The 72,089-nt window shown below is 38.4% G+C and overlaps 4 protein-coding genes across 4 annotated transcripts; all 4 read right to left on the bottom strand.

Annotated features, from left to right (window-relative positions):
• Positions 1–12,610: 12,610 nt before the first annotated feature.
• On the bottom strand, positions 12,611–13,480 carry LOC140513710 (olfactory receptor 11H6-like). The gene has a single exon (XM_072623608.1). It carries the CDS (start codon positions 13,478–13,480, stop codon positions 12,611–12,613), a length of 870 nt encoding a protein of 289 aa, XP_072479709.1.
• A 13,191-nt stretch (positions 13,481–26,671) lies between these two features.
• Positions 26,672–30,132, bottom strand: LOC140514058 (olfactory receptor 11H6-like). Its single transcript, XM_072624036.1, has 2 exons — positions 30,123–30,132; positions 26,672–27,615 (listed from the first exon to the last, which is right to left on the bottom strand). The coding sequence occupies exons 1-2, from the start codon at positions 30,130–30,132 to the stop codon at positions 26,672–26,674; spliced, it is 954 nt and encodes a 317-aa protein (XP_072480137.1).
• A 13,999-nt stretch (positions 30,133–44,131) lies between these two features.
• Positions 44,132–48,083, bottom strand: LOC140514059 (olfactory receptor 11H6-like). The gene is made up of 2 exons (XM_072624037.1): positions 48,060–48,083; positions 44,132–45,106 (listed from the first exon to the last, which is right to left on the bottom strand). Exons 1-2 carry the CDS (start codon positions 48,081–48,083, stop codon positions 44,132–44,134), a joined length of 999 nt encoding a protein of 332 aa, XP_072480138.1.
• A 14,223-nt stretch (positions 48,084–62,306) lies between these two features.
• Positions 62,307–63,302, bottom strand: LOC140514063 (olfactory receptor 11H6-like). The gene has a single exon (XM_072624048.1). It carries the CDS (start codon positions 63,300–63,302, stop codon positions 62,307–62,309), a length of 996 nt encoding a protein of 331 aa, XP_072480149.1.
• Between the last annotated feature and the right edge of the window lie 8,787 nt (positions 63,303–72,089).

Below are 72,089 nucleotides of genomic sequence, written 5' to 3' on the forward strand. Positions count from 1 at the left end.
AGTGAAGTACTTAGAGAGATAGGCACATTTTTTTTAGAGCCTTGGGAGGAAGGCTTATTTTACCTCTTGGTTCAGGGGGTGTCTACAGTGGTTAAGATTAATGGAAAATTCCTCTGGCCTCTCCAGATGAGCCTGTTAGCCATTGGAAAAGTTGAGATAAGAGCAATAAGGAAGTGAGATAGTAAGAGTGCTCTTGAAGAGCCACTGTTTAATGTTAACATCTGTAAGTTATTATTCGACGAAATTTGTATGAGAAACAGGAGTGCTTCTTTACCCACCCATGAATGACCTGTTGAATCCACAGAGGTGGATTTTTGAGATCCAATGCATAACATTCAGACATTGTCACCTAGCTGCCAGGAGTGTCTCTCTTCCTCAGCATTCATACATACTAAGAGGAGATTCGCTGTCCCAGGTCCTCCTAGAGTATCTTCATTCCTAGACAGAGGAGAACTCCTGGATTCCTTTGGTTTTCCCTAGTAGAAAATACAGTGAACAGCTTTAATAAAGAATAGACATCCTCATTGTACATTTGAAGCACATATGTAAAAGCAGTCATTGTGCTGGCTATAATGCAGACCATTCTCTTGTAGCTTTATTGTCATTAATAATTATCAGGTAGCACTTATATGGTGCTTTAAGGCTTTCAAAGTACATTCCTAAGTTATCCCCTTTTATTCTCACAACACCTGTGGTAGGAAGGTGTTGTTTTTTATTTTCCAGGCTTATAGATGGGGGTAAATGTGAAGAGAAAGAGAAGCTAAGTGACTTGCCTCCAGGTCATGCTGCTAGTCAAGGGTCTCAGATTAGATTTGAACTCAAGGACCTTCTTACCCCAAGTCCAAACCTCTATCTGCTGCATTACCAACTTGCTGGCTCACCTAGGTGAAAGCTTTATGGAATCATAAATTTAGAGTTTAAAGGGACCTCAGATGCCATCTAATCCAACTCCCTTATTTCACTAATGAGGAACTGAGGCCTAAGTAATTGAGGTTACTTGTCCCAGGGTAGTACAAATGGTAAGAAACAAAGCCAGAATTTGTGCCAGGAGAGAATCAATTACAAGGAGCTTCTCTTCAAGCATCTTAACCTTGAAATAATTTGGTGGAAGGATACAATGAGTGCACAGAATATCCAAAGTTATTTGTATTTCATTTGACTTTTTTCATACCTTACAATTCTAGTAACCCATTGTCATGTAGTGATTTGAACTGTGTGTATCTGATCCAATTTATGTTTCCTATCAGCAATTATTATTAATTCCCAGGTTCCCAAGATCCACATTTCCACCTTTTTTTAAGTGTCCAGCCCCTATGTTTCCCAGTATTTTAGTTATGTTTCCCTCTGGGATCTGACTAATGAGACACCAGAGTCAAAGTAAAATATCTTAGAAATCTCAGGAACTCTTTCCTCTGTGTGAAGGTCATTTTTCACTGAGGACATTTCTCCTCCCTCCATGGAAATGAGTATGTGATCTTCATTCCTGAGAAATACCTGCCTTTTCTTCCTTTCTAGTAATCGCCTGACCTTCAATGTTTAAAATCTCAGTGGTTTTACTTTTTGAATTCATATCCCTTAATTTCCCTTAATTTTTCTTATGAGCTACCTAGTTATTAATAAGAATCTTAGACATACATTTTACTTTTTACATACATACTTACTCTGTCCCCCAAGGCTACAAATAAGTTTGGATCTCTCTCTCCCCATATATGTGTATATATTTATAAATGTATAGATATATACATATAAGCATACTTACATAAACATATATTTTCATAAACATGTTCGACTCCTAGTCCATGTTTTTATATGTGTGCATCTCCTGTTTCCTCTCCTTCTTGCCTCCTCTACTTTACTTTAGTCTGCTACCTTGCCCTCCTATTACTTACCTACTCCCCCTCCAAGGATCCTCCCTATCCTGCCATTCCCATAAGACTAAGCACCCTTCAGTACCCCACTTTTCCCTTTTCCCTCACTCCTTTCTAAATATTCATCCTTTGTCTTGTGCCCCATCCCTATGCCCTGCTGTTTTATTTCTTCTGAATTTAGGAGTCTTTTATACTCTTCCAAATATACATATACACACACATATATGTACATATGCATATATATATATTTCTCCCTTTACTTCATTCCTGATGAAAGTAGGCTACCAGGACTACCCACTCTCCTTCCCCATCTAATCCCTTTTTACAAATTCTTCCTCTTGCACCTCATTTGCCTAAAATAATTACTCTTTTTAACTGTTCCTAAATGGTTTTACTTCTTGAATTCATATAATACTCAGGTTTCCCCCAGTCTTTCTTATGAGCTACTCAATTATTAATGAGAATCTTAGACCAACATTTTACTTTTTACATACATGAAAAGTAAATGATCTGTCCCTAATGAGTCCCTTATAATCAGTCTTTGGTATGTACCTTATATTTCTCCTTGCTCTTATGTAAAGATATATAAAATCTTCTATTAACTTCAGGTTTTTTTAAAACAGTCTTGAAAGTCTGACAGTTGATCAAATGTCCATTTTTTTCCATTCATAATTATGCTCAACGTTGTTTGGTATATTTTTAGCCAGAGCCCCAGTTCTTTTGCTCTTAGATACGTATATAGTGTTCAAAGCCACATGATCCTTTAATATCTCCGCTAGTAGGTCTCACATGATTCTTATTGTGGCACTACCACGTTTAATTGTTTTATTTTCATTTTTCTTAATATAAAATCCTTGAGCTGGGGGTTTCAGAATTTGACTATGATATTACAACTTGTTTTCCTCATTGAGTCTCTTTTAAGTGATAATCAATGGATTTTTTTCTATTTCTACTTTCCCCCTTTTTCTAAAACTTCAGGCAAATTTTCTTTAATTATTTCTTGTTTTATTGTATCAAGATTCTTTTTTTACTGCAATTTTCAGTTAGTCTGATTATTTTTATGTTTTCTCTTCTTGATCTATTCTCCAAATCTATTGTTTTTCTTATATGATTTTTAAGTTTCTCTTCCATTTTTTCATTATTCATATTTTATTTAGTTATTTCTTGATTTCTGATAATTTTGCTGACTTCACCTTGCCAAATTCTAATTTTCAATTCCTGAAGATTCTGCATCTTCTTTTCTAATTAATTCACTTTCCTTTCACAAACTTCTTGTTTTTCTAGGACTATTCTTATTTTTATCATTGTATTTTAGTTTTTCCTCCATTACTGTCACTGATTTTTAAAGTCTTTTTAAAGATCTTCTATGAATTCTTTTTGGGCAAGTGACCATTTGATCTTACTTTTTGGGAGTTTCTTTTTTGAATAAACTTTATTTTTCATTTTAACACCCTTTACAACAGATAAAACAATTCAAACTTTTGGTCAGGTGATACTTCTTTTTAAAGCATTTACAACAGAATGTTTTTTTAAACATTAACAAACTGAGACAAATAATGTTTACGTTTGCTAACTTCACAAGCTCTTGACCTAATTTTCTCCACAGTATTACTAAGAATTAATGGACTCTAACATTGTTGTTGGCCTAAAGTTCCAACCCTAATAGCTTAATTTTAGACTTAACCTCAGATGTTCCTCTACAAATAATCTATAATTTAATAGATCTGGTATTAAGCTTACAAACTTTTGACTATAGGAAATTGCCACCAAGAGTAGGGACATTGCAGGGAAACAATATCTCCCCACTTCATGTCAACTCCAGGCAGGAGTAGATTGTCAACTTGCATTCAGTCAGGCTTAAAGTTTGCCAGATGTCAGTGGGAAAATTGAGTCAGGAGAATTCTACCTCAGCCCAGGTTGAAGAGCCGCTTTCCCACCCTTCCCATGAAATCAACTTTTGCAGTTCATACCAGCATCTCACAGGCTTACTGGCGTCTTGGATTGGAGTCTCAGACCACCTTTCTTGCTATCCATACCTGGAGTTGGACTTAGAAGAACAGTCCCCATACTTAACAGCCCCATAGAATCTTAAAATAGCAAGTTCCAATAACCAGGTTTCAGATATGAGTATAATTTCACATTGGCTAAGGAACATCTTTTGAGGCAAGTCTTAAGTGGTTTACATGCCTTTCTGTACATGTTCTAGTTCCTGATTAAATAGCAATCATAAAATCAAATTTACCATTAAAACCTTAACTTTTTCATCAATGCCAAATTTTACCCGAGGTTACCTGCCTCTAGGAAACTTAGACAAAAATTCTTTTCCTCAAACTAAATATGTCTCTGATTTAGTCTCAGTAATTAATTTAGTCAATTGTTTTAATGCTAATTGCTTTTGCATCACTTTGTAACATGTCCAATTTTTCTCCCCACCTCTTCCCTCCCTCCACCCCCTAATACCTTGCATTATGATATTGCATTCCCTTTCTCAATGTACCCTCCTTTCTATCACACCCCACCCTTCCCTTATCCACATCTTCTCTCTTTTCTTGTAGGGCAAGATAAATTTCTATACCCCATTACCTGTGTTTCTTATTTCCTGGTTATATGCAATAATAATTCTCCACATTTGTTTCTAATACTTTGAATTCCAATTTCTCTTCCTCCCTCCCTCCCTACCCATCCCCGCTGAGAAGGCAAGCAATTCAATGCAGACTAAATATGTGTCATTTTGCAAAAGGCTTCCATAATAATCTTGTTGTGTAATAATAACTATATTGCCCTCTCTCCTACCCTATCCACCCTTATTTTTTTATTCCCTCATTTGAACTTATCCTTCCTCAAAAGTGTTTATTTCTAGTTACTCCCTTCTCCCATTTCCTCTCCCTTCTATCATTCCCCTCACCCTACTTGTTGCCTCCTCCCCTACTTTCCTGTAGTGTAAGATAGATTTTCATACCAAATTTAGTGAACATGTTATTCCCTCCTTAAACCATATATGGACAGAGTAAGCTTCACTTTCCCTTCTCCCCTTCTCCCTTTTCTCCTCCATTGAACAAAATTTTTCTTATCTCTTTTATGAGCTATTGCCTGCCCCATTCCCTTTCTCCCTTTCTCCTCCCAGTATTTTCCTCCCTCACCCCTTCATTCTTATTTTATATTTTTATGGATATTATCTCTTCTGATTCAACTCAACTTGTACTCTGTGTGTGTGTGTGTGTGCGTGTGTGTGTGTGTATGTACAATCTCTCCACCTACCCAAATACTGAGAAAAGTCTCAATAGCTACAAATATTATCTTTCCATGTAGGAATGTAAACAGTTCAGCTTTAAAAAATCCTTTATTATTTCTCTTTCCTGTTTACCTTTTCATACTTCTCTTGATTCTTGTGTTTGAAAGCCAAATTTTCTCTTTAGTTCTGGTCTTTTCATCAAGAATGCTTGAAAGTCCTCTATATCATTGAATGACCATTTATTCCCTTGAAGTATTATACTCAGTTTTGCTGGGTAGATGATTCTTGGTTTTAATCCCAGTTCCTTTGACTTCTGGAATATCCTATTCTAAGTCCTTCGATCCCTTAATGTTGAAGTTGCCAGATCCTGTGTTATCCTGATTGTACTTCCACACTACTTGAATTGTTTCTTTCTAGCTGCTTGCAGTATTTTCTCCTTGACATGAGAACTTTGAAATTTGGGCACAATATTCCTAGGAGTTTCTCTGTTCAGGTCTCTTTCAGGAGGTGATTGGTGGATTCTTTCAATATTTATTTTGCCCTCTGGTTCTAGAATAACAGGACAGTTTTCCTTGATAATTTCATGGAAGATAATGTCTAGGTTCTTTTTCTGATCATGGCTTTCAGGTAGTCCTATCATTTTAAAATTATCTCTCCTGGATCTATTTTTCAGGTCAGTTGTTTTTCCAGTGAGATCTTTCACATTATCTTCAATTTTTTTCAAACTTGTGGTTTTGTCTTTTAACTGCTTGGTTTATCTCATAGTTATTAGCTTCCCTGAACTCGATTCTCTCTTTTAAAGAACTATTTTGTTCATTGAGCTTTTGAACCATCTGCTCCATTTGGTTAATTCTGCTTTTTAAAGACCCCTTCTCTTTATTGACTTTTTGGACCTCTTTTTTCAGTTGAGTTAGCCTGTTTTTAAAGGTCTTATTTTCCTCTGCATTTTTTGGTTCTCATTTAGCAAGCTGCTAACTCATTTTCCAAGCTCTTCTATTGCCTGAGCCCATTTTACATTCCCTTTGGAGGCACTGGAGGCAGGGGCCCTGACTTTCTGTGACAATATGTCTTGTTCTTCCTCATCTGAAAGGATGGGAAGAGACACCTGTTCCCCAAAAAAGTAATCTCCTATGGCCTTATTTTTTCCTCTTTTTTTTTGGCATTTTCCCAGCCACTTACTTGACTTCTGAATCCTTTGTCAAGAGGGGGGTCCTATTGCCCCTTCTTTCCCCAGTACTGTGTTCAAGGCTGAGAATTGACTCAGCTGCTTGATTCCCCTGGGGCTTTGGGTGGTGGTGGGGTCATCATTCATGGCTGAGGTTTGGATCAGCTGCTTGCTACTGCCAGAGGCTTTAAGCTGAGCTACCTCCACAATGGACCCAGGTTGCTTCCTGGCCACCATAGCTACCTGCGGCCTGCTGCTGCTGCTACCGTCTGGGGTTATTGCTGGAGGAACCCATTTTCCTCTTGCCCAGCTGGGAAAGCCCTCCCACGCTTACCTTTGGAGCTTTCTTTGTTCCTTGTGGGTTGAGGGATCTGGGACACTCCCTGCTGGGAACTCTGCCCCCGAGGTTTGTTCAGGTCCTGTTCCTCCCTATATCATGTGGCCGGGGCTGGTCTCTGCTCCACTCAGCATCCCTCGAGACAGACCTTTCCTGTTGGCCTTCCAGTTACCTTTGGCTGGAAACCTCTTTCCCTCTGTTGTTCTGTGGCTTCTGCTGCTCTAGAATTTGTTGAGAGTCATTTTTTACAGGTATTTTGTGGGCTGTGGGGGAAGCACCAGAGTATATGAGTCTTTCTACTCTGCTATCTTGGCTCCATGCAGTTTGATTCTTTTAAATTAATATGCCAAATTTTGATTCTCTTCCTAAATAGGACTGTTCAATGAATGGGAGATATTTCACTCCAAGTGAGACCTTGGAAAGTCCTTAGCTTAAAAGGGCCAAGGTCTCCCACTGTATCATGAACTGTCTCCAGTCATCCTGATTTATATTTGGTCAGTGAACCAAGATATCTCTGGAGGAGAAAGTGAGGTTGGTGTTTTTGCACAGACCTCCCTCACTCACATCCAATTCATTTGCAAGTTATGTCATCATCTTCCAGATGTCATGGTCCTATTTGAGAAGGAAGGCAAAGCACTGCCACAACCTGTGAAAGTCATATGGCTAATCAGATTTCTGAAGCTGGATTTGAATTCAGGTCTTCCTGACTCTAGGTCCAGCACTGTATCCTTTGCGCCATCTAGATACCTTTTTTGAATGAAAGAAAGGAAAAACAAAAGGAAGAAAGAGAAAGGAAGCAGGCAAACAAGGAGAAATGTGAAGTTTTATGGTCCCAACAGTTGAACTCTGTGGTCATTGTCACTACTGCTTTTCAATGTAATGAAGAATCATGAAAAGCAAAATGGTCTCTAAACATCTCAGACCTAAATGCTATTTAAAAAAATTTTTTTATTTTTATTTTTTAAATTTATTTATTTAACTTTTAACGTTCATTTTCACAAAATTTTGGGTTCCAAATTTTCTCCCCATTTGTCTCCTCCCCTACCCCAAAACACCGAGCATTCTAATTGCCCCTATCACCAGTCTGCCCTCTCTTCTATCATCCTTCCCTTCTCTTGTCCCCATCTTCTCTTTTGTCCTGTAGGGCCAGATAACTTTCTATACCCCTTTACCTGTATTTCTTATTTCCTAGTAGCAAGAACAATACTTGACAGTTGTTCCTAATACTTTGAGTTCTAACTTCTCTTCATCCCTCCCTCCCCACCCATTCCTTTTGGAGGGTAAGCAATTCAATATAGGCCATATCTGTGTAGTTTTGCAAATGACTTCCATAATAGTTGTGTTGTGTAAGACTAACTATATTTCCCTCCATCCTATCCTGCCCTCCATTGCTTCTATTCTCTCTTTTGATCCTGTCCCTCTCCAAGAGTGTTGACTTCAAATTGCTCCCTCCTCCCATTGCCCTCACTTCCATCATCCCCCCCATCCTGCTTATCCCCTTCTCCCCCACTTTTCTGTATTGTAAGATAGGTTTTCATACCAAAATGAGTGTGGATTTTATTCCTTCCTTTAGTGGAATGTGATGAGAGTAAACTTCATGTTTTTCTCTCACCTCCCTTCTTTTTCCCTCCACTAAAAAATCTTTTGCTTGCCTCTTTTATGAGAGATAATTTGCCCCATTCCATTTCTCCCTTTCTCCTCCCTATATATTTTTCTCTCACCACTTAATTTCATTTTTTAAAGATATGATCCCATACTATTCAATTCACTCTGTGCTCTCTGTCTCTCTGTGTGTGTGTGTGCATGCGCGTGTGTGTGTAATCCCACCCACTATCCAGATAGTGAAAAATTTCAAGAGTTACAAATATTTTCTTTCCATGTAGGAATGTAAACAGTTCAACTTTAGTAAGTCCCTTATGACTTCTTTTTGCTGTTCACCTTTTCGTGCTTCTCTTCATTCTTGTGTTTGAAAGTCAAATTTTCTTTTCAGCTCTGGTCTTTTCATCAAGAATGCTTGAAAATCCCCAATTTCACTGAAAGACCATTTTTGCCCCTGAAGTGTTATACTCAGTTTTGCTGGGTAGGTGATTCTTGGTTTTAGTCCTAGTTCCTTTGACTTCTGGAATATCCTATTCCATGCCCTTCGATCCCTTAATGTAGAAGCTGCTAGATCTTGTGTTATCCTGATTGTATTTCCACAATACTTGAATTGTTTCTTTCTAGCTGCTTGCAATATTTTCTCCTTGACCAGGGAACTCTGGAATTTGGCCACAGTGTTCCTAGGAGTTTCTCTTTTTGGCTCTCTTTCAGGCATTGATTGGTGGATTCCTTGAATACTTATTTTGCCCTCTGGTTCTAGAATCTCAGGGCAGTTTTCCTTGATAATTTCATGAAAGATGATGTCTAGGCTCTTTTTTTGATCATGGCTTTCAGATAGTCCCATAATTTTTAAATTGTCTCTCCTGGATCTATTTTCCAGGTCAGTTGTTTTTCCAATGAGATATTTCATATTATCTTCCCTTTTTTCATTCTTTTGGTTTTGTTTTGTGATTTCCTGATTTCTCATAAAGTCGTTAGCCTCCATTTGTTCCATTCTAATTTTTAAAGAACTATTTTCTTCAGTGAGCTTTTGAACCTCCTTTTCCATTTGGCTAATTCTGCTTTTGAAAGCATTCTTCTCCTCATTGGCTTTTTGAACCTCTTTTGCCAATTGAGTTATCCTATTTTTCAAGGTGTTATTTTCTTCAGCATTTTTTTGGGTCTCCTTTACCAAGGTGTGGACCTGCTTTTCATGCTTTTCTTTCATCTCTCTCATTTCTCTTCCCAGTTTTTCCTCCACCTCTCTAACTTGATTTTCAAAATCCTTTTTGAGCTCTTTCATGGCCTAAGTCCATGGAATATTTATTTTGGATGTGCGGGATACAGAAGTCTTGACATTTATGTCTTTCCCTGATGGTAAGCATTGTTCTTCCTCATCCAAAAGGAAGGGAGGAGATATCTGTTCACCAAGAAAGTAACCTTCTATAGTCTTATTTTTTTTCCCTTTTCTGGGCATTTTCCCAGCCAGTGACTTGACTTCTGAGTTTTCTTTCCACCCCCACCTCACCTCCAGATCCACCCAGCCAGTGCTTGAGGTCTGAGATTCAAATGCAGCTCCCCAGCCTCAGGGCTTTGGGCGGGGGCAGGGATGCTATTCAGTGTGAGATTAAGTTCAGGTGCTCAGGTGGGGGCAGGGCTGCAAAACGGGGATTCCATTCCCTCAAGGGGTTTATGCTGAGACCTTCAACAATGGATCTGAGCTCCTTCCTGCTATGGGAGTCCTTGTCTGCTGCTGCCCCTGCTGCTGCCTCCCGAGGGGGCCTGAGCCATGGGGACACCCCCCCCCCCCTCTCGGCCACCCAAAAAGACTCTCTCACTGACCCTTGTCACCTGTGGGTGGAGGGACCTGTGCAGCAGCTGGAGATTCTGTCCCTGAAGCCTGCTGGGATCCACTCCTCTCGGTGCTGTGCAGCCAAGGCAGGGCTGGGCCCTGCTTTGGGTCCGGTGCGCGATGGACCTTTCGTGTCAGGTTTTCAGGTCTCTCTGGAACAGAAATCTCATCCACTTTGTTGTTCTGTGGCTTCTGCTGCTCCAGAATTTGTTGGGAGTTCTTCTTTACAGATATTTTGTGGGCTGTGGGTTCGGAGCTAGCATATGTGTGTCTTTCTACTCTGCCATCTTGGCTCCTCCCCCCTAAATGCTATTTTTGATCTTTCTTAACAAGAATTCTAGTGTGTACTTGGTAACCTGGAAAAGAGTCAGACAGCCCCAGCTCAATCTTATGGCTGCTGATTATGAAGCCAGAAATAGAAACCAGAAGCCCAGACTCACAGACCTTGACTAGGAATCAGAATTCAGAGACTTCGCATCTCTTTTTCTTTCTTCTGGAAAATGTACCACATCTAATTGATATGATTAACAATTTTAGGAAATAATTATTCTTTGGGTAAGTGCAAAGCGTAACCAGTGTTTGACAGGGGAAAGAGAGGGGACCCTTGGAAATCTACCTGCTAGATATGAGTTTTGAAGGACGAAGATCCTCACAGCATTCCGCAGGAAACTTTATGCCCTCTCTGGACCCTGTCATTCATTATTTAACAGGTGCTGAATCTGATTGGAGTGCTGGTACCTGAGTATCCTCAGAGAGCTTGTACATAGGCCTGAGCCCTCACAGGGAGTGTGTCAGTTCCCCAATAGATAAGAACCCCAATAGTGCTTTAGTTCTCTCTCTAGGGGCAAAGAAAAAAGAGTTTTATAGCAGTACAGGCCCATTTGAAGTGCTGCCTAACAGCAGGTGCACAGAAACAGTAATTATATTGGTTGGCATGAGCTTCTTCCTCCTCGCTACCTCTCCCTCCTCTCATACTATGATGAGATTTCTTTACTGACCCTGGAGACAAGGTCAAGTAGCAAATGTCAGCTACCAGATTCTCCCCTTTCATAGTTCCTGACAGGAAAATAATGTGGAAAAATATTACATGTAGATTATTTCTTATACTTTGCTTTAAGGGCTTCTGGACCCCTGTTCCCTAGGAATATGTTACTTTGCATGTGATTCAATTTACATGTCCTATCAGTGAATAATGTTAATTTCAAGGTTTCTTTGCAATAGGTTTAGTGGATATATTGCATTTCCACTGAAGTTGAACTCTTTCTTTTTTTATCTTTTCAAATTTATCATTTATTTTAAACAGTCTTTTCTTTTTAAATTTTGACTTCCAAATTCTCTCTCTTCCTCTAACTTCCTCCCCCACTGAAAAGAACGCAATATCATATCAATTATATACATCATATCAGGCAAAACATATTTCCATATTAGTCATATTACGCAGGAAGCAAGAGAAACAAAGTGAGGGAATTACACTTCAATTTTCCCTCAGAATTCATTATTTCTCCCTCTAGAGGTAGACAGCATTTTTTCATTTTCATTATGATACCTTTGAAACTGTCTTAGATGATTGTATTGATCAGAGTAGCCACTACTTTCACAGTTGATCATCACCATAACATTGTGGTTGCAGTACACAATGATCTCCTTGTTGTCACTTCACTTATGGCTGTTCATATATATAATATTTTTCTGAAAATATGTCCTACATTCTTTCTTTCCTTCTTTGTTTCAACAGGGATACCATGAGATGCAGTATGGCATATAGGATAGTCAACTATTTTTTAACATTTAATTTTTATTTTATTTTTCTCAATGACATGTAAACAACAATTTTAGCATCTGTTTTTGTTTTTAATGTCTGAATTTCATGTTTTTTCTCTCTTCCTTTCTCTCTCATTCTTGGGAAGGCAGCAAATTTGCTCTGGATTATAGATGCGCAATCATGGAAAACATTTCCTCAGTAGCTATGTTACAAAATTAAATACAGACCAAAAATCCACCAGAAAAATAAAGTAAAAACAATATGCTTTAACCTCCTTTCAGCTTCCATGAGTTCTTTCTCTGGAGATGAAGAGCGTTTTTATCTTGTTCTTTGGAATTGTCATGTATCATTGTATTGTGGAGAAAGCCAAGTCATTTACATTTCTTCATTGTACAATCTTGGTGTTAAATTTGTTCCATGTTCAACTGATTATGTTCATTTCAGTTAGCATCAATTCATGAAAGCCTTTTCAGGTTTTTTGAAGCATTGGACTCATCATTTCTTATAGCACAGTAGTATTGCATTCTAATCATATACCACAATGGATAGGCGTCCCCTCAACTTCCTATTCTTTATCACCACAAAAAGAGTCACTATCAATATTTTTGTCCATATGTGTCCATTTCATTTTTAAAAATCTCTAATGGGACTTTATGGAAAGGTGAGATAAAAATGTCACAGAGAAAGAAGAATCATGGGTGGGTTGAAATTTGCAGTGGAGGAGGAATTATGAGATCCCAAATCCTTCTCAGTACTGAAGCAGAGCCAAAGAGTAATGTAACAGTCATCTTACCTTTCAAATAATTCTCATGAATGCTAGCTAATTTTCAATCCTCGTAGGACTTTTCTCAGGGCATTTTTCATGTCCTTGTTGCGTAGACTGTAGATTAAGGGATTTAAGAGAGGAGTTGCTACCGAGTACCCCAGTGTGACAATCTTCTTCATTTCAGCTGGATTCCCAGAGGATGGGCATACAAATATCGCCATGAGGCTGCCATAGAATAGAGAGACGACCATCAGATGGGATCCACATGTGGAGAATGCTTTCCACCGACCACCACCAGAGGGAATACGAAACACAGCTCTGAGGACCAGGGTGTAGGATCCAACGATGGGGAATAATGATCCCAAGAGAAGTATGGAGTTGAAAGTGTAGCAGATGGATTCAGTAATGGGAGCAGGGACACAGACAAGTCCAAGTAATGGGCCTTGCTCACAGGCAAAATGATCAATGATGTTAGGGCCACAGAAGGGCAGCTGAGATATAAGAACAACAGGTATTGGGCAATAAAGGAATCCACCCACCCAACAGGCAGATATCAGGATGGCACAAAACCCTCCTGTCATGATGGTGGGATAGTGTAATGGATGGCAGATGGCTAGGTATCGATCATATGCCATGACTGATAGGAAGAAACACTCAGCAGTCCCCAAGGAGAAAAAGAAATACAACTGGAAGAAGCAGCCAGAGAAGGAGATGGTCTTGGACTCAGATAGAAAGTTGGCCAATAAGTTGGGAACAGTGGAAGAAACATAGCATATTTCAAGGAAAGCAAAATTCCCCAAGAGGATGTACATGGATGTGTGGAGCTGCTTGTCCCATTTCACTGCACAGACAATGGCTCCATTCCCCAACAGAGTCAGAATGTATACCACCAAGAACAAGGAGAAGAGGAGATTCTGCATTTTCCTGTCACCAGAAAACCCCAGGAGGACAAACTCAGTCACAGTGTGTGTGATTGAGTTGTTAGGCTCCAAAACTGTGGAAAAGACAAGACAACAATGACACAAACTCTCTTGTTTCCATGAAAGCATTGTAAGATGAAAGTTTAAATTTGAATGAAAGCACACTAGTCCACTCTGCAGGTATATGTCCTGTCCTAACTTCTATGGGACATACCCTATTGAAGGGAATGGCATCAGAATTAAACAGGTTTCTGCTTAATCTGAAGGTAAATAGGTAGGACAGATTCAATGCTGAATAGGTCCAGGTATGCTTGGATTCTGGGGGATCACAAGGAATACTCATACTTTGGGCAGTATTTATACAAGTATAGCTGTACCAGCAGAAGCCTTTTAGTGTGCACATAGAAGTGCATATGTACAGGAATCTAAGATCACCAGAGTCTACTGAATGATAGATTTATAGGTAGAAGAGCCTTTTGAAGTCATTTAATGCAGTAATCTCATTTTTCAGCCAGGGAACCTAAATCCCATTGGGCTGGGTGGTTGGGGTGTTATGTGACTTGTCCAAAAATAGACAAATTGCCATTAGCATAGCCATTATTCAAATCCGGGTCTTCTGACACAAAATTCAGCCCTCTTTCCATGGTCATGGTGCCTCAAAAATCCTTACTGTCTCTTTATTTTGTATGGAAATAATTTAGACTCACACATGGGTAGGGGGTAGTCTCAGTAACACCAGGTCTTTTCTTACTGTTTCTACTGCTTAAATATTCTGGCTGATTGAAGCTTCATTGCAGATGGAAATACTTGTGCCCTTATGTAGTGAACCCTTCTACATTTTCACTTACCATCTTGGAGGACTTGCTACCATGCCTAGTATTCCCTGCTAGTGTTAGTCTGAAGCAAGGACTATTTCATTCTGTCTAAACCCTGTTTCTCTAATGTTTAATAAGATTTATCTTTTAATGTCAATATCTCTCATAAATGGGTAAAAATATATCCAATCTCTTCTTAATGTGAAGAAAGTCAGATCTTAAAGTTGAAACCACAATGCCTTTTTTCCATGATATTTGTAGTTAGTGTTACCCGCATTAATACACAGCATTCTTCTTCTCTAGCACAATCTTTGAATGTGAAGGAGCAACATAAATGTTATCATTTCCAGAGGAACCTGTACGTGATAAGTTGTTAAAACTAGAGACAACCATACTGTAACTCTTGTTTGAGCCATTAAAACTAATCTCATATATTTTCATTTTCCTTGACAAGACTAATTCACTCCTATTATTTTGTTTGTCCTTCATTTTTGAAGAGGACTGATGACATCATGGAGATTGATGTTATGACTTGAGTGTGAATTGGATTTAATTTAGGCAGAGTTGTGCAAAGTCATGAGCCTGTATTTCTCCTTCAGAGTTTTAGAATTCCAGTGGCAGGACAAAGCTCAAGATGAATAGCCATGACCCATGATGTGTTGAATGACCTTGGTTTCAACAGTCTGACCAAACTCTAAGTGTTCCACAGTGCCTTCTTTGGTCTCCTTCATGGTTGTTGGAATAAATTGTTCTCATCCCGTCCATTCTGCTAGAGAAAGTCTTCACATACTTGGCATAGGTATCCCCTTAACTCACTGACAGGTTTAAAGTCTGTCAGTTATCCTCAACCTGGTTTGATCCCATCTGTGGATATGGTTTCTTGGGGTGTGGCCTCTCTGCATGTTAGTTCCTTGGGGCTCCAGGTGAGAGTTGAATGAAGGTGGACACCCTGGAGTTAGCACTAGAACTGCTAATCCTCCTAAATGCTCCCTACACCCCCACTCCTTTTTTACTTGAATAATAAAACAAGAGGAAGAAGTTTTTTTATTTGGCAATCCCATATAAGTAGGTCAAATCTTTCTATGCTGGAAACTTGAACACTTGAATGTCTACATCAAACACTTATTAAGGACTTATAGTGTGCAAAGCACTCTAGCATTGAGAAAGATCTATAGATTAGCGCTGACTTGGTCCTGTCTCAATGAAAGTCACAACAATAGAAACAAGCAGATCTGTAAGTGTGAGGACTACAGTATAAAAATATCTGAAAAGATTTTCATTAAATAATGAAAAAAGGAATCAGAACCCTTGGAAACAAGTATGTGCTAACAGCAATCATGTAAAATGACAGGTATGCAACGATGAATGTACACAGAATCACAAATCTGAGAGTGGGAAGAGACCTCAGTATCCCTCTGGTACCATCCATGCTGTGCTTCTTATTGTTTGCCCTTTGTTCTCAAAGTGTTCTCATGACACTGGTGTTCACAAATCTCCACTATAACCTTTCTAGGATGTGATTAGCCAGAGTCTCCTTGAAGTTCTCCATGGAAGGGGAAAGCAAGATGTTTTGAACCTTAGAGGGAATGGCTGGTAAGGCATTTCAGATATTTTAAATGTTGAAATTAATTCATTCCAGTGTAGCCATGAAAGCAAATTTGGCTGTTTTTGGTATTTAACATTGTTTACAGTAAAGCAATAATGCATATGGACTACACTTGAACTAAACCTAGGTAAAAAACCTAGGCTGCCCTTGGATAACAGGTTCACTTACCAAAATTCCTCATTTTGTCCTCCAGTAAGTTTCGAGGGACGAAAAGTTGTACTGTTCTGTATTTGTTTGAATCTGGAGTAAGCACAGAAGAATAAAACATTCAAGACAAGGAATATTTTTGAAATCTTGTTAAATATTAAACTTTTTCAATGAAAAAAGTACATGGCTCAGTTGATAAAGTTTTCTAATTTTTCCAATGGATTGAATTCAAATCTGTGTAACATATAGAGAGATACTATGTTTAAACAGGCAGTGTGGTGTTACTGATGTGTTCGTGTGTGTGTTGACTGATGAAGACAATTACTGGGCAAACAGATTATTTCCAGGTAGAGAAACAAACTTTTCCTAGAACTGTTTTAGCATGCTCAAAATATGTTGCGGTACCCTGCCTACTGTCCCAGGGAAGGGTCAAAAACTCTCCCTCTCTGTAACAAGCTTTCTGTATGTTGCAAACATTGCTATTACTTGCCACAATCGCGGGATTGTCACCCATGGAACAAGGAAGAGAAACAGCATTCCTCCCTAGAGACTGGATCTTGTAAGTCTGAACATCTTGTGTTCTGATATGGTTAGTATTATAAAATCACAAAAAATTTGGTCTGGAAATGACCTTAGAAATCTGAACTAAATGAAACACTGACAGTCTCAGCCTTACAACTTAGCCTTATATGAATTTTATTAGCCAGCAAGTTTTATTTTATCTGGCCCATTCATGGTAAAGGTACAAATAAGCAGAAGGGAGTAGAAATAAGGAGCCTAGGAGTATCATCCTCTGAATTCTAGTAGGAGCCCCCAAGCTATTTCATAGGTACAATTGAGAGGTTCCAACCTTTCCCTTCTCCTCAATGGGAATAGTTAGAGAGATAAGCACTTTTGTTAGACCCTTGGGAGGAAGGCTTATTTTACCTCTTGGTTCAGTGGGTCTCTATTGGGGGTAAGATTAGTGGAAAATTCCTCTGACCTCTCCAGATGGGCCTGTTTGCCACTGGAAAAGGTGAAATAAGAGCAATAAGGAAGTGAGATAGCAAGAATGCTCTTGAAGAGGAACTGATTAATGTTACTATCTGTAAATTATTATATGATGAAATTTGTATAAGAGAAAAAGGAGTGTACCTGCATCCACCTCATAAACCAACTGTTGAATCCACGGAGGTGGATTTTTGAGATCCAATGCCTAACATTCACATGTTGTCGTCTAGTCGCCATGAGTGTCTGTCTTCGTCAGCACTCATACCCATGAAGAACAGATTTACTGTCCTAAGTTTTCCTAGGCTATCTCCACTTCTAGATGGAGGAGAACCCCTAGTTTATTTTGGTTCTCCCTAGAAGAAAACAGCGAACAACTTTAACAAAGAATAGACATCTACATTGTACAATAGAAGCACATACATTAAAGCAGTTATTGTGCTGGTTATAATGCAGACCATTCTCTTGTGGCTATATTGTCATTAATAATTATCAGCTACCTCTTCTATGGTGCTTTAAAGCTTTCAAAGCACATTACCAAGTTATCTCTTTTTATCCTCACTACAACCATGGTAGGATGGTATTGTTATTTATTCTCCAGTCTTATACCTGCAGGTAAATGGGAAGAAAAAGAGAAGTTAAGTGACTTGTCTCCAGGTCATACTTCTAGTTAAGGGTCCAAGACTAGATCTGAACTCAAAGACCTTCTTATTCCAAGTTCAAAACTGTATCTGCTGCATTATCAACTTGCTGGCTCACCTGGGTAAAAGGATCATAGGAGAGAGATTTAGAGTTCAAAGGGACCTCCCATGCTGTCTAATACAATTACCTTATTATCCTGATGAGAAATTGAGGTTCATGGAAGTGAAGTGACTTGTCCCAAGATTGTACAGGCGGTAAGAAACAGAGCCAGGATTTGGATAAAGAGGGAATCAATTCCAGGGAGCTTCTCCTCATGCATCCTAATCTTGAAATAGTTTGGTGGAAGGAGAGGAAAATGGAGTCATGGAACGTCAAAAATTATTTGTATTTCATTTGACTTTTTTTCATGTCTGATAATACTGGGAACCCATTATCATGTAGTGATTTGAACTGTGTGTAACTGATCCAATTTATTTTTCCTATCAGCAATTATCACTAATCCCCAGGTTTCCAAGATCCACAGTTCCCCCATTTCTGTTAGTGCACAGCCCCTACATTTCATAATATTTTGGCTTGATTTCCCTCTGGAGTCTGACTAATGAGACACCAGAGTCAAAGTAAAATGCTTCAGAAATCTCAGGAACTCTTTCCTCTGTGTGACAATCATTTTTCACTGAGGAAATTTCTTCTCTCTGCAGGGAAATGAGTATGTGGTCTTCATTTGTGACATACCTGCCTTCTCTTCTTTCCTAATAGTAGGCTGACCTTACATAACTGGTATCATTCAGTTAACATTTTTCATTTGATTTCTCCCCACCCCCTCAAAATGTGGTGTATGCCAGTCATACAGTTTATTTCATTCCATTTGAACTTTGGTGAATACTTGTCCTTCCCAATTAGTAGTGGCATAGTTGTTAGAGTCCTTGACCTGGATTTAGGAAGATATATTTTTTGAATCTTGGTACTGACATTCAGTTTTATATATGACTATGGGAAAGTCCCTAAAATCAATCATATACTGAGTATAATTGGGGAATTGGACAGTGGGAGTCTATTCTCAGAGGATGTATGGACAGTGTGATCTGCCTGATTCCAAATGAGGTGGTAGATGAAGTTTGGTGAAGTTACCTGTGGAATTGCAAGGTAATATGTATTTGAAATGCCCTGTCACTCAATTCAGCGAATGTTCTCAGGTTATTTTCTGTGTTCCTTTTGATAGACTACTGAAACAACAGAAGGAATGCTTACAAAAGTTCCTTGAGGTGTCATTGAGGCCCACCTTTTCCTTTTCTCTTGTCCAGTGAGGAGCACAAGGCATTATTTGGCCCAATATTGTGGGACCTGCAACCTGGTGAGTTTTGGCTATCATAGTGCCAATTATTATTTGGAGTGTACCAAACCCTTAGAGGCACGTAGGTAGCACAGTCTATAGAACTCTGGGATTGGAATCAGGAAATCTCATCTTCCTGTGTGTGTATCTGGCCCCAGATACTTAGTAACTGTGTGACCCTGGTTACACCACTTAGCTCAGTTTGCCTGAGTTTCTCATCTACAAAATGGGCTGGAGAAACAAATGGCCAATGTTTCCAGCTCAGGAAAGTCCAAGTAGGGCATGAGTAGACAACAGTAACAAAAACAATCAGATCATCTATGGATAGAATCGTTGTGTAGCATCCTCTTTTTTTCTTATAACTTCTATCCTCTCCTTTCCATCTTCACCACCACCCTGGTAGTTCAGACCTTCTTTACCTCATGCTTGGACTACTATAATTTCTTCTTGATTTGTCTTTCTTCCTGTAGCCTCTCTCAGCAATAATCAGTCCTGTGGAAGTTATGTGACCCTACTGCCCAAAGATCTTCAATGCCCAAAGATCTGTTACCTTCATTGAATGAAATCCAAATAACTTGTCAGTCTGCAAGGTCTTTTCCAGTTCTTACATGCTATGCTTCTCAATTCTGTATCCTTGTTGATATTCAAAGCCCAATCTAGTTTTCTGAGTAATACATTAACCGGCACACCTCAATGGAAAGAAAAGTCCTCAGAATGTAATTTTGAGGTTTCAACTAAGCCTGAACTAGAGTTATTGAGTGATTACTTCGACCAAATGGTCATAGATACAGGAAACAATAACGGAAGTCCACAGAACAAGCCTCTCTGAATTCCTTCCTTTAGAGGAAGGCAATCATGCTTGCTGGATATGCCAGAAGAGAACAATCTTTTGGGACCCAAAGCACCAGGAATGTGTTGCTTCTTCCCAAGTCAAGTCTGAGGTCCTCCTTCTATCTTGTACTTGCTCGCTATGCATTTTCAATCTTGTGAGGACTGGTTTAAAATATATCTGCAAATGGTCAGTTACAGCTAGATACTGAATTTTCCTGGCTAATCATACATAGCCTGTATTCTAGCAGAGATGCTTATACAGTCTACTGATCTCGAGGCTATCCTAGAAAGGTTTCTTTTTAAAAATTATTTATTTTATTCAAAATTTATGAAATAAGCAAGCATTCCTTAAACATAGTAGAATAGAAAAAAAGATGCTTTTATGTGAAAATGTAAATCTATTGTGTAAAACTTACTATTTCTTTTAAATATATACTAAAGTTTTCATATAGCTTTCTTTTTCTTCCCTTGTTCCTTCACCTGATTGCTATGATTAAACACAAAAATGTGTATATATGTAAAGTCATCCTATATACATTCTTATTTATCAGTTCTTTATTTGGATGCAGATAATATCTTCTTTCACAGGCCTTTTGGAATGAATTTGGGTATTTATAACAGCCAAAATGACTTCCTTGTTTTAATTTTTTTTTTATTAATACCAGAACACAAATATAGAATAGAGAAAAAAACAAAAACATACCATCAACTTAAATGCTGGAACTTCAATATAAAGTAAAAAGGACAAAAAAAGCATACCACGTGCATAGCAGAAAACAAGAGAAGATTCAAAATATACGATGATAAATTTTCAATTCAAGAAAGCCTGTATGATAAATAATGCACTCTGGATTGAAAACTGCCCATCTTTCCTTTGCTTCCTTGGAAGTTTTCTTTGCTTCTCTTTTGTGAACTTTTCTACTTTGTTCCTTTCTCCCCCTTATTCTGTCATCCAAGGGTACAAATAAGTTTGGATCTCTCTCTCTCTCTCTCTCTCTCTCCATATATATAGTGTATGTATAGACATAAACATATATACATACACATATAGACACATACTTTCACAAACAAATTCTACTCCTGATCTATGTTTTTATGTTAGTGCACCTCTTGTTTCCTATCCCTCTTGCCTCCTCTCCTTTACTTCAATCTGCTACCTTGCCCTCCTGTTTACCTACTCACCTACCCCCCTCTAAGGATCCTCCCTTTCCTCCAATTCCCATAAATCTAAGCATTCTTCCATACCCCACTTTTACTCTTTCCCTCACCCTCTGCTCTAAAGGTCCCTCCCTTGTCCTTTCCCTGGTTCCTATGCCCCTTCCATTTTATTTTTTATGAATTTAGAAGAGTTTTATACTCTTCTAGATATACACGTGTAGTTTCCTCTTTATCCCACTCCTGATGAAAGTAGGTTACCAAGACTAGCAGCCCTGCTCCCCCATCTAATTCTTTCATATGTATTCTTCTTCTTGTATAAAATAATCACTTTTTAACTGTTGCTAAATGGTTTTGCTTTTTGAATCCACATCATACTCAGGTTTCCCCCAATAATTCTTATGAGCTACCAAATTATTGATAGGAATCTGAGACATACCTTTTACATACATAAAAAGTAAATGGTCTGTCCTTATTGAATCCCTTATAATCAGTCTTTGGTATGTACCTTATATTTCTCTTGGCTTTTGTATGTCAAATGTTCTATAACTTCAGGTTTTTTAAAAACAAAGTCTTGAAAGCCTGACAGTTTATCAAATGTCCATTTTTTCCTTTAATAATTATGTTTACATACATACATTTTCAGCCATAGCCCCAGTTCTTTTGCACATATGTATAGTGTTCTGAGTCCTATGATCCTTTAATGTCTCTGCTTCTAGGTCTTGCATGATTCTAATTGTGGCACCATCAAATTTAATTTTTGTTTTTCTTAAAATAAAAATCTTTGAACTTGGGGTATCAGAATTTGACTATGATATCCCTACAAGTATTCCTCATAGGATCTCTTTTAAGTGATGATCAATGAATGTTTTCTATTTCTACTGTCCCTCCTTGTTCTAAAACTTCAAGACAATTTTCTTTAATTATTTTTTTTAAACTGTAACTTTCAGTTAGTCTGATTATTTTCATGTTTTTTTCTTCTTGATCTATTCTCCAAATCTGTTTTTTTCTTATAAGATTTTTCACTTTCTGTTCTATTTTTTTCATTATTCACATTTTGTTTAGTTATTTCTTGATTTCTGTAATTTTGCTGGCTTCACCATGCCGAATTATAATTTCAAGGTGACATTTTCTTCCTTCAGATTCTGCATTTCCTTTTCTAATTGGTTGACTTTCACAAATTTCTTATTTTTCTTGGACTATTTTTTTAAAATTTTTTTCCTCCATCACTGTCATTGAATTTTTAAAGTCTTTTTAAAGGTCTTCTATGAATTCTTTTTGGGAAAGTGATCATTTGATATTAACTCTTTGTGGGTTTCTTCCTTTCAATATCTTTCTCTGAAGATGAACCCTGGTCTTCTCTATTCCCATAATACCTTTCTATAGTTGGATTCTCTCTCCTTACCTGTGCATTTTTTTTGTAGTAACAGTTTAATTTCTGTAATCACCTCTAGCCCTGAGGTATGGAGTATGATGCCTCTTGCCCCAGGTCTTCACTTCTCCCCTCTAACATGGAACAAAAGCCAAACCTCCAATATCTGGTAAATACTCACAACCAAGGGCTTTCTGCCCCATTTTTTCTGTACTTACTAGGTATGTGCTGGTTTCTTATCACCCTGCCCCTCTTCGCAACACAGTTGGATCTGGCATTCCTTGTCTGTAGAGTTTTCCTGGAACTTCCCAGCTCAGACACCCAACTCCCCTCACTAACCAAGGAGTAAAAGTTCCTTTGACTTGGGCCAAGGTAGCCTGTGAAACCAACTAACTCTAGGGCTTGCCATTTGCTGTTTAAGTGCCTTGCTTCTTGTGGTTAAAAGGGACCCTGGCCTGGAGGTGTTTACTCTTCACCAGGAACAAACCTTGTTCTAGGATTTTCTTTCTCTTCTTGAATTTCCAGGTAAGACCCCTCTTGTGCTTGTATTCTTATTTATTTTTGCCTGTGTTTTGTTCCCTCTAAGGTGCTATCTTATCTCTTTTGTGGGAAAATCTTGAGAGCTTGGAATTTTCTGATCTACTCTTGCCATCTTCCCAGAATCCTCCATCAAAGTTGATCTTAAAATAATATTGCTGTTACTGTATACAATGCTTTCTTGGTGCTACTCATTTCACTTTTTGTTACTTTGTGCAATTCTATCTTTGTTTTTCTAAAATCATTAAGCTCATCATTTCTAATAGCACAGGAGTGTAGGTGTTTGCTTACATGCAGCTCATATGGGTTACATTTTCATCTTTCTAGCAGCAGTTTTATCTACTTGTCTTCCCTAACCTGTAACTTATTCTATACTTGAATTGATTACCACCTTTCCCAAAATATGATGTATATTTCTCCATCTTGGTGCCTTGAGTCCTGCTGCTTCCTTCCCTTCATATAGACATGTTATATAGCCCCATTTACTCCAACTGGGTACTCAGAATTAGGCATGTTCTCTCCATATACCCATATAACATATGACTTCTCATAGGAAAACTAAATGGGCTACTTCGAGTCTCTTTCTGGAAATTTATAGGATTTAGGAATAATTTAGTTTAACAGGAAGAGACATGGAGTCCTAGCAGAAGTAAATGGATGAAGTAGAAGATCATTGTTACTTGGAACCAAAATTCACAATGGAAGATATGATATTGAAACATAAAGGTGAAGGCATAATGGAATCCTGCATACCTTATTATGAGGTGATCCTTATAGGCACAAGCCCTTGTTGGTAAATTCAACACAGTAAATTTCTGTACCTCAGGTTTCTCTGTCATGGGGCATACGTTATGACTCCATGCAGGAAGAACTGTAGATTGTAAAGTTAAGGTTCACTCATGGACTTTGGGAATGAATAGAAATATCAGTGGTTTCTTGTGGAGGCTCAGTGTTGGGAGGAGTTGTATTGAGAATGCCGATTTCTAATAGGAGAAAACTCTACTCTAATAGGGGACAGAGAGAGGAGGGAGAAAGCATTAATTCAACACCTACTCTTTGCCAGGCTCTGTGCTAAGCATTTTATAAATATTGTCTTATTTGATCACACAGCCTATTATTATGCACATTAACATGTATTATGGATTATTGTCCCCTAAAACACAAAAATTATGTTCTTCAATGCATGCCAGAACAAATAAAAGGGATTCACTGTAGGTGTGACTCAATTCAATTTTTCTGAGGAAGAATTATATGATATATAGTTATAGAATGAAAAGATAGCTTATCCATTATGGTCTCCTTATCAAATAGTCATGGAGAAAACTAAGAAGAGAAAACATGAATTTAATCTTCTCCCTTCAAACTAGTTATAGTCTCTTCTAGAATCTGAGTTTGGGAGTCTATGCTCTCCAAGTCTTTGCTCTTATCTCTGTTCTACACTTACTTGTTACCCAACATGTTACAAAGCTTTATAACAACAATTCATTAACTCTGCAGCTTAGCTCTGGCAGAGTGCAGAACAGATGGTACATGAACAGAATATTCTGGATTATTTGTAGTACTTAATGCATAAAGGAAAGCAGACCCTGGTGATGATCATCTTTGATGCTGTCTTTACTTGGAGGTTGATATATGTAGGGTGTATTGAAGAGGAAGTTCAGGAAAACCTGAGTCACTTTCCTGGATCACTTTCTTTACTAGTTGAGTAGATAAAGTTATGAGGTGCATGGTATATGATATTTCTATTTAGCAGTCAATAGCTAGAAACTCTTGAAATCTGATCCCTGATGAAGGGGCTTTGAAAGGGAGGAAGAGAAGGCAAAGTCAGTTAGAGTCCCATGGGACAGAATTTGTTTTTCAAATAAATGGTTTCCATGACATCCCAAGTGTCTTTGCAAGAATCCTTGGTTGCTGCCTTAAGTGTCCCTTCTACACTACCTCCTTCTTCCTCATTCATAGTAGACTGGTTTCTAAGACTAGCCAGTGAAGAAAATCCATGTTTGGGGATATATCTGGATGGATATCATGTCACGTTCATTTCTCTAATTATATAGCTAGTATTTGCCAAAACATCCCCCACATATGTATTCTCATTTAAGACATTTCTTTCATTTTTTGTTCTATCGTTTTTTAAACTCATTTCTGCAAATCTTATTAGGAGCAGACAGTACAACGAAAGAGAGAAGGAATGATTTGGTAGCAATCTATGCTCTGAGAGAGTTGCCTAGGGCACTGAAATGTTAATTCCTTTTCCCAGTGTCCCACAGCCAGGACATGTCAAATGCAGGACTTGAGCCCTGTTCTTACTGCCTTCAGGGTTGGCTTTCTGCTCACTAGACCACATTGCCTCTGCAGAGAAGTAAGTGCTAAGTAAATGAGGGTGGTGGTGGAATGGTGGAAGAGATTAAGCATGTGTCAATCACTTACTATGTGCCAGACACTATGCCAAGGACTTTATGAATATTATCTCACTTGATTTTAATACACCTATGAAGTAGGTACTATCATTGTCATGGTTCAGTCATTCAGTCATGACCAGGTCTTCGTGACACTGTGGGCCATAGTGTCTTTAGGTTTTTCTTGGTAAAAAAGCTGTAGTAGTTTTCCATTTCCTTCTTCAGTAGATTAAGGCAAATAGAGGTTAAGCAATTTGCCCAGGATCACCCAGGCAGTCAATATTTGAGGCCAGATTTGAAATCATGTCTTCCTTACTCCAGGCCTGGCATTCTGTCCACTAAACTACCTAGCTGTCCCCTGCTGTTACTATTATCCCCATTTTATATGAAGGTAGACAGACTAGGTCAAGTGACCTAGTTATGTTGGGGTATACTGGCTAGATTTTTTTCTTAAAGACCATGCCTTAAACCTAATTCACTTAGGCTCCCATTGCTTGGACAATAGGTCCTTGCCAAAGTGCCACTTAATGGTCACTTTTTGGGTCCTTCTGGTTCAGAGTGAAGGTAAATAATAATTGTTTCTCTTTTGGCCAGCAACTGTGAGTGTCTTCTGCCAGTCTGATTTTTGTTTCGATTCAAGGGTCATACCTTGATTTTCTTTTTAAGCAGGATTATTTGCTGAATGAGAGTTACCTCACTCAAAGTGAGACCTGGCAAATCCTTAGCTTAAAAGAACCAAGGTCTCCCACTGTATCCTGGGCCATCTCCAGTCATCTTGATCTACATCTGACCATTGAACCCAGATGTCTCTGGAGGAGAAAGTGAGGCTGGTGATTTTTTATAACCCTCTCTCACTCACATCCAATTCATTTGCAAGTCATGTCATCATATTCGAGATGGCGTGGTCCTGGAGAAGGAAGGATAAACCAGAGCCACAACCTTTGAGGGTCATACAACTAGTTAGATGTCTGAAGCAGTAATTATACTGGTTGGCATAAGGTTCTTGCTCTTGCTCTTCCCCCTCCCCCGCACCTTTCCCTGCCCTCATACCATGTTGAGATTGCTTGACTGAGACACGAGATGAGGTCAGGTAGCAAATGTCAGCCACCAGATTCTCCCCTTTCATTGTTCCAGATAGGAAAATACTGTGAAAAAATATTACATGTAAGTTATTTCTTATATATGTCCTTTCCATTTTAAAAAATCTCTATGATGATTTTATGGAAAGATGAGATAAAAAAAGTCACAGAGAATGAAGGATCATGGTTGAGTTGCAATTGGCAATGGAAGACAAATTATGAGATCTCAAATCCTTCTCAGAGCCAATGAGTAATATTATAGTCATCTTACCTTCCAAATAATTCTCATGAACTCTAGCTAATTTTCAGTCCTCCTAGGACTTTTCTCAGGGCATTTTTCATATCTTTGTTGCGTAGACTGTAGATTAGGGGATTTAAGAGAGGAGTTACTACTGAGTACCCCAGTGTGACAATCTTTTTCATTTCAGCTGGATTCCCAGATGTTGAGCATAGAAATGTCACCACGAGGGAGCCGTAAAATAGAGACACAACCACCAGATGGGATCCACATGTGGAGAAGGCTTTCTGCTGGCCAGCACCAGAGGGAATACGAAATACAGCTCTGAGGACCAGGGTGTAGGATCCAATGATAGGGAATAATGATCCCAAGATAATCATGGAGTTGAAAGTGTAGCAGGTGGATTCAGTAACAGGAGCAGGGACATAGACAAGTGCAAGTAACGGGCCTTGCTCACAGGCAAAGTGATCAATGATGTTAGGGCCACAGAAGGGCAGCTGAGATATAAGAATAGTGGGAACCAGGTAATAAAGGAATCCACCCACCCAACAGGCGGATATCAGGGTGGCACAAAACCATCCTGTCATGATGGTGGGATAGTGTAATGGATGGCAGATGGCTAGGTACCGATCATATGCCATGACTGATAGAAAAAGACACTCAGCAGACCCAAAGGAGTAAAAGAAATACAACTGGAAGAAGCAGCCAGTGAAGGTGATGGTCTTGGACTCAGATAGAAAGTTGGCCAACATGTTGGGAACTGTCGAAGAAACATAACATATTTCAAGGAAAGCAAAGTTCCCCAAGAGGATGTACATGGGTGTGTGGAGCTGCTCGTCCCATCTCACTGCACAGACAATGGTTCCATTCCCCAACAAAGTCAGTATATATACCATCAAGAACAAGAAAAAGAGGAGATTCTGCACTTCTCTGTGACCAGAAAACCCCAGGAGGACAAACACAGTCACAGTGTGTGTGATTGTTCTGTTAGGCTCCAAAACTGTGGGAAAGATAAGAGAAAAATGACACAAACTGTCTTTTTTTTTTCCCCAAGAAAGCATTCTAAGAAAAACGTTTAAATTTGAACGGAAAACACACTGGTCCATTGTGCAACTAGATATCTTGTCCTTATTTCCTATGGGACATACCCTTGTGAAGGGAATAACATCAGAATTAAACAGGTTTCTGCGTAATGTGAAGGTAAATAGGTATGACATATTCAATGCTGAACACGTGCAGTTATGCTTGGATTCTGGGGGATCACATGTATTACTCATACTCTGGGTATACTTTATGCAAGTATATCTGCACCAACAGAAGACATTTAGTGTGCCCATAGAAGGACATACACACAGGAACCTAAGATCACCAGAATGTACTGAATCATAGATTTATAGGTAGAAGGGACCTTTGAAGTCATCTAATTCAGTGATCTCATTTTTCCACCAGAAATCCTGATGACATCGGGCTGGGTGGTGGGGGTATTATGTGACTTGTCCACAGATAGACAAATAGCCATTAGCATAGCCATTATTCAAACCCAGGTCTTCTGATCTGAAATTCAGCCCTCCTTCCATGGTCATGGTGCCTCAAGAATCTTTACTATCTCTTTATTTTGCAAGGAAATTATCTAGATTCACAAATGGGTAGGGGGTAGTCTGAGTAACACTAGTCTTTTTATTACTGTTTCTGCTGCTTTAATATTCTGGCTGATTGAAGCTTCATGGCAGAAGGAAATACTTGTGCCCTTATCTAGTGAAAGCCTTCTACCCGCTCGCCTTCCACCTTGGAAGACTTGCTACCCTGCCTAGTATTCTGGGCTAGCATTAGTTGGAAAGAAGGACTATTTCATTCTGTCTGACCCTTGTTTCTTTAAATCTTAGTAAAATTTGTTTTTTAATGTTCATATCTCTTGTAATTGGGTAAAAATGTGTCCATTTTCTTCTTAGTTTAAAGTAAGTTGAAATCACAGTGACTTATGTTTCCCCTGATATTTGTAGCCAGTGTTCTTTACATTAAAGTACAGGATTATTCTTCTACTAGCATGGTCTTTCAACGTAAAGGAAGAATGTAAATGTTTTCAACTTCAGATGAACCTGTATATGATAGGTTGCTAAAACTAGAAATAACCATAGTGTAATTCTTTTTTTTGCCATTAAAACTGGTCACATATCCTTTCATTTATCTTGACAAGACTTATTCACTCCTATTTTATTGCTTGCTCTTCATTTTGGACCAATAACATCATGTTATGACTTGAATGTGAACTGGATTTTAAGTGAGACAGAGGTCTGTAAAGCCATGAACCTCACTGTCTCCTTCCGAGTTTTAGAAGTCCAGTGGCAGAACAAAAGTCAAGATGAACAGCCATGATCCATGATGCAGTGGATGACCTTTGTGTCTTTGTTGTCTGACCAAACTCTCAGTGCACCACAGTGGCTGTTTCAGCCTCCTTCATCGTTGTTGGAATAAATTGTTCTCGTTCCATCCATTTTGATAGAGAAAATCTTCACATGCCTGACCTAGACATTCCCTTAACTCACTGTCAGATTTGAAGTCTGTCAGTTACCCACAACCTGGTTTCAGCTTCTCTGTGGGGTGTGGCCTTTTTTCATGCTAGTTCCTTGGAATTCCAGGTGAGAGTTGAATGAAGGTGGACACTCTGAAGTTAGTATCAGAAGTTCTAATCCTCCCTAAGCATATCCTACAACTCCATTCCTTTTTTACTTGAACAATGCAACAAGAGAAATAAGAATTTTTTTTTGATAAACCAAAATAAGTAGGTCACATTTATCTAGAGTGAAAACATGAACACTTCAGCATCTACATAAAGATACCTAGCCTTCATGTATCAAACATTTATTAAGCACTTATAGTGTGCAAAGTGCTGTGGCATGGAGGAAGGTCTACAGATTAGCAAAGACTTGTTCTCTGCCTCCGTGAAAGTTACAACAATGGAAATATCCAGATGTATAAGGATAGGGAGTACAGTATAAAAATATCTGAAAAGATTTTTATTAAATAATGCAAAGAAAGAAATCATAATCCATGGAACCAAGTACATACTAACAACAATCATGTAAAATGACAGGTGTACATTAATGAATGTATCACAAATCACAAATCTGAGAGTTGGAAGAGACCTCAGCATCCCTGTGCTGTAACCTATGCTGTGATTGACATTGTTTGTCCTTCCTTCTCAAAGAGGACCATGACACCAACGTTAAATGAACCTCCACTAGAACCTACCTAGGAAATGATCAGCCAGACTCTCCTTGAAAACCTCCAAGGAGGGGGAAATTGGTTGAATCTTAGAGGGGGTGACTGCTAAGTTATTTCAGATATTTTATAGGCTGAAATTAATTCATTCCAATGTTGTCATAAACAGAAGTTTAGCTGTTTTTGATATTTAATATTGTTTACAACAAAGCAATAAAACACATCGACTATTATCACACTAGATCTAGGACAAAATAATAGATTGTTTTGGATAACATCCTCACTTACCCAAATTCATCCTGTTATCCTCCATTAAGTTTAGAAAGAAGAAGGGTTGTATTATTTTGTACTTGTTCCAATCTGGAGGAAACAGAAGAATGACATTTTCACCACAAGTGTATATTTTTGAAATCATGTTAAATATTAGACTTATTTCAATGAAAAGAGTACATGGTTCTCAGTTGACATGGTTTTCATGGCAGTGGACATTTTTCCAATGGATTTAATTCAAATCTGTATAACATATAGAGGAGATACTATGTTTAAACAGGCAGTGGAGTGTTAGTGAAATGTGTGTGTGTATGTGTGTGTCGAAGACAATTACTGTGTTAATAGTTCATTTCCAGGTGGAGAAAGAAAACTTTCCTAGAACTGTTGTAGCATAAATATATTGAGGCAATCTGCCTACTGTTTTAGTGAAAGGTCAAACATTTCCCCCACTCCAAAACAAGAGTCTTGTGCATTGTAAATGTTGTTATTACTTGTCAAAATCACAGGATTATCATCCATGGAACCAGGAAGAAAGCCTCCTTACTCAGAACCTGGATCTTGACATCTGAGTATCTTGGCTTCTGATATGGTTAGTGTGATAGAATCACAAAAATTTAGATCTGGAAAAGACTTTAGAGAACTGAACTAAATGAAACACTGATAATCTCAGCCCTAAAATTTAACCAGCAGCACACCCTGGTTCTTCTTCCCCAGAAACTGGAGCTTCTAAGTCTGAGCATTTTGTCTTCTGACCTGGTTAGTATGATAGAATCACAAAAACTTAGATCTGGAAAAGACCTTAGAGAACTGAACTAAATGAAACACTGACAGTCTCAGCTCTACAACTTAACCCCCTGTGAATTTTATTAGACAGCAGATTTTATTTTATTTGACACACTTATGGTGAAGGTACAAATAAGCAGAGGAATAGAAACGATGAGCCTAGGGATTTCATCTTCTGGGTTCTAGTAGTTGACCTCACACTATTTCATAGAGCAATTGAAAGACTCCAATCTTTCTCATTTCCTTGATGGGAATAGACAAGAACTTAGAGAGATATGCACATTTTTTTTTAGACTCTTACAAGGAGGGCTTATTTTACCTTTTGGTTCAGTGGATGTTTACAGTGGGTGAGATCATTGGAAAATTCCTCTGGCTTCTCCATATGAGCCTGCCTTTCATTGGAAAAGGTGAAATAAGAGCAATAAGGAAATGAGATGATAAAAATACTCTTGAAGAGGTGCTGATGAAAGTTATTACTTACAAATTATTATTTTATGTAATTTGTATAAGAGAAGCAGGAGTGCTCCATTTGTTGAATTCACAGAAGTACATTTTTGACATCCAATACATAACGTTCAGACATTGTCACCTGGCTGCCAGTAGTGTCACTCTTTCTCAGCACTCATGCACTCATGCACACTAACAACAGATTTGCTGTCCTGAGTTCTCCTAGGGTATCTCAATTCCTAGACAGAGGAGAGCCCTGGATTCCTTTGGTTCTCCCTAGAAGAAACTAGAGTCAAGAATTTTAACAAGGAATAGACATGCTCATTGTATAATAGAAGTACATACATAAAAGCAGTCATTGTGCTGCCACATTGCAAAGCATTCACTTATAGTTATATAGTTATAATTATCAGCTAGCATTTATATGGTGCTTTAAGGCTTTCAAAGCACACCACCAAGTTATCTCCCTTTGTCTTCACAACAACTATAGTAGGTAGGTATTGCTATTTATTCTCCAGCCTTATAGATGGGGGTAAATGGGAAGAGAAAGAGAAGTTAAGTGATTTGCCTCCAGGTCATAGTACTAGTCAAAGATCCAGGACTACATATGAACTCAAGGACTTTCTTGTCCCAAGTCCAAAACTCTATCTGTCACATTACCAACTTTCTGGCTTGCCAGGATGAAATGATCTTGGGATAATAGATTTAGAATTGAAAGGGACCTCGGATGCCATCTAATCTTATTCCCTTATTTTACTGATGAAGAATTGAGGCCTAGCGAAGTTGTCCTGAGGTTGTACAGGTGGGAAGAGACAGAGGTAGGATTTGGACAAGAAAGTAATCAATTACTGGGAACTCTTCCTCAAGCATTCTAATAGTGAAATTGTTGGGTTGGAAGGAAGGAAAGATGGGGGCATAGAACGTCAAAAAATTATTTGTATTTTATTTGACTTTTTACCCTTACCTGATAATTCTGGGAACTCATTCTCTTGTAAGGATTTCAACTGTGTGTATCTCATCCAATTTATGTTTCCTATCAGCAATTATCATTAATTCCCAGGTTCCCAAGATCCACAATTCCACCTTTTCTGTTAGTGCCTCACCTCTACATTTCACAATATTTTGACTAAGTTTCCCTCTGGGGTCTGACTAATGAGTCACCAGAGTCAAAGAAAAATATCTGAGGAATCTCAAGAACTCTTTCCTCTCTGTGAAGACAATTTTTCACTGAGGAAATTCCTCTCCCTTCAGGGAAATGAGTATATGATCTTCATTTGTGGCATATACTTGCCTTCTTTTTTCCTAATAATAGGCTGATTTTACATAAGTGCTATCATTTAGTGTCAAATTACATCAAAATTTGGTTGCCCAGAGAAGTTCATCAATATTGTACATCAATTTCATGATGGCAGGTTTGCCCTGGTTCTGGATAATGGACAAAGCTCTCATACCTTCCCAGTCACCCATGGAGTGAAACAGGGCTGTGTGTTTGCTCTCATACTTTTTAGCATGATGTTTTCAGCCATGTTGATAAATGCTTTCAATGAGAATGAACATGGCATCAAGGTCAACTACCGTACTGATGGTAAGTTCTTCAATTTGAAAAGGTTACAAGCCAAGACCAAAGTGGAGGGAATGTTGGTACATGATTTTCTGTTTGCAGATGATTGTGCACTCAATGCAACCTCTGAAGCTGAGATACAGCAAAGTATGGATCAATTCTCTGCTGCTTGGGCTAATTTTGGCCTAATAATTAACACCAAAAAAACACAGGTGCTCCATCAACCACCACCACATCAACCATTTGTGGAACCATCAATTACAACAAATGGAGAAGTTCTGAATGCTGTGGATAAGTTCTCTTACCTTGGTAGTGTACTTTCCAGGGATGTACACGCTGACAATGAGTCTGATGCACACATTGCCAGAGCTAGCTCAGTGTTTAGGAGGTTCCGAAGAAAGGTTTGGGAGAGAAGAGGTATTAGACTGACTACCAAACTGAAGGTCTACAGAGCTGTTGTGCTGACTTCATTGTTATATGATTGTGGAACATGGACAGTCTACCAGCGCCATGCCAGGAAACTGAATCACTTCCACTTGAACTGTCTTAGGAAGATTCTGAGGATCACCTGGCATGATAAGGTACCAGACACTAAAGTCCTTGCTCAAGCTGAACTGCCAAGTATTCAAACTATGCTTCAGAGAGCGCCACTCTGATGGGCTGGCCGCATTGTTCTAATGCAAAATGTATGCTTGCCAAAAAGACTATTTTATGAAGAACTTACATGGAACAGGTGGTCACATGGTGGCCAGAAGAAACGATACAAGGGCATTCTCAAGGTCTCTCTCAAGAACTTTGAATTTGACTGTGCAACATGGGAGACACTGGCACAGGACTGCTCAGCATGGCGTGCCCACATAAGAAAAGGTGCTGTGCTCTTTGAGCAAAGCAAAATTGAGACAGCACAAAGTAAAGGCAGGATGCACAAATTTGGGATATCCATCCCAAATATTCATATGAACTATCTGTTCCCAACCTGTAGTAGAGCATTCCAAGCTCATATTGGTTTGATCACCTACAGTCGGACACACTGAAATTTCACTTTACAATGGTGATGTCATTTTGATCCTCTTTGAAGATGAAGGACAACAACCAATCATTCAGTGACATTTTTGATTTGATTTCCCCTCCCCCCAAATATAATGGATACTAGCCATGTATTTTATTTCATTCCATCTGAACTTTGGTGAATAATTGTCCTTCCCAAACAGTCTTGGCATAGTTGTTAGAATCCTTGACCTGGATTCAGGAAGATGTATTTGTGAATCCTGCTACTCACATATAGCTTGATATATGACTATAAGAAGTACCTAAAATCAATCAGTAAGCACTTTCTAAGCATTTACCATGTGCTGAGTATAATGGGGAACTAGGCAATAGGAGTCCATTCTCAGAGGTGTACGGACAGTGTGATCTACCTGATGTCAAAGGACATGATAGGTTTTGCTGAAGTTACCTGTGGAATTGCTGGATAATGCATAATTGAAATGCCCTGTTGCCCAATTCAGAGAAGGCTCCCAGACCATTTTCTGTGTTCCTTTTGATTGGCTACAGAAAGAACAGAAGGAATGTATACACAAGTCCCTTGAGGTGTCATTGAAGCCCCCATTTTCCTTTTCTCTTGTCCAGCCAGGAGGACAAACTGTTATTTGGCCTCATACTGGGGGGCCTCGAACCAGCATGAAGCCCTCAGATTGCTAGCCTCAGATCCCACCCAGAAGCTGCTCTAAGTGCTGGGTATACAAAAAGGCAAAAAAATATAACCAAACTTGTATCCTAATGGGGTGACATTATCTATCTATCAATATATGAATAGATGTACCTATCATGTATTCATATTAATATGCAAGATTTCCCAAAAGACTTAACTGCAGTTATAAGCTTTAATAGCTTAAATGGTAACACGTTTTAATCGTATGTTACTATTTAAGCTACTTCATAGTTTATAGTGTAATATATGTTCTAAACATTCTAATGCTGTGTAGTACTACTCTATAGTAATATATATTACAATATCATATATAATATGTTATATGCTATATAGCATTCTACACAGTATATCATATATCTGAAATATATAGTAGTATACATTTTGTATATATGCATATATGTGTGTATGTATACACATGTATACATATGCATGTATACATACATAATGCATCAAAGAAGATGCAACGTGAGTCATGGATGCCTGGGCCAGTCAAGTTCCAGCCGCAACGCTAAATGCACTGGCAGGCCACTGAAGGGATTTGTAGCACAGCTCTTGGTCACAGAATGTAGGAGACAAGGATGTATGATATAATGAGGAAGGTAAGGAGGGAGCTTGAGACATAGAAAAGAATCAGTGGCAGGATAAGGGGCACAGGAGAAATCTGGCAGTCGGTCCATGTCACAAATAATGTGATCAATGATATTGGGACCACAAAATGACAACTAAGAGAGCTGGACAGTGGACACAGGATAGGCTAGGAAACCAACTACTTAGCAGACAGACATCTGTATTGTTAATGTATTTTTGCATAATGAGTTAATGTATTTTTGATTAATTAATGTCCATCAATTGGCTCATGTAACCTGCTTCAATCACATGGAAACCCGAGTCAGATGAGTCTAAGTCACATGGAACAGGAAGAGGCAGAGCTAGAGCACAGCTCAGAGTAAATTGGTCAAGTCTAGTTAGAACTAGGAAGGATGCTGGCATCTGGCTAGTGTGAGAGAGAGAACTTGTTTGTGATTTGTTTAAGGGAGCCGATTTGTGGGAAACCCAGAAGCGGGAAGGCTTGGGGGTGGTGTTGTCCTTTGCATTGCTATTGCATATAGATTTTTTTTTTTTACTAAGATGGATTTGGCTTTCTGGCGTCTGAATAAATGTTTCGGTTCTGTCTTTCATGTGGAGAGTCTGTGGTATTTCATGATTCAGAATTGTACTGGGATATTCTCGGCTGCTGTAGGCACTGTGAATATGGCACTGGCGCCACCACATCAAAGTGTAACAGTGCCTCAAGGTCCTAACGATTGGGGAGTGCAGTGAGTGGCAAATGTCAAGATAAGGATCACAAGTCATGATGCACAAGAAATAGGTTTCAGTTTCACAAAAGGAGAAGAAATAGAACTGGACTAGTCAGCTAGTGGAAAAGTTAGTTTTGGTATTTGAGAGGAAATTTTCCAACGTACTGAGAGTGGTGGAGCTGATTTCCATATCTTCAGGAACGCAAAGTTCCCAAGTGGGATGTGCATTGGGGTGTGAAACCTCTTGTCCCACCTTATTACACAGATGATGGTTCCATTCCGCATCATGATCAGTATGCAGATGATCAAGAACGGTAAAAAGGGTAAGATTTGCGCCTCTCACCAACCCGGAAAACCCAAGAGGAAAAATTCAGTCATGGTGTGTGCTCCTGACTTGTGCATTGGTGCCTGAGCTATGCAAAAGACCTAAAGATAATTATTTCAGTTGCCCTGCATATTGGGCATTTCTAAGGCAAGGATTTTTTAAAAGAAATTGTTTTATTTTTAATTGATGAAATAAAACAAGCATTTTCACAACACAGCAGCACAAATAAAAAGTTGATTGCATATGAAACTGCAAATCCATCATGCAAAACTTGCTGTTTTTCCCAAGTATACAATAGAGTTATCATGTAAATTCCCTTTTCCTCCACTTTTTTTCTTCCCTCTTCATCCCTGCCCTAGAGATGGCTACCATTAGACACATACACATATGGATATATATGTAGGAATGTATGTATAGGTAAAATCGTTCTATGCATACTTCTATTTATCAGTTCTTTAAAAAATGGAACTATGATTTGGTTCTTTTAAAATTCCAGGAAGTTTAATGATGCCTTTGTAGGATTTGTACACTAAACATCTTGTTCATATAGAAACCAATTCATAATTATCCTGTCTTCTTCTTAACCCACAACCTCTCAATTTTTTTCTGTACCAGTAAAGTGAGGTTTTAAATTTCTGGTGCCATCCATCAGACTTTAACCTGTCATTACCTCTTGCTTACCAGCATACCAAAGGTCTAATTCCCCATAAGAAGAAGAACGCAGGGTTTCCTCTGGTCTATTTAACATTTTCCAATAACAGCATATCATCCAGTCAGGTTAAATACCTGAGGATTGCTGTTTAAGAGGAGCTTACAGTGGGTGTACTGTATGGTTTAAAAGTTTACAAAGCTTATCATGGTTTTATTATGGTACTTTATTTGCAGTGGAATATTATCTTTCTAGGTTTCATTGTGCTTAAAATTCTTATTGGTCTGGGCCTTGATACTAAAGTAGTTTAGTTCCATGGGCCATGGAAATGACTGGCCCAAGTTGTTTTGTACAACCATTTGAGAACTTTTTCTGTAGTCTTCCCCCTAAGAGTATGAGCCCTAGGCAAGGTCTACTACTAATGAACCCTATGGCTCGGTCCCCTTGAGATATGTCCTTGTGACCCACTGGCCATGGCTTGGAAAATTTGTTATGCCTTACCCTCAAACTCCCAGTGAGAAATTACTCTTCTTTCTCAAGTTCTCAAATCTACCTTAGTAATTCCAGTGTCACTGGATCTCAGCAGGAATTGGTCCACCAAGGGATAATGCCAGATTGATAAGCCCCCTGCTTTTCAATAATGACTAAGGAAGATCAACATGAACCCAGTTCCTGATAGTTGAAAGAATGTATGTTGTATTGCAGAATTTTTTTTCTCTCAAAAGCTTCCTTTGAGGCAAATATCATGTATGATATAATTTCAGAGCTGGAAGGGACCAGAGCAGTCATGGAATCTACTCCACGTGTGAACAAAAATCTTTGTCACAGTGTGCATGGCAAATAGTCATCTAGACTTGACCTGAAGATCTGCAGCAATGGGAATCTCCTCTTCTTTCCTTCTGAGGCTGTCCATTACACTTACAAACAACTCTGATAGAAAATTCCTAAAGAATGTCGAACAAAAAAGAATGTTTGTGCTTTAGGGACTTACAGTCATGCTACTTCTTCTATTGCCTGCATATAAGCAGAATAAGTCTTATCCCTTTTATCCGTGATAGTCTTTCAAAGATTTTTCTTTTTGTGGCTAAACATCTTTGATTTCTTTAACCAATTCATGGCAAAATCTTTTGCCACAGGGTAGTATCTTGAGGTCCTTCACCATTATGGTCAATATCCTTTGTCTGAGTGCCCTGCAGGTTATCCAATGTTCTTTCTAATACGTGGCACCAAGAAGGAAACATTCCATTTCAGAAATGATCCCCCTAGGGAAGGTTATCACTTTCAGACTATCGTTCTTGTCCACTGTGCCCCTCTTCATGTAGTCTCATAAGGCAAGAGCTCTTTATGACCATCCTGCTATTAAGTTATTTGGAGTGCACTAAACACTCAGAGGCAGGTGGTTTGGCACAGTGAGTTTAGAATCAGGAAGACTCATCTTCCTGCATTCAGATCTGGTCTCAGATACTTTTGAGTTGTATGACCTTGGCTAAATCACTTAGCCCAGTTTGCCTGAGTTCCTCATCTGCAAAATGGACTGGAGAAAGAAATGGCCAATGTCTCTAGCTCAGAAAAGGGCATGAGTGGATGACAGCAATAAAAAAAACAATCAGATCATCCGTGGATAGAATATTTATGTAGCATCCTCTTTTTTCCTTATAATTTCTCTCTTCTTTCCATTTCTATTTCCACCACCACCACGGTAGTTCAGACCTTCTTTACCTCATGCTTGGACTACTATAATTTCTTCTTAATTTGTCTTTCTGCCTCTAGTCTCTCCCAGAAACAATCAGTCCTATAGAGGTTGTCTGAACCTATTGCCCAAAGATCTTCAATGCCCAAAGATCTGTTATCTTTACTGAATAAAATCCAAATAACTTGTTGATCTCTAAGGTCCTTTTCAGTTGTTACATTCTATGCTTCTTAATTTCTTATCTTTGTTGATATTCAAAGCCCAATCTTCTTTTCTGTGTGATACATTAACTGGCACACCTCAATAGAAAGGGAAGTCCTCACAATGTAATTCTGAGGTTTCAACCAAGTCTGAAGCAGAGCTATTGAAAGATTACTACCTAAAAATGTTAACTGTGTCCAGATCAACACATTTTGACCAAAAGGTCATAGATACAGGAAACAATTATGGAAATCCACAGAATAAGCCTCCCTGGACTCCTTCCATTAAAGGAAGGCAATCATGCTTGCTGGATGTGCCAGAAGAGAAAAATCTTTTGGGACCAAAAATGTGTTGCTTCTTCCCAAATCAAGTCTGACCTTCTCCCTTCTATCCTCTGGTACTTGTTTGCTATGCGTCTTCAATACTGTGAGTATCAGCCTAAAATGTATCTGCAATTGGTAAATTATGGCTAGGTACTGAATTTTTCTGGGTAATCATTGTCTATAGCCTAGCAGAGATTGTAGGACACTCTCCTGATCTTGAGGCTATAGTAGATACTTTTCTTTTTTATTTTAAATACTTATTTCATTCCAAACTCATGAAATAAAGTAAGCATTTCTATAAAAAAGTAGAATAGGAAATGGATCCTTGCATGTGAAAATGCAAACCTGTTATGTCCAAATTATTATTCCTTTTAAATATATAATAAAATTACCACCTACCTTTCTTTTTTTTTTCTTCCCTTGCCCCCTCCCCAGGTTGCTACCATTAAACACAAATACGTGTATATATGTAAAGTCATCCTATACACGTTTGCATTCATCACTTCTTATCTGGATATAAATATTGTCTTCCTTCAAAAGTCTTTTGGAGTAAATTTGGGTATTTATAATAGTCAAAATGACTTAGTGATTCGAAGTTGTTCTTAAAACAATATTACTGTTACAGTATACGATGTTTTCTCGGTTCTACTCATTTTGCTCTTCATTATTTCATACAATTCTATCTATGTTTTTCAAAAATCATTAAGCTCATCATTTCTCATAGCACAGTAGTAGAGGTGGCTGCTTACCTGCACCTCAGCTCAGTTACTTTCTCATCTTTTTAGCACCAGTTTCATCTATTATTATTCTCTTATATGTAACTTATTCTACAGTTGAATTGATTATCACCTTTCCTAAAATATGATGTAAGCTTCTCCATCTTGGTAACTTGGGTTCTGGTGTCATTTTATACAGCCTCATTTAGTCATATAGCTATCATTTTATACAGCAACACGAAATAAAACTTTCCAACTGAGTACTCAGAGTTAGGTATGTTCTCTCCACATACTGGTATAACATGTGATTTCTCATAGGAAAACTAAATGGGTTGCCTAGATTCTTTTTCTGGCAATTTATAGGATTTGAGTAGATTAATGTGGCAGGAAGAGACATGGAGACCTAGCAGAGGCAAGTTGTTACGCAGAAGTAAATGAATTGAAGTAGAAGAACATCTTTACTTGCAACCATAAAATACAACAGGAAGTCATAATGGAGCATATGTTACTGAAATATAAAGGAGAAGGCATAATGGAATCCTGCATAACTTATTATGGGATGCTACACATAAACACTATCCCTTAGTGGTAAATTCAATACAGTAAATTTTTGTATGTCAAGTTTCACTATGATGAAGCAAGCCTTATGACTCCATGCAGGAAGAATAGTAGATGGTAAAGTTAAGGTTCACTCATGGACTTTGGGAAAAAATAGGAATACCAGCAGTTTCTTGTTGAAATTCAGTTGTGGGAGGAGTTGTGTTGAGAATGCCATTTTCTAATAGGAGTAAAACCCCACTCTAACAGGCAAAAGGAGAGAGGAAGGAATAAACATTTATACAACACCTACTCTATGCCAGGCTGTATGCTAAGAATTTTACAAATGTTATCTTGTTTGGTCACAAAGTCTATTATTATGTGGATTCATATGTATTGTAAATGATTGTCCCCTAAAGTGTAAAAGTTATATTTCTCAGAGCTTGCCAGCATAAGAAAGGGATTCACTGTAGGTGTGACTCAATTCAATTTTTCTGAGGAAGAATTATAAGATATATCAGTATGGAAAGAGAAGATACCTTATCTGCTGTGGTCTCTCCATCATTTAAATGGTCATGGAGAAAACTAAAAGGAGAAACCATGAATTTAGCCTTCTCCCTTCAAACTCTGTATAGTCTCATCTAGAATCTGAGTTTGGAAGTCTCTGCTCTGTAAGTTTTTCCTCTGATCTTGGTTCTACACTTACTTGTTTCCCAACATCTTATGTATCTCTATACCAACAATACAATAACCCTGGAACTTTCCTGTTATTATTGTTATTATTTAGCTCTGGCAGAACACTGAATAGGTTGTACAGAGCAGAGTTTTCTGGGTTATTTATAGTAGTTTGTAGAGGAATGCGGATATGATGAATGTCATTGATGCTGTCTGTACTTGGAGGTTGATTTATGTAGCCTAAATTTAAAAAGAAAGCTCAGGAAAATTTGAGTCACCTTCCTGGATCACTTTCTTTACTAGTTGAATCGATAAAATTATGAATTGCATGGTACATGAGATTTCTATTAACAGTCAATAGCTAGAAACTCTTGGAGTCTGATCCCTGATGAAAGGATTGAGGAGATGGCAAAGGAGATTCCCATTGGACAGAATTTGTTTTTCACATAAATGGCTTCCATGATGTCCCAGGTGTTGTTCCAAGAATCCTTGGTTCCTGCCTTAAGTGTTCCTTCTAGCACCAGCACCTTCTCTCTCATTCATAGTAAATTGGCTCCTAGGCCTAGGTAGGTCCAGTGATCTAAATCCATGCTTATAGATATATCTAGATGAATCTCAGGAGAACATCCATCAGTTTAGAAAGGGAAGGAGCAGCCCAGGAGCAATCATCTTCTTTTGGGAATGAAGAAACTTTTCATGATGAAATATTTGCTTCATATACATTTTCCCTTTAATGACTTTTATCTGTAATAGAATCTTCTTACTTGGCTTATCAACTGCCAATTTACACCATTCGATTCAAGCTATAAACATTTTATTTATTTTTTACTCTATTTTTGTGATTTTCTTCGTTTCTGCTAATCCATGATGAGCATACAATTTATTAAACACTTTTTCACATAAATTGATATAAACCTAGTCTGTCATGATGTTTTCTCATATTATATAGCTAATATCTCCTAAAACACACCCAACATTTCTATTCCTTTTCCATCCATTTTTTCTTTTTTTTTTGTTTTATTGTCTTTTTAAACTCATTTCTACACATCTTATTAGAAGTAGACAGTACATTGAAAGAGAGTAGAAATGGTTAGGAAACAATCTATACTCTGAGAGAATATTGTTGGGAATGTAGAAATAAACAGTGGATTAGCTACATTTAAGCATTAGTAGCGGGGAGGAGAGGTCATGTCCATCTGCAGGACATAAGGTTTTGAAGGATGAAGAGCATACCTCCTAAAACTCTGTAGGAAGCCTTGGCACCTCCCTGGCACCCGTCCTTCATTATTTAGCAGGTGTTGAATCTGATTGGTGTGCTGAATGGCACCTGAGTATTTTCAAAGAGCTAATACATAATCCTGAAGCCTCACAGGGAGTGTGTCAGTTCCCCAGTAGATAGGAACCCCAACAGTGCTTTAGTTCTCTCTAAAGGGGCACAGAATAAAGAACTTTACAGAAAAACAGACCCCTTTGAAGTGCTGGCTAACACCAGATGCATAGAAGCAGTAAATAAACTGGTAGGCATGAGCTTCCTTCGCCCTCCTAAACATCCTTCTGGGCTCCCTCCCCCCTCTCCCTGCCTTCATACTATGATGAAGTTTCTTTGTTGAGCCTGGAGGCAAGATCTGGTAGCAAATGTCAGCCACCAAATTCTCCGCTTTCATAGTTCTTGACAGGAAACCTCTGTGGAAAACATTACATGTAGGTTATTTCTCATATTCTGTTTTAAGGGCTTTGGGCCCCAGCTCCCTAGGAAGTGTGTTACTTTTCATTGGATCCAATTTGTGTGTCATATCAGTGAATACTGTTAATTTCTAGATTTCTCTTCAGCAGGCTTAGGGACTATATACTCTGGTTGTATTCTTTCTTTCCGAATTTATTATTTATTTTAAGCAGTCTTCCTTTTTTTTCAATTTTGAATTCCATATTCTCTCTCTCCTTCCTATTCCTCCCCCCACTTAGTGAGAAGACAAGCAGTATGATATCAATTATACATATGAAATTATGCAAAAACATATTTCTACATCAGCCATATTCTTAAATAGAAAGAGAAATAAAGTGAAAAATTATACTTCAATTTTCACTCCGAGTTCTTCAGTTCTCTCTCTGGAGGTAGATGGCATTTTTCATCATGACTTCTTTGGAACTGTCTTGGATCATTGCGCTGATCAGGGTAGCCAAGTCTTTCACTGTTGATCATTGGTACAACATTGCTGTTACTGTATGCAAGGATCTCCCTGTTCTTCTTTCTTCATTTTGCATCTGTTCATATTTTTCTTGCCTTGTTTTTCTGAACTATAATTCTCTAACTATAACACCCTAACTCTCATCATTTCTTTTTCTTTCTTTTCTTCCTTCCTTCCTTCCTTCCTTCCTTCCTTCCTTCCTTCCTTCCTTCCTTCCTTCCTTCCTTCCTTCCTTCCTTCTTTTCTTCCTTCCTTCCTCTTTTTCTTCCTTCCACATTAGCTGTTACAAAATAAAATACAGCCCCCAAACCCCAGGAATAACAAATAAAGTAAAAAAAAAAATAGTATACTTTAATCTGATTTCAGATTCTATCACTTCTTTCTCCAGAGATTAACAGTATTTTTAACCTTAAAATCTTTGAATAGTCTTGTATCATTGTATTACTGAGAATAGCTAAATCATTCACAGTTGACAATTCTACAATATTGCTATTAATTGTATATTATTCTCCTAGTTCTGCTCATTTCATTTTGCATCAGCTCATGTAAGCCTTTCCAGGTTTGTCTGATACGTTGGGCTGATCATTTCTTAGAGCAGAATAGCATTTCATTATAATTACATATCACAACTTGTTCAGCCAATGGATGGGCATCCTCTCAACTTCTAATTCTTTATTATCACAAAAAGAGCTGCTTTTATTTTTTTGCCCATATATTTTTGCCCATATATATCCTTTTCATTTTTAAAAATCTCTATTGGGACTTTATGGAAAGATGACGTAAAAAAGTCACACAGAATGAAGAATCATGGATGGGTTGCAATTTTCAGTGGAAGGGGAATTATGAGATTTCAGATCCTTCTCAGTACTGAAGCAGAGCCAAAGATTAATATAAGTCATCTTACCTTTCAAATAATTCTCACTAATTATTTGATTTTCAATCCTCCTAGGACTTTCCTTAGTGCATTTTTCATATCCTTGTTGCGTAGGCTGTAGATTAGGGGATTTAAGAGGGGAGTTATTACTGAGTATACCAGTGTGACAATCTTCTGCATTCCAGCTGGATTACCAGATGTTGGGCTTACGTACATCACCATGAGGGTGCCATAGAACAGAGACACGACAACCAGATGGGATCCACATGTGGAGAAGGCTTTTCTCCGGCCAGCACCAGAGGGGACACGCAACACGGCTCTGAGAACCAGGGTGTAGGATCCAAGGATGGGGAGTAAGGATCCAAAGATAATCATGGAGTTCAAAGTGTAGCAAATCAGTTGAATGACAGGAGTAGGGACACAGACAAGTGCAAGTAATGGGCCTTGCTCACAGACAAAGTGGTCAATGATGTTAGGGCCACAGAAAGGCAGCTGAGATATAAGAATAATGGGAACTGGGTAATAAAGGAATCCACCCACCCAACAGGCGGATATCAGGGTGGCACAAAAGCCTCCTGTCATGATGGTGGGATAGTGTAGTGGACAGCAGATGGCTAGGTACCGATCATATGACATGACTGATAGGAAGAAACACTCAGCATTCCCCAGGGAGAAAAAGAAATAGAATTGGAAGAAGCAGCCAGAGAAGGAGATGGTCTTTTTCTCAGATAGAAAGTTGGCCAACATGTTGGGAACAGTAGAAGAAACATACCATATTTCAAGAAATGCAAAATTCCCCAGGAGGATGTACATGGGTGTGTGGAGCTGCTTGTCCCATTTCACTGCACAGGCAATGGCTCCATTGCTCAACAGAGTCAGGATGTATACCACTAAGATCAAGGAGAAGAGGAGATTCTGCATTTCCCCATGAGCGGAAAACCCCAGGAGTACAAACTCAGCCACAGTGTGTGCAATTGACCTGTTAGGCTCCAAAACTGTGGAAAAGATAGACAAAAATGACACAAACTATCTTGTTTTCAAGTAATCATGGTAAGAAAAAAGTTTAAATTTCAATGGAAAGTGCACTGGTCCATTCTGAAATTAGATGTCCTATCCTTTGCTCCTATGGGACATACTCTAGTGGAGGGAATAGCACCAGAATTAAACAGGTTTCTGCTTAATCTGAAGGTAAAGATGTATCACAGATTAATTCCTGAATACTACCAGTTGTGCTTGGATTCTAGGGGAACACATATAATACAGTCTTTGCAGTCTTTACACAAGTGTAGGTACACCAGCAGAAGACATTTACTGTGCACATAGAAGGATGTGCACATAGGAACTTTAGATCACCAGAGTATACAGTATTATAGACTTATAGATGGAAGGCACTTTTGAAGTCATCTAATGCAATGATCTTATTTTTCAGCTAAGGGAACTTGGGCACAGTGGGGTTTAAGTGACTTGTCCAAAGATAGATGAGTAGTAATTAGCATAGCCAGTATTGAAACCCAGGTCTTCTGACCCTACATCCAGCCCTCTTTCCATGGTCATGCTGCCTCAAGAATCCTCACTATTTCTTTATTTTGCATGGAAATAATCTAGTCTCACATATTGGTAAGACATATCCTCAGTAACACCAGTCTTTTTATTACTGTTTCTGCTGCTTACATGTTCTGTCTGATTGAACCTTCAGTGTAGAAGCAAATCCTTGTTCCTTCATCTAGCAAAACCCTTGTACCTGCTCACTTTCCATCCTGGAGAACTTGCTACTGTGCCTAGAATTCTGTGCTAGCATTAGTTTGAAACAAGGACTACTTAATTCTGTCTGACCCCTGTTTCTCTAAATCTTAATAAGATTTGTTTTTTAATGTCAATATCCCTCATAAATGGGTAAAAATGTGTCCAATTTCTTCTTAGTTTGAAGCAAGCCAGATCTTAAAGTTGACATCACAATGACTTATTTTCTGTGATACTTGTAGCCATCGTGTACAGAGTTACTATTCTACTAGCTTTATCTTTGAATGTGAAGAAAGAACATAAATACTATCATTTTCAGATGAACCTAAACACGATAGGTTGTTAAAACTAGAGACAACTCTTGTTCGAGCCATTAAAACTAATCTCATATATTTTCATTTTTCTTAACAAGACTAATTCACTCCTATTATATTGTTTGTCCTTCATTTTGAAAGAGGACCGATGACATCATGGGGATTGATGTTATGACTCAAGTGTGAGTTGGATTTAATTGAGGCAGAGATGTGCAAAGTCATGAATTTCATTCCTTCAGAGTTTTCAAAATGCAGTGGCAGGACAAAAGTCCTGCCATGACCCATGAGGCAATAGATGACCATGGTGTCTTTGTTTTCTGATTAAACTCTAAGTGCTCCACAGTGCCTGTTTCATGGCCATTGGAATAAATTATTCTCATCCCACTCACTCTGCTAGAGAAAGTCTTCACATGCTTGACATAGACACCTCCTTAACTCACTGACAGGTTTGAAGTCTGTCAATTACCCTCAAGGTGATTTAGTGGATCTGTGGGGATGGCTTACTGGAGTGTGGTCTCTGTGCATGCTAATTCCTTGGAGCTCCAGGTGAGAGTTGGGTGAAGGTGGACACCCTGAAAAGGGCTTGGCAAACCTCACACCAGAGATGCTAATCCTCCCTGAACACCCGTTACACCCAACTCCTTTTTTACAACTCCTTTGTAATGATACAAGAGAAATAAGATTTTGTTGATGAACCCAAATAAGTAGGTCACATTTATCTATGCTGGAAACATGAACACTTTAGCCTCTACATGAACATATCCAACCTTCATTTATCACTTAATGTGTGCAAAATGCTCTAGTATTGAGGAAGATATATTGATTAGCAAAGATTTGGTCCTTGTCTCCATGAAGGTTAGAAAAATAGAAATGTCCAGACCTGTAAGGGTGAGTAGTGCAAAATAAAAATATCTGAAAAAAATTTCATTAAATAATGCAAAGAAAGGAATCAGAAGCCATGGAACTAAGTAAATGCTAACACCAAATGTAAAATGACAGGTGTACATTATTGAATGTATCACAGAATCACAAATTTGAGAGTTGGAAGAGACCTCAGTATCCCTCTAGTAGAACCTAGGATGTGGTTGTCATTATTTGTCCTTTGGTCTCAAAGAAGACCATGATACCTGCATTGAAAGAATCTCCACTCTAACCTACCCAGCGTGATCAGCTAGACTGTCCTTGAAGATCTCCAAGGAGGGGGAAAGAGAAATTGTTTGGTTCTTAGAAGGAATGGCTGCTAGGTTGTTTCAGATATTTTATATGTTGCAATTAAATTATTCCATTGTTGTCACAAAAGCAAGTTTAGTTGTTTTTGATATTTAGTATTATTTATAACAAAGCAATTAAACATATTGACTAATCTCACAATAAACCTATGGCAAAGTGATACATTTTTTGGATAACATGTTCACTTACCAAAATTGATCCTTTTGTCCTCCATGAAGTCTGTAGTGAGGAAGGGTGGTACTATACTCTGCTTGTTCCAATCTGGAGTAAGCAGAGAAGAAAAATATTTTCAGGAGAAGAGTATATGTTTTGAAATCAGGTTAAATGTTAGCCTCTTTTTAATGAAAAGAGTAGTTGGCTCAGTTGATATGATATTCATGGCAGTGGAAAAATTTTCCAATAAGCAGCATAGTGTTAGTGGAGTGTTTATGTGTGCATGTACATGTGCATGCGTGCATGTATGCATGTGTGCATGTGCATGTGTGTGTGTGTGTGTAGTTACTAATGAAGACAATTACTGAGTTAATAGATCATTTCCAGGTGGAGAAAGAAACCTTTCCTAGAACTGTTTTAGCATAGCAGTATCTTCAAAATATATTGAGGCGCTCTGCTTCCTCTCCTAGTGAAGGGTTTTCCTGATTATCCTCCACACCACAATAAGAGTCCTGTGTGGTATAAACATTGTTATTACTTACTACAATCACAGGTTTGTCATCCATGGAACCAGGAAGAGAAACTGTGCCTTCTTGCCCAGAAACTGGAGTTTGTAAGTCTCAGTATCTTGTCTTCTGACATGGTTATCATGTTGGAATCATAAAAAATTAGAGCTAGGAAGGATATTAGATAAATAAATGAAGCACTGACAATCTCAACTCAAACTAAATCCTATGTGAATTTTATTGATAAGCACATTTTATCATGTCTATCCCACTTATGGTAAAGATACAATGAGGTAGAGGAGAGTAGAAACAATGAACCCAGATAATTCACCTTCTGAATTCTAGTAGTTGGCCCCACGGTATTTAACAAGAACATTTGAAAGGCTCCAAGCTTTCCCATCTCCTTGATGGGAATAGTTGAGCACGTAGAGAGATATATACACTTTTTTTAGACCCTTGAGAGAAAAGCTTGTTTTACTTCTTGGTTCAGTGGATCTGTACTGTGAGTAAGATTAGTGGAAATTTCCTCTGACCTCTCTAGATGAGCTTAAATTCCATTTGAAAAGTTGAACCAAGAGCTAAAAGGAATTGACATGTTAAGAATGCTCTTGAAGAGGCACTGATGAAGATTATCCTCTTTCAGTTATTATTTGATGAAATTTCTATAAAAGAACAGGAGTGCTCCTGCACCCACCCCATGAACCACCTGTTGGATCCATGGAGGTGGTTTTTGACAACGCAATGCATTAATTCAGACATTATCACCTAGCTGCCAGGAATGTCTCTCTTCCTTAGTACTCCTACACACTAAGAGCAGATTTGCTGAACTGAATCCTCCTACAGTATTTCTGTTCCTAGGCAGAGGAGAACACCAGGATCCTTTTGGTTTTTCTCTAGAAGAACAAAGAGTGAAGAACTTTAAATAAGAATAGACATCTTCATTGTACGACAGTAGTTCATAGAAAAAACTGTCACTGTGCTGGCTATAATGCGAATCTTCCTCTGACTGCTGTAGGGTCGTTAATACTTAACAGTTAGCATTTATAGGGTGCTTTTAGGCTTTCAAAGCACTTCACCAAGTTATCTCCTTGTATCCTCACAACCACCATGGGAGGTAGGCATTATTATGTGTAATAATAGCAGGTCATGCTGCTAGTCAAGAATTCAAATTGAACACAGAGCATTTTCAAGTCCAAAAATCTATCTGCTGCACTACCAGCTTGCTGACTCACTTGGGTGAAAGGATCACAGGATCATAGATTTAGAATTGTAAGGGACCTTAGAGGCTCTGTAGTCTGACTCCCTTCTTTTACTGATGAGGAACTGAGGCTCCGGGAAGTTAGGCAATTTGATCTGAGGTCATACAGATGTGAAGTGACAGAGTCAACATTTGAGCAAGGAGGGAATCAGTTACAAGAAGCTCTTTCTCAAGCATCCTAATCTGGAAATGGATGGTAGATGGAAGAGCAAGGCGGGGCATAGAATGTAAAAAATTATATGTATTTCATTTGACTTTTTCCCCTACCTGACAATTCTTGGAACCCATTCTCTTGTAATGATTTGAACTGTGTGTATCTGATCCAATTTATGTTTCCTATCAGTAGTTATCACTGATTCCCAGGATCCTACGATCCACAGCTCCCCCATTTCTATTACTTTGTGCTGTACCCCTGCATTTCACAATATTTTGACTTGGTTTCCCTCTGGGGTCTTACTAATGAGACACCAGGGTCAAAGTAAATATGTGGGAAATCTCAGGGGCTCTTTCCTCTGTTTGACGACACTTTTAAAATTTCATTGTGGGCATGTTCCCTTTCTGTAGGGAAATGAGTATGACATCTTTATTTGGGGCATATTCCTGCCTCCTCTTCCTTCCTTATAATAGGCTGACCTTACAAACTGGTATCATTCTGTTGGCATTTTTGACTTGTTTTCCCCAAAATATAGTGCATACCAGCCATATATTTTATGTCATTCCATTTGAACGTTGGTAAGTTATTGTCCTTCCCAATTAGCACTGGCTTAATAGAGTACTTCACCTGGAGCCAAGGAGATATGTTTTAAATCCTGCCACTGATATTTGGCTTGATAATTGACAATGGGAAAGTTCCCAAAATTAATCTGCAAGTGCTTACTAAGCATTCCCATGTGCTGAGCATAATGAAGAACTAGGCAATGGGAGTCCATTCTCAGAGGATGCATGGGTAGTGTGATTTGCCTAATGCCAAATGAACTGGTGGAGTTAGAAAAACTTACCTCTGGTGTTGCAAGATAATGTGTAATGGAATGACTCTGTTAACCAATTTTGGGAGAGTTGGTAAGGACTGAAGGAAAAAAATACATACATATACACATACATACACACATACATGCATAATACATATATATGTATGTATCATGGTCCATCTTGTTGGTCATGTGACTCTGGATATTGATTTGATTATTGTTCTCAGAGTTGGAGATGGAAATTGATAGGCTATGGGCAGCAGCATTGTTTGAGAATGCTTGGAGAGAAGCAAGCAGTTTGGGGGATCTGGATTTCAGTAGTTAAGGAGAACTCTCACTAATCACAGGAACTAGGTGTTTGGCCAGTTAACATGGCATGAATGTAGCTGGAGAGTAGTCTTCAGTTTTTCCAAGAAAAGGAGAGAGGGATATTTCTTCATCTATTCTCTAGGATTGATCATGTTTTTAATCACAAAGTTCATTTTTATTATTAAAATTTAATAACTTTAATTTTAGTTATTTAATTTTTTAGTCTTTTAGTTTCCATTATTATAGCCATTGTTTTGTATGTTACTAAAACCTTACAAAATGCCCTCATTGAACATTGAAGACCAGAGAGGAAGGCCTTCAATATGTAGAATGGATTCATTATGGAAGATTTATGGTTTGACAAGGATAAGAATTGAAAAGAATGAGAAGAGCTGAGTGTGTTACAATATCTATCACTGGAGGGAGGAAATGATCACCTGGGTGTGATTACAGAACCATCACAGTAGGAGGTCATTTCCTGGTTGCCAAAACAGTTAAGGGGTATCTTTTATGTACTAATTTCCCAAGAGTGATAACAAGATAGGTCTAAAGTGAAGATTTTGGAGAGGATCTAATACAGGGGAAGTCTGTCTGTTGCTTACATTCAGTGAATACAAGAGTAAAAATAAAAAAGCAGATCAACTGTTTAGAAACATCGATAGATGCAGGATGCAACACTAAAGTCTCCATTGCCAGATGGACAGAATGGAATCGCCAGAATCGAACAGCTCCACATCTGAAATACCCTTTCTTTTCACTTCTGACTCTTGGAAGTCATAACTTTCTTTAAGACACAGTTCAGGTACAACCTTGTATATAAAAGCCTTCCTTATCCCCTAAGGTGCTAATCTTTTCTCCCTCTTAAAATTATCTTATAGGGCAGAGCCAAGATGGCAGAGTAGAAAGAAGGATTTTCTCTTCCCCAAACCCATAAAATACCTGTAATAAATGACTCTAACCAAATTCCAGAGCAGCAGAAGTCACAAAACGACAGAGTGAATGAGATTTCCAGCCCAAGACACCCTGAAAGGCAGATAGGAAAGGTCTAATGCAGTGAACTAGGAGTGGAGCACAGATCACCCTGGGCCATGGCAAAAACAAGACTGGAGCAGACTTCAGGGTGTGGAGTCATGGGTAGCAGTTGCTTTCTCAGATTTCCCAACCCAGAAACTCCAAAGACAGCTTCAGTGGTCAGTGAGAAATCTCTTTCATCTGGGTGAGAAGGGAGCACAGTCTGGCCCCAGCTCTGGCCCCAGGGCAGCAGCAGCCACTGAGGCAGCAGTGTCCACTTCTGGAGCCCTCGTCGTAAAGATCCTAGGGGAATCAAGCATCAATCTGAGTCTCAGTCCTGAGTCATGGTCCTGGGGTAAGGAGGAGCACTCACGTGGTAAAGCTGGTGAAGGCTCTAGAGAGGGAAACCTACTCACAGATTCTGGACAGAAAAACTTGTGATTGCTCCCAGACCAGAGAGCAAGCCAGGAGAGGAGGAAACTCCTCTCCCTTCATTGTGTCACCTTGAAGGAACTATAAACTTACAGGTCCCTAGAGTGTACCCTCCACTTTACAAAGGACTAAAAAATCAAGTAACTGGTTGGGAAAATCTCCCCAAAAGAGAAAAAAAAATAGGACTATAGAAGGTTACTTTCTTGATGAAAAAATATTTTCTTCCATCCTTTCTGATGAGGAAGAACAAAACATACCATTAGAGGAAGACATCAAAATCAAGGCTTTTACATCCAAAACCAGCAAAAAATATGCAATGATCTCAGGCCATGGAAGAGCTTAGAAAGTATTTTGAAAATCAAGTAAGAGAGGTGGAGCAAAAATTGAGAAGAGAAATGAGAGCAATGCAAGAAAATCATGAAAGGTGAGTCAACAGCTTGCTAAAGGAGACCCAAAAATACTGAAGAAAATAACACCTTTAAAAATAGGCTAACTCAATTGGCAAAAGAGGTTCAAAAAGCCATTGAGGAGGAGAATGCTTTAAAAAGCAGAATTTGCCAAATGGAAAAGGAGGTTCAAAAGCTCACTGAAGAAAATAGTTCTTTAAAAATTGGAATTCACCGATAACCTCCTGAAAGAGATCCCAAAAGGAAAACTCCTAGGACTATAGTAGCCAAATTTCTGAGTTCCCAGGTCAAGGAAAAAATATTACAAGCAACCAGAAAGAAACATTTCAAGTATTGTGGAAATACAATCAGAATAACGCAAGATACAGCAACTTCTACACTACAGAATGGAAGGGCTTGGAAAATGATATTCCAGAGGTCAAAGGAGCTAGAATTACAATCAAGAATCACCTACCCAGCAAAAGTGAGTATAATACTCACTTGAAAAAGGAATTTCAATGAAATAGAGGACTTCTAAACTTCTTGTTGAAAAGACCAGAGCTGAATAGAAAATTTGACTTTCAAATACAAGAATCGAGAGAAACATGAAAAGATAAACTGGAAAGAGAAGTCTTAAGAAACTCATTAAAGTTGAACTGTTTATATTCCTACTTGGAAAGATGTTATTTGTAATTCATGAGATCTTTTTCAGTATTACCATAGTTAGAGGGAATATACATATATAAATGCAGGTGTGTACGGGTATGTATTTATGTGCATATTATATATCTGTAGGTATATATATGTACATGTGTGTATCTGTGTATATATACACACACATATATACATAGAGAGAGAGACAGAGAGACAGAGACACATACCCACACAGAGGGCACAGGGTGAGTTGAATATGAAGGGAGAATACCTAAAAAAAATAAAATTTACTGTTGAATGGAATGTACTTGGAGTAAAAGAAAGGAAGAGGTAGAATGTATGTAGAGGTCACATACAAGAGGGAAGAAAGAGCTTCTACAATGGAGGGGAAGAGGGGGAAGATGAAAGGAAATAATTGAGCTTTATTCTAATGGGATTTGGCTTAAGGAGGGAATAATACATACTCAACTGGATATGGAAATCTGTTTGCCCTAAAGGAAGGCAAATGGGAAGGGGATAGGAGAGGGAAAATAATAGAAAGGACAGCAAACTGGGGAAAAGGATTATCAGAAGCAGACACTCTCGTGGGAGGACAGGTCATGGGATAGAAAGGAATAAATGAAGCACAGGATAGGGGAGAGGGAAATGTGGCTAGTCTTCTACAACATAAATATTATGGAAGTGCTTTGCATTGTTATACATGCATGACCTATATTGAATTGCTTGTTTTCTCAATGAGGGTGGATGGGGAGGGAGGGAGAGAATACTGAACTCAAGGCTTTAAGAATGAATGTCAAAAATTGTTTTAGCATGCAACTGGAAATTAAGCTATACTGGCAGTGGAGTACAGAAAATCTATTTTGCCCTATAGGAATATAGAGGGGAAGGGGGATGGAAAAAAGGTGGGTAATAGAAGGGAGGACAGACTGGAGGAAGGGTTGGATGGAGTGCGTGCTGTCCTGGGGTGGGGAGACATGGGGAGAAAATCTTGAATTCAAATTCTTGTGGAAGTGAATGTTAAGAATGGAAAAATAAATAAATAAAAGCAAAACAAACAAACAAATAATTTTTATATATAGAAATAATATTTATGAATATTATTAAATAAATAAAATAAAAATAAATAAATTACATATTAAACAACTTTCTTATACTATTTTATTTATAACCTGTATTTATTCTTTTGTATTTATCCACATGAACATAAACAGAATGAAACCTAAGAAAATTAAAATTTTTCTTTGTATGTACATAATAGGCATTCAATAAACTTTTCTTGGGATTGAACTGAATGGAAATTTATTCAGGTCACTAATAAACATGTTGAACAGAAGGGGGAGGAGACATATCCCTGGCATACTACTATAGTCTTCTTCCCAAGCTGTCTTTGAAACTTTATGACTCTACTTCAAGGCTTGTTATTCAAACATTTTTAAATCCACCTAACTAGACGCATATCTTATCATTTTATCCTGGAGGGTATGATGAAAGACAATGCCAAATGCTTTATGGAGACCCAGGCATTGTAAGTCTAAACCACTTCTCTCTATCAGAATAGAAATCTCAGCAAATATCAGTTTCCACCTGACCAAAACCCCCATTCCCACCCTCTCACATCTTGGCATACTGTGGAAAGAATAAAGGAATATTATGCTCCATTTGTTTGCTCTTAATATTAGAGCTCATGGGATAGGGATTGGATTGGTCCTGCGATTTTATTAGGATAAAGAACTTTTTATGACAGAATTCCTTCTAGTAATGCAGATGGGCACCTGCTTTTCAGAAACTTGCTTGGGACAGAGAGTTTAAATAACTTTCCCAGGGTCACATGGCTAGTAGGAGTCAGAGGCAAGACTTAAACCTAGATCTTTCTGGCTCCAATAATGACTCTCTGTGCACTATGCTCTGCTGTATCTCATTAGAACCTGTACCTCAGGCATATGTGTGAAACTTATAATTTGTCCCTGAACTGAAAATTAATAAAATGGCTAAGCTATAAGTTACAAAAATACAGTTTCCTATAATTCTTTTTGTTCATTGTATTCTGAAATATTCAGGTTCCCTGATGATTGTTACTTATAATAAAGAATAAAATTTATAATAGCAAACATTCTTGAAAAAACAAGACTCAAGGGATTTATCTATCTAGTAGCTCTTGATATATTTATTGGCCTTTTGTATATAAATTTTTTCACTTGATCATTTAAGTTTCTAAAATCATACCTTCTGATGTATAGCATCATGTTTGAGTGTGTTATATAAAAGTGTTCTGTCTCCAGCAGCCATTATTAAAATAGAATTGGACAGGCCAAAAAAGACAGAATGAAGTACACCATGTTGACACCTATCAGATCATTTATGTTTATAAGATAATACTTCTATGTGATGCTTAATGTTATTGAGCTGAGGTTTAGCTGGAGCAGGAGGGCAAGAAGATGTTGTCTATGAGCTCCCTAAAGCATAAGCTTTAGGATTAGCAGGAGAAGTAGATGCCTTTCTCTATGGCCCTTTGGATCTCCATCTTGGTCCATGGCAGGTATTTAATGGTGCTGTCATTAGAGCATGGAATCACATGTAAAATTCATATATGTGATTTTGCTTCTGAAGCTATCCCCATGACTTTTCATGGGATTGCTTTATGTCCTTATTTTGGAGGCTATAGTTTAAGAATGGAATTGCTATTAGGTAGATCAAGGTAATGATCATCTGCATTTTACCAGAATTCTCAGATGTTGGGCTTAGATAAATCATCATAAAGGGTCTAAAGAAGAGAAAGACCTTGGTCAGATGGGCTCCATATGTGGAGATGGCCTTACACTTGCAGGCCACTAAAGGGACTTGTAGCATAGCTCTTATTAGCAAGATGTAGGAGCCAAGGATGTATAATATAATTAGGAAGAAAAGGAAGGAGCTCAGAACATAGAACAGGACTACAGGAGAGGACCAGCAGTGGCTCCATGTCACAAATCAAGTAATCAATGATATTGGGATCACAAAATGACAACTGAGAGACCTGGACAGTGGATACAGGATAACCGAGGAAGCCAACTGCTCAGCAGACAGAGATGAAAGTGTAACAGTGCCTCAAGGTCATAACTGGAGAATGCAGTGAGTGGCAAAGGGCAAGATAAGGATCACAAGACAAGATGCACAGGAGATAGGCTTTAGTTGCACAAAGGGAGAAGAAATAGAACTGGGGTAAGCCCCTAGTGGAAGAGCTAGCTTTGGTCTTTGAGAAGTTTTCCAACATGCTTGAAAAAGTGGAAGTGGTGTACCCCATCTTCAGGAACACAAAGTTCCCCGGGAGGATGTGTATTGGGGTGTGAAACCTCTTGTCCCCCCTCACTGCACAAATGATCGCCTCATTTTCCCGTCATGATCAGTATGTAGATACTCAAGAACAGTAAAAACAGTAAGGTATGCATCTCTCACCCATCAGGGAAACCTAAGAGGACAAATTTAGTCAGTGTGTACTCCTGACTTGTGCATTGGTCCCTGTTGTATGGAAAAGACAAGAAGACACGTCAGTTGCCATGCATCTTCCATATTTCTAGGACAGGGATTTTAAAAAAAAATTGTTTATTTTATTTTTAATTTATGAAACAGAACAAGCATTTCTACAACATAGTAGAAGAAAAACCATGATTACATATGAAAGTGCAAACCTACTATGCATAACTTGCTATTCTTTCCTCTTATGCAACAACATTATCATGTAAATTTCCTTTCCCCTCATTTTTTCTTCCCTCCCCACCCGTGCCCTAGAGATGGCCACCAGTCGGCACAAATACGTCTAAATATGAATGAATCATTCTATGTATACTTCTATTTATCAGTTCTTTAAAAATATGGAACTATGACTTACTTTTAAAATTTCCAGGGAGCTTAATTATGCCTTTGTAGGACTTATATGCCAACATCTTGTTCACATAGAAACCAGTTTGTAATTATCCTGTCTTCTTCTTAACCCAGAACCCCTCAATTTTTTTTCTGTACCATTAAGCTGAGGTCTCAAATTACTAGTGCTGTCCATCAGACTTTAAGCTGATATTACCTCTTGTTTACCAGGAATCCAAAGGCCTCATTCCCCATAAGAAAAAGAACACAGGGTTTCCTTAAGTCTCTAACATTTTCTAATAACTGCGTATCAACCAATCAGGTTAAATATCTGAGGACTGCTGTTTAAGAGGAACTTTCAGTGGGTGTAGTGTGGTCTAGTAACATATGATTTCAAAGTTTACAAAGGTTATCATGGTTTAATTATGGTACTTTGTCTGCAGTGGAATGTTACTTTTTTAGCTTTCATTATGCTTAAAATTCTAATTGTTCTGGGCCTTGATACTATAAATAAGTCTAGTTCCATGGGCCATGGAAATGACTGACCCAAGCAGTTTTGTGCAGCCATTTGAGAACTTTTTTCTGTAGCCTTTCCTCTGAGCAAGATCTACTGCTGATAAACCCCATGGGTTGGTCCATTTGGGATCTGTCCTTGTGACCAACTGGCCATGGATTGGAAATGCCTGTTATATTCTTTCCCCAAACTTTCAGTGAGAAATTAGCCTTCCTTCTTAAGTACTCAAAGTTATCCCCCCCACTCCCAGACTAAATGTTTAGTAATTCCAGTGCCGCAGGCTCTCAGCAGGAATTGATCCATCAGAGGATAATGGCAGACTAATCAACCCCCTGCACTTCAGTAATGAGTAAGAAAGATCAACATGAACCCAGTTCCTAGTGTCCTGATAGTTGAAAGAGTTTATGTTATATTGGAGAAGTTTTTTTTTTTCCTGAAAGGACTCCTTTGTGGCAAATGTCATGTATGACATAATTTCAGAGCTGGAATCAACCACAAAAGCCATGCAATCTACTCCATGTGGGAACAAGAACCCTTGTCACAATGTACATGGCCAATGGTCATCCAGACTTGGATTGAAGATATACAGCAATGGGCATCTCCTCTTCTTCCCTCTTGAGATGCTCCATTTCACGTACAGACAACTCTGATAATTAGAAAAATCCTACTGAATGTTAAGCTCTCATTTTCCTCTTAGGGTCTTACACCCATGCTTCTTGTTCTGCCCTCTGTATGCAAATAGAATAAGTCTTACCCCTTACCTGTGATAGTGTTTCAAAGACTTTTCTTCTTCTGACTAAACGTCCTTGACTTTTTAAATAAATTCTTGGCAGAATCTTTAGCCACAGGATATTGTCTTGAGGTTCTTCACCATCATGGTCACTATCCTGTCTCTGAGTGCTCTTCAGATAAGGGTTAAGTGACTTGCCTAGGATCACACAGTTCGTAAATTTCTGAGACCAGATTTGACCTCAGGTCTTTCTGACTCCAGGGCCAGCATTCTCTCTACTATGCCATCTAGCTGCCCATTTTATACTGGGGGAACTGAGGCAGACAGAGGTTAAGTGATCTAGTTATCTTGGGTGTACTGATTAGATTTTTTTCTTAAAGACCTTGCCTTAAACCCAATTCACTTAGGCTCTTATTGATTGGACAATAGGTCCCTGCCAAAGCTCCACTTAATCATTACTTTTTGGGCACTTCTGGCTCAGAGTGAATATAAATAGTAATTGTTTCTCTTTTGGCCAGCAACCCTGAGGGTCCTCCTCTCCCAGTTTGATTTCTTTTGATTAAGGACCATCCCTTGATTTTCTTTTTAAATAGAACTCTTCACTGAATGGGAGTCACCTCACCCAAAGTGAGACTTGGGAAAGATTTTAGCTTACAAAGGTCTAGGTCTGCCACTGTGTCCTGGGCCATCTCCAGTCATCCTGATCTACAGCTGGCCACTGAACCCAGATGGCTCTGGAAGAGAAAGTAAGCCTGGTAACTTTTCACAGCCCTCCTTCACTCAAATCCAGGTCATTTGCAAGTCATGTTAATATCTTCCAGATATCATGGTCCTCTTCAAGAATGAACCACAACCACAACCTGTGAGGGTCATACAACTAGTTAGACGGCTGAAGTGGGATTTGAACTCAGGTCTTCCTGACTCTAGATCCAGCAATCTATCCTATAAGACATCTAGATATCCACATTGAGTGAAAGAAAGGAAGAACAAAAGGAAGAAGGAAAAAAGCAAGCTAGGAAGCAAGGAGGAATATATGAACTTTTATGGTACCGTGCATTGGAGATGTATGCTCATTTTTAATGTTGGTTGTCAATGTAATAAAGAGTCATGAAAAGCAAAGTAGTCTCTAAGCATCTCAGACCTAAATGCTATTATTCATCTTTTTAAGCAAGAATTCTAGTTTGTACTTAGCAACCTAGAAAAGAGTCAGGGAGACCTAGCTCAATCTTGGGGCTGTCAGTTATGAAGCCAGGAATAAAAACTGGAAGACTAGACTGACAGACCTTGACTGGGAATCAGAATCCAGAAACTTCACATCATCTCTCGCTCTTTTTTCTTCTGAATAAAGTACCACATCCACTTGATACAATTAACAATTTTAGGAAATAATTATCCTTTGGGCAAGAGCATAGGATAAAATGAAATCTCCTGTCATTTCTCTTTGTAAAACTTAAAAAGTTATTTAATGTAAGCTATTAGATGAGCAAATAAACAATTAAGTGTCTTCAGGGTGGGCATTTCAAGGGGGGAAGAGAGGTTTCCCTCAGAAATTCATCTGTTAGACATGAGTTTTGAAGGATAAAGTACCTCTCAACCTTTTGTCTGAAATGGTGGCACATCCCTGGCACTTTTCATTCATTATTTAGCAGGTGCTGAACATGGATTGGAGTGCTGAATGGCACCTGAGTATCTTCAGAGAGCTCATACACAGTCCTGAGCCCTCACAGGGAGTGTATCAGTTCCCCAGTAGATAAGAATCTGTAGCGCCAGCACAATTTTCACAATGCTTTCGACAACCAAGTGTATGCTGACACAATTCTGAATCCTGAAATACAACAGACTCTCCACAGAGACAGAACCAAAACATTTATTCAAACACGGGAAAGCCAAATACCAACACCAGAAAACCAAATCCATCATAGCAACAAAGAAATATATACACAATAACAAGGCAAAGGACACTATCATCCCCAAGCCTTCCCTCTGCTAGGTGTCCCACAAAACAGCTCCCTTAAATAAAATCACAAACAAGCTTTCCCAATCATGCTACTTGTTGCCTGCTCTTTCCTGGTTCTGACTGCTTTGACTTATTTGCTGCTCCACCCTTTCTGCTCCACCTATTCAGCAAATTCTTCCTACTACAGGCTCCATGTGACTCAGACTTCCATATATTCCAGGCAGGTCACATGCACCTATTAACGAAGGGGAAAGATCTTCCCATTTAAATTGCCATTACATTCTTTAAATTACCATTACTGAACCCTAACAGTGCTTAGTTCTCTCTTAAGGGGCACAGAATAAATAGCTTTACAGAACAAGCCCCTTTGAAGTGTTGGCTAGCAGAAGGTATGCAGAAGCTGTAATTATACTGATTGGCATAAACTTCTTGCTCCCTTCTAAATCTCCCTCCTACCTCTCCTTGCCTTTATACTACCATTAAATTACTTTACTGAGTCTGGACACAAGGTCAGGCAGCAAATGTCAGCCATCAGATTCTTCCCTTTCATAATTACTGGATAGGAAAATACTGTGGAAAAATACTATATACAGGTTATTTCTTATACTCTGTTTTAAGGGTTTCTTAGCCCCTGTTCCCTAGGAGTATGTTACTTTGCATTAGATCCAATTTATGTGTCATATCAGTGAATACTATTAATTCCTACATTTCTCTTCAGTAGGTTTAGTGGCTATACTGAATTTCCCTTCTGGTTATATTCTTTTTTCTTTTTTTAAAAAATTTATTATATATTTTAGATAGTCTTTTAAAAATTTTTTTGAATTTCAAGTTCTCTCTCCCCCTCCCACTTCTTTTCCCACCTACTGAGAAGGCAAGAAATATGATATCAATTATAAATGTGAAATCATACAAAAACATATTTCCATATTATACGTATTCCAAAATAGCAAGAGAAATAAAGTGAAAAATTATACTTCAGTTTTCACTCAGTGTTCCTTAGTTCTTTCTCTGGAGGTGGATAGCATCTTTCATCATGATTTCTTTGGAACTGTCTTGGATCATTGTATTGATCAGAGCAGCCAAGTCTTTCACAGTTGATTGTCATTTCAATATTGATGTTACTGTACACAGTGATCTCCTTGTTCTTCTTACTTCACTTTGCCTCTGCTCATATAGTTCTTGCCATGTTTTTCTGAAACTACACTCTCAGTATTTCTTTTTCTTCCCTCCTTCCCTTCTTTCCTTTCCTTTCTTCCTTCCCTTTCTCCCTTCTTTTCACTCCCTTCCTTTTTTCCTTCTTTCCTTCCTTCCTTTTTCTCAACAATGACATCATGAGATGGAAAATAACATAATGGATAGCAAGCTGCTTTTTTTACATTTAATTTTTATTTCACTTTTTTCTCAATTACATGCAAACAAAATTTTAAAATATTTTTTAAAGTTTGAGTTCTGTATTCTTTGTCTCTGTTTCTTTCCACTCCTTGAGAAAGCAAGCAATGTGATATAGATTATGGATGTGTAATCATGCAAAATGTTTCCATAGTATTTATGTAACAAAATAAAATGCAGACCAAATCCCCTAAGAATAATGAATAAAGTAAAAATTAAAGTATGCTTTAATCTGCTTTAAGAGTCCATGAGTTCTTTCTCTGGAGATGAATAGTATTTTTAATCTTAAATTCTCTGGAATAGTCTGGGATAATTGTATTGCTGAGAATAGCTAAAGCACTTACAGTTGATCATTCTACAATCTTGCTGTTACTTTGTTCAATGTTCTGTTGATTCTGAGCATTTCATTTTGCATCAGTTCATGTAAGCCTTTCCAGGTTTTCCTGAAGCATTGGGCTCATCATTTCTTGTATCACAATAGTATTCCATTCTAATCACATAACACAACTTGTTTAGTCTTTCCTCAATTGATAGGCACCCCTCAACTTCTAATTCTTTACCACCACAAAATGAGGTACTATAAATATTTTTGTCCATATAGGTCCTTTTTCATTTTTAAAATCTCTATTGGGACTTTATTGGAAGGGCGAGATAAAAAAGTCATGCACAATGAAAAATCATGGGTGGGTTGCTATCTGCAGTGGTATAGGAATTATGAGATTTCAGATCCTTCAAAGTATTGAAGCAGAAATATAATTGAATTATATTATAATACAATTGAATATAATGCTGAAGAGTAATATAATAGTCATCTTGACTTTCAAATAAATGTCATGAATTACTTGATTTTTAATCCTCCTAGGACTTTCCGCAGGGCATTTTTCATATCCTTGTTGCGTAGACTATAGATGAGGGGATTTAAGAGGGGAGTTACTATTGAGTACACTAGTGTGACAATCTTCTGCATTTCACCTGGATTCTCAGATGTTGGGCTTACATACATCACCATGAGGGTGCCATAGAACAGAGACACGACAACCAGATGGGATCCACATGTGGAGAAGGCTTTCCTCCGGCCAGCACCAGAGGGAATACGCAACACGGCTCTGAGGACCAGAGTGTAGGATCCAAGGATAGAGAGGAAGGATCCAAAGATAACCATGGAGTTCAAAGTATAGCAGATGAGTTTAATAATAGGAGCAGGGACACAGATGAGTGCAAATAAAGGTCCTTGGTCACAGACAAAGTGATCAATGATGTTAGGGCCACAGAAGGGCAGCTGAGACATAAGAATAATGGGAACTGGATAACAAAGGAATCCACCCACCCAACAGGCAGATATCAGGGTGGCACAAAGGCATCCTGTCATGATGGTGGGATAGTGTAATGGACGGCAGATGGCTAGGTACCGATCATATGACATGACTGACAGGAAGAAACACTCAGCAGTCCCCAGGGAGAAAAAGAAATAGAACTGGATAAAGCAGCCAGAGAAGGAGATGGTCTTGGTCTCAGACAGAAAGTTGGCCAACATGTTGGGCACAGTAGAAGAAACATAACATATTTCAAGGAAAGCAAAATTCCCCAAGAGAATGTACATGGGTGTGTGGAGCTGCTTGTCCCATTTCACTGCACAGACAATGGCTCCATTGCCCAACAAAGTCAGGATGTATACCACTAAGATCAAGGAGAAGAGGAGATTCTGCATTTCCCTGTGAGCATAAAACCCCAGGAGGACAAACTTAGTCACAGTGTGTGCAATTGACCTGTTAGGCTCCAAAACTGTAGAAAAGACAAGAAAAAATGACACAAACTCTTGTTTCCAAGTAAGCATCCTATAAAGAGAGTTTAGATTTCAATGAAGAGCATACTGAAACTAGATGTCTTCTGTCCTTAGCTCCTATGGGACGAACCTTAGTGGGGGGGGGGGGGAGCATAATTAAACAGGTTTCTGCTTAATCTGAAATTAAATACAGATTAATTCCTGAATATTACCCACTGTGATTGGATTCTAGGGGAACACATATAATACTCATACTCATACTCCTGACATTCTTTACACAAGTGTAGATGCACCAACAGATATTTAGTGTGCACATAGAAAGACATATACATAGCAAACTAAGACCCCCAGAGTCTACAGAATCATAGATTTATAGCCATAAAGGACCTTTAAACTCATCTAATGCAATTATCTCATTTTTCAGCTCACGTACCTGAGGTAGGGCTGGGTGGGTAGGGTTCTATTACTTGTCCAAAGACAGATGGGTAGTAATTAGCATAGCCACTATTCAAACTTCTGACCCCAAATCCAGTCCTCTTTCCATGGTTATGCTGCCTCAAGAATCTTCACTATCTCTGTATCTTGCATGGAAATTAATCTCGATTCACATATTGATAGGGGCTAGCCTCAGTAACACCAGTCCTTTTATTACTGTTTCTGCTGCTTAAATATTCTTGCTGAATGAAATTTCAGTGCAAAAGGAAATACTTGTGCTCTCATCTAGTGAAAGCCTTCTACTCACTCGCTTTCCATCTCAGAGGACTTGCTCCCATGAATAGCATTCAGTGCTAGCATTTGTTTCAAACAAAAACTGTTTCATTCTGTCTGACTCCTGTTTCTCTAAATCTTAATAGGATTTGGTTTTTAATATTAATGTTCCTCACAAATAGGTAAAAATGTGTCCAATTTCTTCATAGTTTGAAGCAAGTCAGATTTTAAAGTTGAAATCATAGTGACTTTTGTTTTTCCTGATGTATGTAGCCAGTGTTATCTACATTAATGTACAGTGCTATTCTTCCAATAGCATGATCTATGAATTGGAAGGAAGAAGATAAGTGTTATCTCCTTCAGATGAACCTATGCATGATGATATTTTGTGAAAAGTGGAGATAACCATACTGCAACTCTTCTTTTAGCAATTAAAACTAATCACATATCATTTCATTTTTCTTGAGAAAACAAATTCAGTCCTATTTTGTTGTTTGCTCTTCATTTTGGAAGGAGCCCAATGACATCATGGGATGATATTTTGACTTAAGCCTGAATTGGATTTAAGTGAGGAAGAGTTGTGCAAAGCCATGAGCCTCACTCTCTCTTCCTGAGTTTTCAAAGTCCAGTGGCAGACCAAAACTCAAACGAACAGCCATGGCCCATGATGCAGTGGATGATCTTGGTATCTGTTGTCTGACCAAACTCTAAGTGCTCCTTCATGGACATTGGAATAAATTGTTCTCATTTCATCCATTCTGCTAGAGAAGTCTTCACATGCTTGAGTTAGACACCCCTTAACTCACTGACAGGTCTGAGTTACCCTCAACTGGTATAGCCCATCTGTGGGGATGGTTTACTGAGGTGTAGCCTCTGTGTGCACTAATTCCTTGAAGGTCCAGGTGAGAGTTAGGTGAAGGTGGACATGCTGAAAAGGGCTTACAAAGCCCTTACACCAGAAATGCTAATCCTCCCAAATGCTTCCTATACTCCCATTCCTTTTTTATTTAAATAATGAAGCAAGAGAAAGAAGATTCTTTTTGATCAGCTCAAATAAATAGGTCACATTTGTCTATACTGGAAACTTGAACACTCCATCATCTACACAAACATACCCAACATTCATCTATCCAACATTTATTTAGTGCTTGCAGTGTGCAAAGCACTCTAGCATTGAGGACGATCTATAGATTAGCATGACTTGGTCCCTGCCTGCATGAGGTTACAAAAATACGAATGATCAGATCTTTACGGGTGAAGAGTACAGTATAAAAATATCTGAAAAGATTTTCATTGACTAATGCAAAGCAAGAAATCAGAAACCATGGAACCAAGTACATGCTAACAACAAGCATGTAAAATGACAGGTATCCATTAATGAATGCATCACAGAACCACAAATTTGAGAGTTGGAAGAGATTGCAGTATCCCTCTCGTATAACCCAGGATATGGTTGACCTTGTTTGTCCTTCGTTCTGGAGGAGGACCATGACACTGGCATTAAAAGAATTTCCACTACAACCTACCTAACAAGTGAGCCAGACTGTCCTTGAAGACCTCCAAGGAGGGGGAAAGAAAAATTGTTTGAATCTTAGAGGGAATGGCTGCTAAGTTATTTCAGATATCTTATGTGTTGAAATTAATTTATTCTGATATCATTCACAAAGCAAGTTTAGTTATTTTTGATATTCAGTATTTTTTTATAATAAAGAAATAAACTATATCGACTAATCTCATGCCAAAGCTAGGGCAAAATAACAGGTAGTTTTGGATAACACTTTCACTTACCAAAAGTCATCCTTTTGTCCTCTATAAAGTCTGTAGAGAAGAAGAGTCGTACCATTCTGTAACTGTTCCAATCAGGAGTAAACACAGGAGAATAACATTTTCAAGGCAAGCATATATTTTTGAAATCATATTAAATATTCTACTTTTTTCATTGAAAGAGTACATGGCTCAGTTGACATGATTTTCATGACAGTGGAAAAATTTTCCAGTGGATTTAGTTCAAATCTGTAGTTTCAAATCAAATTTAGTTCCAAACTTATAGAGGAGATACTATGTTTAAACAGGCAGTGGAGTGTTAATGGAGTGTATGTGGTGGGCATGTGCATGCATGAATGTGTGTGTGTGTGTGTGTGTGTGTGTGTATGTGTGTAGTGCCTGATGAAGACAATTACTGGGTCAAAGATCATTTCCAGGTGGAGAAAGAAACCTTTCTTAGAACTGATTTAGCATAAGCGTATACTCAAAATATATTGGGGCACCCTTATTCCTCTCCTAAAGAAGGGTCAAATAGCAGCTCCCCACCCCGCAACAAGAGTCCTGTGTGTAATAAACACTGTTATTACTTACTACAATCACAAAGTTGTCATCCATGGAACCAGGAAGAGAAACTGAGCCTTCTTGCCCAGAAACTGGAGCTTATAAGTCTGACCATCTTGTCCTCTCATCTGGGTATTATGATAGAATCACAAAAAAATTAGATCTAGAAAGGACCTTAGATAACTGAAATAAATGAAGCACTGACAATCTCAGCCCCAAAACTTAACCCTATGTGAATTTTATTATCAAGGAAATTTTGTTATATTCCACTTATGGTGAAGGTACAAATAAGCAGAGTGGAGCAGAAACAGGGAGCCTAGGAAATTCATCTTCTGGATTCTAGTAGCTGACCCTACCTTATATGACAGGAACAAGCTTTGTCATCCCCTTGATGAGAATAGTTGAGTACTTAGAGAGATATGTACTTTTTTATAGCCCTGAGAGAAAGGCTTATTTTACTTTTTGGTTCAGTGGATCCCTTTTGGGGGTAGGATGAGTGGAGAACTACTCTGGTCTCTCCAGATGAGCCTGATTACCACTGGAAAAGTTGAAATAAGAGCAGTAAGGAAGTGAGATGGTAAGAATGCTTTTGAAGAGGCACTGATTAATGTTACCATCTGTAAATTATTATTTGATGAAATCTGTATAAGAGAAACAGGAGTGTTCCTGCATCCACCCATGAACCACCTGTTGAATCTATGGAGGTGTATTGTTGAGATCTAATGCGTAACATTCACACATTATCACCTAGCTGCTATGAATGTCTCTTCCTCAGCACTCATACACAGCAAGAGCAGAGTCTCTGTCCCAAGTTCTCCTAGGGTATCTTTGTTCCTACACGGAGGAGAACCCGAGGATTCCTTTAGTTTTTCTCTAGAAGAACAAAGAGTGAAGAACTTTAACCAAAAATAGATATCTTCATTGTATAACAGGAGCACATTGAAAAAACAATCATTGTGTTGGCTATAATACAAATCTTCCTCTAAACTATAGTGATGTATATAGTCTTACTGATACTCAACAGTTAGCAGTTATGTGGTGCTTTAAGGCTTTCAAAGCACATGACCAAGTTATCTCCTTTTATCCTCCCAACCGTGGGAGCTAGGTGTTATTATTTATAATAATAGCTGGCTATGCTGCTAGTCAAGGGTCCAAAGCCAGATTTGAACTCAGGTAATTTCCAAGTCCAAAAGTCTATCTGCTGCACTACCAACTTGCTGGGTTCACTTGGGTGAAAGGAGCACAGGATCATAGATTTAGAATTGTAAAGCCCATGGAGTCCGACTCCCTTCTTTTACTGATGAAGAACGGAGGCCTTGGGAAGTTAGACAACTTGTCTTGAGGTCATACAGATGTTAAATGACAGAGCCATCACTTGGGCAAGGAGGAAATCAGTTACAAGGAGCTCTTTCTCAAGCATCCTAATCTGAAAATGGTTTGGTGGATGGAAGGGAAAGGGGGGCATAGAATGTAAAAACTTATTTGTATTTCATTTGACTTTTTCCCCTACCTGACAGTTCCTGGAACTTGGTCTCTTCTTATGATTTGAACTGTGTGTATCTGATCCAGTTTATGTTCCCTATCAGCAGTCATCATTGATTCCTGGGTCCTTAAGACCTACAGTTCCCCATTTCTGTTACTTCGTGCTGTACCCCTGCATTTCACAATATTTTGGCTTCATTTCCCTCTGGGATCTTACTGATGAGACACCAGGGTCAAAGTAAATATGTGGGAAATCTCAGGAGTTCTTTCCTCTGTTAGAGGATAATTTTTCACTGAAGACATGTTCCTTCTCTGCAGGGAAATGTGTGGCATACACCTGCCTCCACTTTATTCCTTATAATAGGTTGACCTTACATATTAAGTGACATTTTTTATTTGACAGTTTCCCCCAATATATCATGGATACCAGTCATGTAGTTCATTTCATTCCATTTGAGCTTTGGTGAGTAACTGTACTTCCCAATTAGTAGTGGCAGTACTTGACCTGGAGTCAGGAAGATATATTTTTGAATACTGCCACTGGTGTTTGACTTGATACAAAACTATGGAAAAGTCCCTAAAATCAATTGGTAAGCACTTACTAAGCATTTACCATGTACTGAGCATAATGGGGACTAGTCAATGGGAATTCATTCTCAGAGGATGCATGGGCAGTGTGATCTGCCTGATGCCAAATGAGATTTGGTGAACCTATCTCTGGAACTGCAAGATAATGTCTAATGGAAAGCCCCTGTTCACTAAATTTTTGGAGAGTTGGTAAGGACTATAGAAAAAAAAATATAGTCTTCCATCTTCTTGGTCATGTGACTATGGATATTGATCTGATTATTGTTCTAAGAGCTGGAGATGGAAATTGATGGGGTAGGGGCAGCAGCATTGTATGAGGATGGTTGGAGAGCAGCAGGCAGTCTGGTGGGGTAGTTAGGGAGAACTCTCACTAATCAGGAGCAAGCAAAGCCCCAGGACAGGAACTAGGTGGCTGGCATAAAGGTAGGTGGAGAATAGCTGTAGTCCCCAGTCTCTCCAAGAACAAAAGGAAGGCACATTTCCTTATCTATTGTCCAGGTCTGAGACTGATCATGTTGTTAATTATAGTGTTCATTTTTATTTTAATGCTTTTAGGTTCCATTATTATAGCCATTGTTATGTATCTTATTAAAATCTTACAAAATGCACTCATTAAACAAGACCAGAGACGAAGGCTTTCAAAATGTAGCTTGGAATTGGAATGAATTCCTTATGGAAGATTCATGATTTGATATGGATAAGCACTGCAAAAATGAGAGGACCAGAGTGGGTTACAATGTCTATCACTGAAGGAAGTTAGTGGTCATCTTGGTGTGATTACAGATCCATCCCAAGTAGGAGGTCATTTCCTGCTTGCCAAAACAGCTAAGATGTATTTTTATCTTCTGCTATTCCAAGAGAGATAACAAGGCTAGATCTCAAGTGAAGCTTCTGGATCATGAAATAGAAGATCTAATACAAGGGAAGACTGGTGGTTGCTTATATTCATTGAATACAAGAGTAAGAATAAAAAGGCAGATCAACGGTTAAGAATGAGAGATGTATGATACACCACTAAAGTCTCCGGTGCCAGATGGACAGAATGGAACCACCAGAATTGAAGAGTCCCACATCTGGAATACCCTTTCTTTTCACTTCTGCCTCTTGGAAGTCATAACTTATTTTAAGACACAATTCAGGTGCAACCTTGTATCCAATAGCCTTTCTTATCCCCTGAGGAGCTAATGTTCTCTTTCTCTTAAAATTATTTTATACTATTTTATTTATAACTCATATTTATCAGTTTGCTTTTATCCCTCCACATGAACATAAACAGAATGAAACCAGAGAAAATTAAGATTATTCTTTGTGTGCACATAATGGCCATTTAATAAAATTTTTTTTAATTGAATTGAATTAATTTATTCAGGTCACTAATAAAAATGTTGAACAAAAGATGGGAAAAGTCACATCCCTGGTACATTCCACTAGAGTCTTCTTTCGAAGTTCTCTTTGAGACTTTATGACATACTTTGGGGCTGGCTATTCAAATTTTTTTCAACTCACCTAATTAAACACAAATCTCATAGTTTTGTCTTAAAGGGAATGATGAAAGACAATGCCAAATGCTTTATGAAGATCCAGTCAGTCTAAGTCTAAACCATTTCTCTGTACCAGAATAGAAATCTCAGCAAATACCAGTTTCCACCCATCCAAAACGCCCATTCCCATCCCCTCACGTCTTGGCATACTGCGGAAAGAATAAAGGAATATTTGTTTGCTCTTAATATTAGAACTCATGGGATGGGGATTGGACTGGTCCTGTGATTTTATTACAATAAAGAACTTTTTATGACAGAATTCCTTCTAGTAATGCAGATCGGCACCTGCTCTTTAGAAACTTGCTTGGGACAGAGAGTTTAAATAGCTTTCCCAGGGTCACATGGCTAGTAGGAGTCAGAGGCAAGAGTTCAACCTAGATCTTTGGGGCTCCAATGATGACTCTCTGAGCACTATGCTCTGCTGTATCTCATTAGAATCTCGACCTCTGGCAGATATGTGAAACGTAGTTTGTCCCTGAACGGAAGATTAAAAAAGGCTAAGTTACAAGTTACAAAAATACAATTTTACGTAATTCTTTTTAGTCTTCATTGTATTCTGAAATATTCAGGTTCTTTGATGATTGTTATGTTCAAAATAAAGAATAAAATTTATAATAAAAATTCTTGAAAACACAAGACTCAAGGGATTCATCTATCTAGTAGTTCTTGATCTATTGACCTTTTGTATATAATTTTTTCCCTTAATCATTTAAGTTTCTAAAAACATACCATCAGTGAGTGGGTTATATAAACATGTTCTTTCTCCAGCATCCACTGTTAAAATAGAATGGGACAGGCCGAAAAGACAGAATAAAGTACTCCATGTTGACACCTATCACATCATTTTAGATTATAAGATAATACTTCCATGTAATGCTTAATATTACAGAGCTGAGATTTAGCCAGAGCAGGACAGGCAAGGCAGCAAGAGATGAAGGATTTTCCTGAGATGTTGTCTATGAGCTCCCTGAAGCAAGCTTCAGGATTAGTAGGAGAAGTAGTAGGTACCTTTCTCAATGGTCCTTTGGATCTCCATCTTGGTCCATGGCAGGTATTTAATGGTGCTGTCTGTCATCAGAGCATGGAATCACGTGTAAAAGTCATATAAGTGATTTTGCTTCTTCTGAAGCTATCCCCATGACTTTTCATAAGATGCTTTATGTCCTTATTTTTGGGGCTGTAGTTTAAGAATGAAAGTACTATTGAGTAGATCAAGCTTATGATGATGTGCATTTCACCAGAATTCTCAGATGTTGGGCTCACATAAATCATAATAAAAATCCCAAAGAAGAGACTGACCTTGGTCCGATGAGATCCTTATGTTGAGAAAGATTTGCTCTGGCAGGCCACTGGAGGGACTTATAGTACAGCTCTTAGTAGCAGGATGTATACACCAAGGATGTATAATGTAATGAGGAAGTTAAGGAGGGTGCTCAGGACATAGAACAGGACTACAGGAGAGGGCCAGCAGTGATTCCATGTCACAAATCAAGTGATCAATGATACTGAAATCACAAAATGACAACTGAGAGACCTGGACAGTGGACACAGGATAGCTGAAGAAGCCAACCGCTCATCAGACAGACATCAAAGTGCAACAGTGCCTCAGACCATTTGGTTTGGGAGTGCAGTGAGTGGCAAAGAGAAAGATAAGGATCACAAGACAAGTTGCATAGGAGATAGACTTTAGTTCCACAAAGGGAGAAAAAAATAGAACTGGGGTAATCAGCTAGTGGAAGAGCTAGCTCCAGTCTTTGAGAGGAAATGTTCTAACATGCTTTAAAATGTGGAGGTGATGTACCACATCCTCAGGAACACAAAATTCCCCTAAAGGATGTGTATTGCAGTGTGAAACCTGTTGTCCCCCCTCGGTGCACAAATAATTGCCCCATTCCCCACCATGATCAGTATATAGATGATCAAGAACAGTAAAAACAGTAAGATACACGTCTCACCAACTGGGGAAACCCAAGAGGAAAAATTCAGCCAGTGTGTGATCCTGAGCTGTGCATTGGTCCCTGAGCTATGGAAAAGACAAAAAAACACTTACATCAATTATCCTACATTTTTGGTATTTCTAGGACAAGAATTAAAACAATATTTATTTTATTTTTAATTTACGAAACAAAAACAAGCAGTTCCACAGCACAGAACAAAAAAATGATGATTGCATATGAAACTGCAAATCTACTAC

The sequence above is a fragment of the Notamacropus eugenii genome, chromosome 7 (assembly GCF_028372415.1).
Source record: "Notamacropus eugenii isolate mMacEug1 chromosome 7, mMacEug1.pri_v2, whole genome shotgun sequence".
In the NCBI taxonomy this organism is placed as follows: domain Eukaryota; kingdom Metazoa; phylum Chordata; class Mammalia; order Diprotodontia; family Macropodidae; genus Notamacropus; species Notamacropus eugenii.

Excerpts from the sequence above, each read along its gene's own strand:
- LOC140513710 (XM_072623608.1), bottom strand. The coding sequence starts at position 13,480 with ATGCAGAATCTCCTCTTCTCCTTGTTCTTGGTGGTATACATTCTGACT.
- LOC140514059 (XM_072624037.1), bottom strand. The coding sequence starts at position 48,083 with ATGGATGACAAACCTGTGATTGTA. Across the intron at positions 45,107-48,059 it reads ATGACAAACCTGTGATTGTA|TTTGTGTCATTTTTGTCTAT; the intron begins GTAAGTAATAAC and ends AAAACAAGATAG.
- LOC140514063 (XM_072624048.1), bottom strand. The coding sequence starts at position 63,302 with ATGCTTACTTGGAAACAAGAGTTTGTGTCATTTTTTCTTGTCTTTTCT.